Raw genomic sequence first — 63,027 nt, forward strand, 5'->3', positions numbered from 1 at the left:
AGAGACTCCTGAGGAGACCACAATCCTGATAATGTCATGCTGCAGGGTTCCAGGTGAGCGCCCCAACCTTCCATGCTCGCATCCGTTATGAGATGTAAAGACGGTTGCGGGGGAAGAAGCGGTACTCCTGCCAACAGGGTCTCCTCGTCTAGCCATTATTGAAGGTGGGGGACTAAGGACGGAAGGATGGGAATCTGTGTAAGCAGATTGTCTGGAGACCATTTCCATCGAGCTGAGAGATAGCGCTGAAGAGGACGTAGGAAGAGACGTCCCAACTGCACGAAGTCTGCTACAGAGCTCAGGATACCGTTGAGTGAGAGGAAATCTTGAGCTGTGATATGAGATTGGGACAGCACCCATCTGACCTTCAAAAGGAGGTCTGATATACGTTGCGGTGAGACCCTGACCCGATCGATGTGGGTCAGAAAATTCATTCCCACGCATATGAAATCCTGAGAGGGAATGAGGTCTGACTTGGCTACATTGAGAAGGAGTCCTAAAGAGAGGAGCTCCTTCCAAGAGAACTCTAGGTGTAGCAGAAGCAGTTGACGATCGAGCTGGTGTAAGAGCCAATCGTCAAAATACTGAAGCAGTTGAACCCCGTGTAATCGGAGGTGTGCGCTCACTGCGGCCATGAGTTTGGTGAAAACTCATGGCGCCGTGGCCAATCCAAAGGGCATCGCCCGAAACTGGTAGACCTGGCCTCGAAAGGAGAAGCGCAGGTACTTCCGGTAGTTGGGATGGATAGGAACATGGAAGTATGCATCTTCCAGGTCCAAGGAATCCCCCCATTGCATGGGTTTGATGGAGCGCCGAATGAAGGCAGGAGTCTCCATCTTGAAAGTAGGTTTGACTAGAAACGTGTTGAACACTTTTAAGTCTATGACTGGTCTCCAGGAGCCGCTTTTCTTTTGAACAAGGAAAAGGCGACTGTAAAATCATGGGAAACAAGGGTCGTGAACCCTTTCTACCGCCTGTTTTTCCAGTAGTCCGAGAATGGAGTCTGGAAGTTGTGGATGTGGAGATACCAGATCTATTGGGACGCGAGAGAGTGGGGGGCCTTTCTTCGAATTGAAAAGTGAGGCCTTGTGTGACAAGAGAATGAACCCACGCGTCCGAAGTTATTTGGAGCCATCGATTTGCGAAGTGCATAAGTCTGGCCCCGACTGGTACCTTCGGCATCAGAGGTTGTGGCGGTAGAAAGGGGTATGACCTAGGGCTGACCTTTAGGAGGTCCACCCTTGCCGGAAGAAGGATTAAATGACTTCTTGTCCGCATTGGGTTTGCCCTTACTCCAATTTTGTTTTACAGAAGGCTTCCGATAGGAAGTTGTTCTGTTTTGAAAAGGAGGCCTATTAGTGGGCTGACGTGGAGCAGACGGACGCTTAGTAGGGAAACTGTCCCTTTTAGCGTTCTTGGCCGGTGGGGCTCCTGGGGGCTTAGAAGCAGGGCGTTAAAAAACCACAGGGCGCTGGCCAGAGTTGCTCCTAGCTAAGGAGGCATGTATCTGATCTTCACGATCAGCAGTAAGTGCCGACTGTATCCTCCCTCCGAAAAGAGACTCTGCTGTTAGTGGAGCAGTTCGAAGGGAGTTTACGCCTGTTTCCTCCGGGGGCAGAAGTCCTCATCTAAGGTATTGAACATAAGTTCGTATACCTGATTGATGGAGGCCAAATAATAAAGTTCGGCCTCATTAGACTCCGAACCCGCCTCAATCGAACCATCTGCGGGAGCATTGGATTGATCGAAACCGGTGGATATAGGAGAAGGAATAATAGATTCATTCGCTTCTATCATGAGAGAATCGTTTTCCGGCACCATCAAAGATATAGCTGGTGAGTTAGGTCTCTCAGAGATCAAGTCAGCAGACTCACTTTGAATACCAGAGGTCGCTGGTAAAGGATCAGTCGAAAAAGGGACAAAGATTCCCGGCGACTGTTGGATCCACAAAGTATTGGGATTTGATGGTGTAGCGGCAGCCCGGGGTATACTTCTATGCAATGTGGAAGAGACCCGTGGGGCTGAAAACGCAGCCGAAGTGGTTAGATTAACCCCTGTACCTTGAGCCTGATATGTATGCAAACTAGTGTTTGAATACAAGTTATGCTCAGTGGTTGTAGGAACGGCTGAAGTGTGTGTTGAGGCCAACATAGAGGCCGACACATGTGGAAGGGTGTCAATAGATTCCTCAGAGAAGGATCGACTTGGGGACCTAGGAGTCCGAGAGCGCCTAATAGAGGAAGGTCTATGTCCCTTATCCCTGCGACGCCGAGACACTGTTCGGCGGCGCTGGGAATGATGTTTCCTGATCGAACGTCTCCCCGAGCGCTGGCGTGATCGCTCTTTACGAGGCAATCTACGCCGAGAAACACTCGGTGAGCGTGAACGACGTCCCCTCCGGTAATGATGAGGGCTATTTGAAGTAGACGATGAGTCATACGACGACGAGCCCGAGGTGGAGGAGTAGTCGGAAACATCAGACACTACACGTTTACGTCTGTGACTCACAGTAGAAACGCGGCTGCGTCTACCATTGTGGAGTACTGACAAGGTAGTGTCAACATCTACGGTGACCGGAACGGTCTGTGGCACAGACCGAAACCCGGTGACCGGATCGGTCATTACATGACCGGTGACCGGACCGGTCAATGACCGGTGACTGGACCGGTCACAGCATGACCGGTGACCGGACCGGTCAATGACCGGTGACCGGTTGACCGGACCGGTCATAGCATGACCGGTGACCGGACCGGTCAGTGACCGGTTGACCGGTCATAGCATGACCGGTGACCGGACCGGTCAATGTTGACCGGTGACCGGTGCCCGGTGAAGTCTCCGGACCGGTCAACTGGTCATTCCCGATGAACGGACCGGGCAAATTTTGTCCGGTGTCGTCACGGGGTAGGGACCGATGCCTGGCAGCTACTGGTGGCATATGGTCAAGATCGTGTGGTGAAAAGTCCCGACTTACGGAACTTTTCCTACGTTGATCTGATGCCGAGTCATTCAACTGGTCATTCCCGATGAACGGACCGGGCAAATTTTGTCCGGTGTCGTCACGGGGTAGGGACCGATGCCTGGCAGCTACTGGTGTAGTATGGTCAAGATCGTGTGGTGAAAAGTCCCGACACACGGAACTTTCCCTACTCTGATCTGAACTATTTTTGTTGCGTCCACGATTCTTGAAGGGTCGACGCTTAATGGCCCAGGTATCTGCAGACCAATGCTCACAGAAAGGGCAGCAGTTATCCTGGGTACATCCTGCACACGACAGGCAGCTACCATGGTTGTCCCATGCTGCCTTTGTGTGTCCACATGAGCCACGTGTTTGAGGCATACTTTGCCTTGAACAAACAAACAAATACACAAAACGATACAGAAATACACGGATATATATACGGAGAATGTTTTAACGCAATACAAAAACTTCTCTATTCTGTTAAACAGAAGAATCCAGCGAAACAGAAGCAACAATTACGTTTATAACAAAATGTCGGCCTTTGTATATCGCCATCCGGAATAAAAGTGATTCTGGGTAATGTCCCGTTTTGGTTGTGCGGCTACACGGCACTAATGTGACCGCTCTGACCTACCTGACGGGTTTCTCAAAAAGTGTGGGATTCCTAGGACGAAAAATTCCGGATAAATTACGATCCTATCGGAGTAAATAGCATAGGATATCAGGTAACGTATTTAAGCTATTAAAACAGCCGAGCTAAAAAAAAAATATTGTATGTTTCATAAAAGTACTGTTCTTTCTCTGGCCTCCACTCCACCTTCGCAGAATAGTTTAGTCCCTTTGGGTCTCAACTGCGCAAGATTTATTCGACAAAAAGTTCTGACCAAGATTCAACTTGCTAGTAACCAACTCTGTGGTGGTATCATTGGCACATTTACAAATGACCCTGTTGACTGATGTTAAGAAATCCTGTGCACTTAAAAACACAACATTCAAGACATTTTCATATTTTAATAGAGCATTGGCTTGTTCATGCTAGTCTGAATAATAAAAATTTAGTAGCACAAAAGTATCATATACATTTTAATGTACAGCAAGCAGTTCAGCACTAAATCATGCATGTATGTACACAATTTAATGAAGAAAACATGATCATGTTACAATGTTTTTGCAATCATTTAAGGCAATCTGTACTTGTAACCCAGTATGTCCTATTCAACTTAGTTAAATATATTAACCATATGGCAGTGTGAATTTTCTTACCATTCTTTAACACCTATTGATTGAAACTTCAGGTAAAACAAGACTGTTATCAAGCAATATGGTCCCCTACTGGTGAAACTCCACCATTGTCAGATTTTTTTTATATATATTTGTTGCCATGCATAATCTCCATATTTCCATCTATCCATGTTTCAAGTTTCATGAAAAAATGTGAAGAACTTTTAAAGTAATCGCAGGATACCGAAAAATGTGACAGACTGACTGACTGACTGACAGACTCACGGACACACAGAGTGCAAACCTTAAATCACCTCCGGTTTCACCGGTAGGGAACAAAAATAATGCAAATGGCGTTTTATTTTAACCATACATTGCAAATTGGTATTAAAACCAATAATTAAGTCTGTACACTGAATTCTGTCAATCGAGAAATGACTTAAATTTTATTTTACAAAATTTTGTAGAATATTTTTTTGTATTGATTTTTATCTTGGATCAGAGAAAGATATTGGTTGTTAAATAGCTGAACTATCTCAACAGAAATCTGGTGAAGTTTAATGTCAAATTGTATGCTTTTATATTATCAGGATTCATACAGCATTACAGAAAAATATTCTAACCAGTCTACACAGGAAAATACAAAACAATAGATCATGGTTTTGAACCATTTCTAAACTACCCTACCTTTAAATAACTTGTTTCCTAAGTTGTAAAAACCATATTATCAACTATGTTTTAATTGACCATTGGTTTAATCACTAGAATAGGTCTTTGCCAACGCTGGTCAATGTCCTATGGTCTTGTTTGCAGTTCAAGTTTTAACAAGTCATGCACTTTATAATTATGTTCAGAACGACTAAATGCATCATTGTGAATTGAATTACAAAGCATATTTGGATGAACCATTGGTGCTATGACAAAGCTGCCAAGGTTAATCACTAACAAGCAGTTAACAGAAGTTTTTACATTTAAACAATAACAAAAGCTCACTATTAGCATGAGCTCACGTGAGCTAAAAATGGGCCTCAAATAATGTCTTAAAAGACAAAGAATAAGGAACTATTCACTCTTACCATTATAATAATTATTTACAAGATGTTCAGATACATCATTTCAAGGTGGGTTTACAAGATGAGCACAAAATATGTATCACAAGGTATGAGACATCTTATATCACAGGTGGCTAGTATACCAGAACACAGTAGGCCTACCGGTATACCAGAATGCTTGTATGCCAGAATCTAGTTTACCGAAGGCAGTATACCAGAATGTATTATACATGTACCAGAATGCAGTTTACTGGAATGCATTTAACACCAGAGGTAGAAAGAGAATCAGTGATCTGCCTGTCAACCAATTTTAAGTATAAAATAATAATATATTAATTAATAAATGTATTATGCATGTTTAATTTCTGCAAAGTAAAATGTATATTTTGTTCAATGCCAAATATGAGAGACATTTGTATAGAAACGTAAAGGCAATAACCAAAACAGTGACAGTGCAAAACATTATTTTTTAAGATTGACCTGAATGTATAACAATAATTGTTAACATTTTTTTACATGCGGCTTGATAAATCTTATCTTAAACAGATTATTGTTCTGCACTTGTTTATAATTTATTTTTGCACAAATAAAATGTACAAGTAAAAATGTTATTTATTTCATCATGGAAGATCAATAGAACTTTTCTATGAAGCCTAAAGGCAATATAGTGACATAAAATCTAAATGCAACAAAACTTATTTTAAAATAGTTTAAACTAAAAAGGTTCAAATTAAAATAAATTTTGCACAATTTTCAGGATATAATATGTTTACAAGCATACAAAACAACAACAGCATATAACACAAACATATTTTTATTTTAAAATGTAACAATTAAAATTTAAAATAAAATATTTGATCAGAATCTAACATCCAACTAGAAATACCAGAGTTCATACTGAAACTTAATTGTATGAGATTTGATAATAATTTATTTTCTTGAACACAAAATCATGGCCATTAGAATCTTGAACTAAAATGATACAAACTTCCAGCAGTACAAATATTCCTGCTAATAGACAAATACTCTAAAACAAGAGGGTCATGATGGCCCTGAATCGCTCACCCGACTAACCAAATACAATCCCAACCCAGTTTTCATCAAGATAAACATTCTGACCAAATTTCATAAAGATTGGATGAAAACTGTGACCTCTATTGTCTACACAAGGTTTTTCTAATATTTGACCTACTGACCTAGTTTTTGACCCCAGGAGACCCAAATACAATCCCAGCCCAGATTTCATCACGACAAACATTCTGACCAAATTTTATGAAGATTGGATGAAAACTGTGACCTCTATTGTCTACACAAGGTTTTTCTATTATTTGACCTAGTGACCTAGTTTTTGACCGAAGATGACCCAAATACACTCCCAACCCAGATTTCATCAAGATAAACATTCTGACAAATTTTAAAAAGATTGGATGAAAACTGCTACCTCTATTGTCTATGCAAGGTTTTTCTATTATTTCACCTAGTGACCTAGTTTTTGACCTAGTGACCTAGTTTTTGACCCAAGATGACCCAAATACAATCCCAACCCAGATTTCATCAAGATAAACATTCTGACCAAATTTCATAAAGATTGGATAAAAACTGTGACCTCTTCTGTCTACACAAACAAATTGTTGACGTTTTTTCTATTATTTGACCTAGTGACCTAGTTTTTGACCTCAGATGACCCAAATACAATCCCAACCCAGATTTCATCAAGATAAACATACTGACCAAATTTCATAAAGATTGGATGAAAACTGCGACCTTAATTGTCTACACAAGGTTTTTCTATTATTTGACCTAGTTTTTGACCTAGTGACCTAGTTTTTGACCCCAGATGACCCAAATACATTCCCAAGCCAGATTTCATCAAGATAAACATTCTGACCAAATTTCATAAAGATTGGATGAAAACTGCGACCTCTATTAACTACGCAAGGTTTTTCTATTATTTGAGCTATTATGTGACCTAGTTTTTGACCTAGTGACCTAGTTTTTGACCCCAGATAACCCAAATACAATCCCAACCCAGATTTCATCAAGATAAACATTCTGACCAAATTTCATAAAGATTGGATGAAAACTGTGACCTCTACTGTCTACACAAACAAATTGTTGACGGACACACGCACGCACACACAACAGACGCCGGACATCACACGGTCACATAAGCTCACCATGTAACTTCGTGACAGGTGAGCTAAAAATACATTGTAAAAAGAATAGTATGAGTTTAATCTTTTCTATTTGAAAATACTTTCATGACCAATTTTGATAAATGCCAGGTACATGTACTTGTTAATTTATTTAAATAACATACAAGTTGTCTTTATTGGGTAATAATAATCCTTGAACCGAGTCTAAACATTAAAACAACGATATTTGAAATAAAAAACACTGATTTTTAACCTTTTGTAAAAAAGCCGACTTACACAAGTTGGGTAATATAGAGGATATTTGTTGGATAGGTGGAATATTGTCTCAGTGACGAAACTTTCCACCTAAACTGGATTTTTGCTAAGAAGACTGCACAGGCTAATCTGGGACAACACTTTATGCACATGCATTGAACCCCCTTTTCACAGAGCACGGCCCAAATAGTCTAGTCAGAATAATTCTGGCTTTAGTACTGACACTGCTCCTTTCAGTGATACATTCAGATTCACACAATCCTCAACAAACATGACCTGATATGAAAGGGTTATAGATTACTAGTATGTCCAAGGGTACAGATGAGTGAATAACATGCGACCCCTCGACCATTGAAGCACAGTACAACCATATTCTACAACTGCCTATTCACGTTTTTTCCTAAAGTTTAAATTATTTTTTCTCAAATTGATTAAAAGGAGTATGTCTTCCCTTATCGAAGTAACAAAGGACATACTTCATTATTGTATCTCATTTAATTATTACAAACACTATTAAATATACAAACTTCATTATCAAAAATATAAAAGTTGTTACAAAATTCACTAAACCAATAGCGCAAAGAAAATCGTTAAACAGAAAGAAAATAATTTAAAAATTGCTAAAACAAAATCCTGCCTGGTTGCACTGTGCTTCATTGTCATACGGACGTGATGTTCTGAAAGAGTTCTTTAGAAGTATCACTGTAATAGTCAGGGGATTTATCAGCATAATAATACGACACGTTGCTAAGCAAGGGTATATACTTGTTATAACGGGGACCTGAAATCTCATCCGAATGTCTTTTAGACTTGTCCTTTCTAGTCCGTGAAGGCGAATACGAATACATGGCTTTAGAGTTTTGGTTACCATGGATAGCATAGCCACAATCATCCAAACTGTTACTCCTGGGTCGTCCAGCCATTGCTGGTACAAACGTTTTTACAGGGGCTTTAATATTACACGTGTTTGGTTTCACCATGTTGGAGCCACTCCACCGTTTCACGTTCACACCATTCAGTTTCTCCTGAGAACTGCTGCCGTAGAACGATCTACGATTAATGAGAGCACTAAACTTGGCAGCGTTGATTTGTGTTGCAGTGTTCTGACAAGAAGCTGCAGGAATTTCAATAGATTCGGAATCCTCGATCACTACGCTTGTGGTTGGGGCATTGAGACACGGTTGAAGGAGTTCCAAGTTTTTCGTGAGATCGTCAATAATGTCTTCAATGTCCAGACGCATACTCATGTCCACTTCCAGACACCCGTAAATGAAATTGCACCTGCAAAAAAGGAAGCAAAATGAATTAATATATATATATATATATATATATATATATATATATATATATATATATTTATTTATATACAAATTTCAGCCCATAATCATCTATAAAATCTTCAAATGTTTTGCATAGCATTTAAGTTCTTGAATTGAATTGAGTAAGAAAGATCTCAAATTTAATTTGATTCTCAAAGGGACTACAAACATATCAAAGTTTGTATCTGAGTAGCAACAGGTTATCTGAAAACAAAGAAAGGTAGCAGCAAATGTGCATGTCTTACAGATTCTCTGGACAGTTCCTAGGCAGCACTAGTCGGCCCCCGTTCTTCACGAACTCCAGCACCTGGTTGTTGGACATTCCCTGGTAGGGAAAGCTTCCAAACGTAATGATCTCATACGTGAGAATGCCGTAACTCCAGATGTCGGACTTGGCCGTGAAAAACCCGTCAGACAGACTCTCTGGAGACATCCAGCGCACCGGCAACATCCCTGCAACATGGGAACAGGCTCTAGTGTCATGGAAACCAAAATGTTGTTTTGAGGATAATGATACTTTTGATGGCAAGTTTGAAATACAGTTTATCATGTAATTGTCACCTGGAAATAAACGTGAATATATTTAAAACACCTGTTCACACTTAAATTCAAAAATAAGATAAAAAGCATAAACTTATTTCAATATGAAAACAAGAGCACCGCCTTGCGGGTGCAGACTGCTCATCTATTTTCTTTTTAAAGGTGAAGGGACTCTCAATTTCAATCACAAAGGAGGGAGGGTGGAGTGAAGAGGGGTGTATAGTGTGGGGGTGTGGACATTTATTACATTATCTTCCAAAAATGCGGAAAAAAAATGCAAAAAAATAATTAAAAAAAATTCCGGGGTGGGGGGGGGGGGTGTGGGTGGGGGAAGGGGATTCTTGGGTGCGATGGTTGGACGGTATTTCAAAAATAAAATAATAAAAATAAATATTTGTTTTTTAACCGTTAAAAAAAAAAAATTGGGGGGGTAGGGTGGGGGGGGGGGGGGGGTATAGTGTGAGGGTGTGGTGGTCATTTGTGAGATGATCTTTAAAAAAAAAAAATTAGGGGGGGGGGCACGGGGGATGGTTTGGGTGGAGTCTATTGTGGTTTGTCAGGTAAGAGTAGTTTTGTCAAAGTATCAATCAAATCTAATCATAAATAAAGAAGTTATGGCAATTTTAGCAAAATTTAATAATTTGACCTTGAGAGTCAAGGTCATTCAAAGGCCAAGGTAAAATTCAACTTGCCAGGTACAGTAACCTCATGATAGCATGAAAGTATTTCAAGTTTGAAAGCAATAGCCTTGATACTTAAGAAGTAAAGTGGATCATAACACAAAATTTAACCATATATTCAAAGTTACTAAGTAAAAAAAGGGCCATAATTCCGTAAAAATGACAACCAGAGTTATGCAACTTGTCCTTTTACTGTACCCTTATGATAGTTTGCGAGTGTTCCAAGTATGAAAGCAATATCTATGATACTTTAGGGGTAAAGTGGACTAAAACACAAAACTTAACCAAATTTTCAATTTTCTAAGTATAACGGGCCCATAATTCCGTCCAATGCCAGTCAGAGTTACATAACTTTGCCTGCACAGTCCCCTTATGATAGTTTGTAAGTGTTGCAAGTATGAAAGCAATAGCTTTGATACTTAAGAAATAAAATGGACCTAAACACAAAACTTAACCCAAATTTTCAATTTTCTAAGTATAAAAAGGGCACATAATTCTGTCAAAATGCACGTCAGAGTTATCTTACTTTGCCTGCCCAGTCCCTCATGATAGTAAGTAAGTGTACCAAGTTTGAATGCAATAGCATTGATACTTTCTGAGAAAAGTGGACCTAAACGCAAAACTTAACCGGACGCCGACGCCAATGCAGACGCCAATGCCGACGCCAAGGTGATGACAATAGCTCATAATTAAAAAAAAAAAAATAGATGAGCTAAAAATGGCACAAGCTCAGATAAGTTAACATTTGGAACATTTTATATAAAGTTACCCAAGTTTCACAGGTTAAATGGTCTTCACTCAGATTGTTTTTATCACATAATCCCAATCATCTATGAAATCCTGGTAAATACGTGAACTTTCTGCTGGTTAAACATTGCTGATTTCTGACTAGCCCAAATTCAATGTTGTTAGCCCTAGGATTTGGGGCTAATGTTTGGTGAGGAATATAATGTTATGGCAAACCAAGTTTTTTTTTAATTCTGGTAGTGCTCTTCTGTTGGAAAGAGTCAGGCATTTCCCCGCTTGAAGTGAATATTTTTCAATGTTTTATTTTTAATACACAATCAATGCTATACAGTCATACTGGTATTAAAGGGATCTTTTCACGCTTTGGTAAATTGACAAAATTGAAAAAAGTTGTTTCAGATTCGTAATTTTTCGTTTTAGTTATGATATTTGTGAGGAAACAGTAATACTGAACATTAACCATGCTCTAATATAGCCATTATATGCATCTTTTGACGATTTTAAAACCTAAAAATTATAAAGCGTTGCAAGGCGAAACGATTGAATAATTTGGAGAGTTCTGTTTTTGTCGTTAAATTTTGTGAAACTACGAAGATTGCTTATGTAAGGTATAAAATACGTCAAGAATGTGTACTTGGCGGTATAGCTCAGTAGGCTAAAGCGTTTTTACTTCAGGACTCTGGCAGGACTCCGGGGGTCACTGGTTCGAAACCTGCTCCGGGCAATGTTCTTTTCCTTTTTTTATTTTTTTTCTTGATTTTTTACTGGAGCTTTTATGATCCAATGTTTACATTTATCAATATAAAGCATTTAATGAATAAGTTAAAAAAAAGCCAAAATCTGTGAAAAGGCCCCTTTAAAAGCTTTAATAAAATTAAGTTTCTAACAGTGACAAAACAATAAGAGAAACTAAAGTATATTTGGGAAAAAACTTCAACAATATATTATAACTCTTTGGCAGTGAATACATACAATTAACAATATAAACAGACATAATTAAAACAGGGCAATCGTCAGTCAATAGAGTAAGAGTGTTCACTCAGGACTGGTAAACCAGCCTACCCAGGGAAAGTGTGAGTATGTAAACTACAGCCATTGCATGACTGACATAGTTTTGACAAAGCAAAAAGTAAACTAAAAAAAACAACAAGTTAAACATACATGTACAGACCATCATAACTTTACCTTTTTTGTTAAATCTGTAATAGTCTGTATCACATGTGGGCCTGGTCATACCGAAGTCTCCAATCTTCACTGTGCCATTAGAGTGAACCAGACAGTTACGACAGGCAAGATCCCTACAATAGAATGGGCTGCTGCTTTTCTTGTTACAATAAGGAGTGTAAGTGCATGTAACCCATTATCACATATTTACATATTTAAGGTTGTGCATGTACCCTATTCTCACCTGTGTACATATCAAAGGGTGTGCATGTACCCCAGTCTCACATATGTACATATTAAAGGGTGTGCATGTTCCTCATTCTCACCTGTGTACATACTTAAGGGTGTGCATGTACCCCATTCTCACGTGTGTACATATTAATGGGTGTGCATGTACCCCATTCTCACCTGTGTACATATTAAAGGGTGTCCATGTACCTCAATCTCACATATGTACTTATTAAAGGGTGTGCATGTAACTCATTATCACCTGTGTACATATTAAAGGGTGTGCATGTACACCATTATCACATATGTACATATTAAAGGGTGTGCATGTACCTCATTCTCACCTGTGTACATATTAAAGGGTGTGCATGCAACTCATTCTCACATGTGTACATATTAAATGGTGTGCATGTACCACATTCTCACATATTTACATATTAAAGGGTTTGCATGTATCCCATTCTCACATATGTACATACATTTGTATTAAAGGTGTGCATGTATCCCATTCTCCCCTGTGCACATATTTAATGGTGTGCAAGTACCCCATTCTCACCAGTGTACATATTGAAGGGTGTGCAAGTACCCAATTCTCACCAGTGTACATATTTAAAGTTCTTCATGTAAACCATTCTTACATATGCATATATTAAAGGGTGTGCATGTACCCCATTCTCACATTTTTATGTTCATATTAAAGGGTGTGCATGTACCCCATTCTCACATATGGACATATTAAAGGGTGTGCATGTACCCTAATCTCACATATGTACATATTAAAGGGTGTGCATCTACCCCATTCTCACCTGTGTACATATTAAAGGGGGTCATGTACCCCATTCTCACCTGTGTGCATATTAAAGGGTGTGCATCTACCCCATTCTCACCTATGTACTTATTAAAGGGGGTCATGTACTCCGTTCTCACCTGTGTGCATATTAAAGGGTGTGCATCTACCCCATTCTCACCTGTGTACATATTAAAGGGGGTCATGTACCCCATTCTCACCTGTGTGCATATTAAAGGGTGTGCATCTACCCCATTCTCACCTGTGTACTTATTAAAGGGGGTCATGTACCCCCATTCTCACCTGTGTACATATTAAAGGGTGTGCATCTACCCCATTCTCACCTGTGTACATATTAAAGGGGGTCATGTACCCCATTCTCACCTGTGTGCATATTAAAGGGTGTGCATCTACCCCATTCTCACCTGTGTACTTATTAAAGGGTGTGCATGTACCCCATTCTCCCCTGTATACATATGTGAAGTTGTGAGTGTCGTATTCACACCTGTGAACATATTCAATGGTATCCATACAACCCATTCTTACCTATGTACATGTTCAATGTTTTGCATGTACCCCATTCTCACCTGTGTACATATTTGAGGTTGTGCATGTATCTGAGGCCATGGGCCACATCGAGAGCCATCTGGGTGAGTTTGTCTGCATTGACATCCTCTGCTTCCCGCACCTGGGAACCAACCAGGTTCCTCCGAGACAACAGGTACGTCTTGAGATCACCTACAATGCAAGGTTATCCATCAGTCCACGATAAACCCATGTTTTGATAATAATTTCAAATATTGTAAACAAAAACAAACACTTGAATCTGTTCGAAAATGGTCATCCCACACAAATCCAGATCAAGTTTATAAACATGTTTAAAGAAAAAAAGTCATTTATCTTACCTGTACAAGTTATTTTGTTAAAACTAATGGCCCTTTGGTTCAACAAATAAAACCCCAGAGTTTTAGGAATTTAAAGATATTTAGTGGTACTTCTTTTTACTTACAATCTATTTAATTCTTAATAAAGGTTAAAACACAATCTTAAAGTAATTTGTTGAGGAATAATCAAAGCTGTGTAAAAAAACAAACAATAATAATTATTATTACATAATTTTTATGCACAACACAAGTTCAAGACTGGTTACCATGCAGCAGGAACTCCATTATGTTGTAGACTGGCTCCTCCCTGGTGCAGACACCCAGCAATGAGACGATGTTGTGATGGCTGAACCGTTTCATCAGCTCGGCCTCACTCAAAAAATCCACCTACAACAACAACTAGGCTGATTATCATCAGACTTTTTCTGTCGACAAACGTCAATTTTCACAGGTTTCAATGGCTGATCTTGTCCACTTTTTAAATAAAAGGTATATTTGCTTACTTTTGAGAACATTAGTTGTGACTTTTACCAAAGACTAAAGCAACTAAGAAAACTGGGCTTAATGCATGTGTGTAAAGTGCCGTCCCAGAGTAGCCTGTGCAGTCCACATGAGTAGTCTTGACTTTAAGTCTTAACCCTTTGCCCCTCAAAACCAAAGTAAACATGGCCATATGCAACCGGCATAAAACCAGAACAGCCTGGGAGGTTTTATGCTGTTTACTGCTCATCAGTATCTTAGGGTCAGAAATGAAGCCTTAAACACATTAATTTAGAAAGAAAATACTTTAATTTAATTCGACATTCTAAGGGACTACACGCACGTCAAAATGAGTATATAAGCAGTAAAGGGTTAAAGAAACTCTGATTCATGTGCTTACCTTCTCCTGCACAGTAGAGCCCACCTTGAGCGTCTTCACGGCGACGGCCGTCCAGCAGCCATCATCATCCATCTGGGCCTCCCCCCCAAACACCGTCCCAAATGCTCCCTCACCGAGCTTGCGGTTAAGAACCACCTTGTCCTTCGGGATCTCCCATTCGTCCAGTGAGAAGCACTGAGAGAAGTCTCCTCCAATCAGACCCAGCTCCTTCATCCGCTGGTGTGTTGCTGCCACTTTCTTGTCGTACCTGGACATGACGAGTTCTTATGTCATACTGTGGGATTTGTAATACTTAATACAAACTTTGGTACAAACAATTTGGATAGAAGGTCATGAAAACAATATAATAAATAAGCCTCAATATGAAAAATGCTCAATGCATGGGCATAAAGTGATTTATTATATACCAGTTTAATGCATTTAACAAAATACAGGTTGTATCAATCGTTGAAATAAAAAATCCCGTATTACGCTTCTCGCTGTTTCCAATTCCGTATTACCATACTATCCAGACTACTTCGACCCATTTAATGACGTCACATTCCGCGCACCGAAAATATAAATATTTTATATTACGAAATATATTACGTATTACATCGTGTGACGTCATTTCTGTGACAAAACACAATAGTTTTATCTAAACTCTCTGCAATTTAAGGACCTGTCGGATGTGGTGTTTTTTAACATTAAACTATTTGTTAAAAATATCGAACAAATTCAAAACGTATTTTGGAGTGTGTGTTTATTATGCTTAAATGTTGATTTCGATAGGAATACAATAAAATAGTGTGCTTAAAACTAAGTTTCTATAAAAACATGGAAGAATAGAAGTGGAAGTGCATATCGTTTCAACGTTTTTGTTTTAAACATCAGATTAAAGTTGTCAACTTAATTGTTTTACACATTGGATTAACGATGGCATTAAGGTAAGCGTGTCGGAAACCTGTGTTTTCCCAGTGGTAATGTTTGCACATTAATTTACATAAAATGTATTCATACGCGTCTTAAAAACTATGGCGTACCGTTTTAGTCATTGTTTTGTCAGTTTTGTTAAAGTAAACAATACAATTGTTAACTGTTTTCGTTAGTTGTTGTATATAATATAATAAAAGGAATATTACGCTAGTCAATTGTTCCAAGAATTTGTATCAATTTTGAGTAGGGGCGTGGGGTATTGTTTGGGTGGAATCCATTGTGGTATTCAGGTAAGTGTTGTTTTGTCAAAGTAATAATAAAATGTGATCATAAATAAAGAAGTTATGGCAATTTAAGAAAAATGTTCAATTATCTTAGTGTAAAAGGGGCCATAATTATGTCAAAATGCTTGATACAGTGGTCTGCTCTTGTTTATAGGTTGGGGTCATGTTGGTAAACAAGTATGCAAAATATAAAAGCAATACATTTGTATGTCAAAGGATATAGGAAATATTTGGGGTAGTACGCAAAGTTTAACATAGATTTATCAATAATATGCATATTCTAGGTATAAACGGGGCAATAATTCTGTCAAAATGCTTGATACAGTTGTATGCTCTTGATCATAGGTTGGGGTCATGATGGTAAACAAGTATGCAAAATATGAAAGCAATATGTCAAGGGACATTGAAAATATTTGGGGTAGTACGCAAACTTTAACATTTGCTGCATATTCTAAGTGGAAAAGGGGTAATAATTATGACAAAATGCTTGATAGAGTTGTCTGCTCTTGTTCATAGGTTGGGGTCATGTTGGTAAACAAGTATGCAAAATATGAAAGCAATATGTCAAGGGACAATGAAAATAATAGGGGTAGTACAAAAACTTTAACATTTGCACGCTAACGGAATGGAACGGAAACGCCGACGCCGGGGTGAGTAGGATAGCCCCACTATATATATTTCATATATAATAGTCAGGCTTAAAATTGATCGGAATGAAAATTTGGGGACAAATATGAATACGCTCAAGGAAATGATCATGTACTGACCTGAGTTTGAAGAAGATGAGGATGATGACCAGGATGATGGCGAAGATGGAGAACGCCATCACGTTTGCGATCACAATGGCCATCTCACATGATGTGCTCAACAGGTGACGGAAACCCTCGACAACGCACTGATTCCCTTCTAGAAAAACACAGTTTTGTGTTTGAAGCAACCACTTTATTTTCTATGCATACAGAACAAAAAATTTGAATTGAAAAAAGAAACATGTATTCAGGGTGCCAAGGTAAAATCTGTGTGCTTAAAACTTTTGTGGAAAAGCCCATGAATTTGTTCATTCTGACATTAATACCCATGGTATGATATATCAGGCTAAAAGTACCAGCAAGTGGAGATGCCATTTAAAGCCTCCTATTATGCATGGCCAAAAACCTCTATAATTCACATAATGTCATAATTACTTAAATAGGTCTTTTAACATACACTCATTTTAAAACAATATTTATTTAATGATGAGTAGATATATATTTAGCAGAAACAGTAAATTATTCTTTGAAAAATCAAAGATAAAAATAGAATAATAGTATTTTATTAAAATACAACATATGTCAAGATTCTCTTTACGAGTAGAATTGTCAAAACCAGCCCATGCTATCAAAAGGTCATGGTGGCATAGAGGATGTGGCGTCCTCCTAGTGATCAGTTGGACTCAGCTTTGATACCAACTCTATAAGCTTTTGGCTTTCAATACAAATCTTGCTAAAATATGAACGTTTAACCCTTTCAGTGCGGGAACCGAATTTTGAAGGCCTTTGCAAACAGTTTGGATCCTGATGAGACGCCACATAATGTGGCGTCTCATCTGGATCCAAACTGTTTGCTATTCTGATAGTATTCTTTGAAAAAAAAATTAAGAAAATGCTTATTTTACAAATTCAGCAGACGACATTTTAGCAGACGACAAATTTCCCAGCATGCAAAGGGTAAAAATAATGAGCCTTACTTTGGGAAAACAGGGTTAAATGCATGTGTGTAATTAATCGACCCAAATAAGCCTTTGCAGTCAGAGAAAACAATTTCCACATACACTGGATTTTAGTTTAGAAGAGACTTCATTAAACAAAACTTCCATAAAAGCATAGCATACTGCACAGGCTAATTTGGAACACTATTGGCACATGCTTTATGCCCAGTTTTCCATGAACAAGGCTCTAAAACTGGCCCATGCCCCGTACCTGGGTTGCCGTCACTGGGCTGTACACCACCTGGTGTAAGCCATGCAAGCTTCTCATTGTGGATCTGCAGGGTCCCCTTCTGGTTGCTAGGGCCTGGCTCATACCGACCAACCAGCCGTGTCTCATTCAGGAACTTCTGAACGATGGAGATGTTACCAGGGCGATCACCTCCACTGAACATTATGTGACCTGACACACCTTGGAAATTGGTTCTGTTTATTTCCTCCACTAATAACCTTCAATTAAATTTTTTTTTTTAGCTTTGAAACAATGACTTATATATATACAGAATTAAAAACTCCTAAAAGTCCTTGGTAATTTTCTATCATATTTTGTATTATTTCCTAAAATAGTACATTTAACAAATAATGGTTATAAAAAAATAGACACTTCATAAAATAGAAATCATATTAAAATTATTTTAGTATACTATCCAATTTATGAATTTATATTATGACATATTAAGCTGCTAAATGATTTCATATGAATGGGCTGGTACATACTTTTCTTTGTGATATTTAATACAGTGCAATAACGTTTTTGCTTTGAATATAATGAAAATAAATCCTTTAACATCAGCTGGGAAGAAGTATGAACAATTTTTAAAGTTATCAAATTCAAGTTAAGTCAGAAGTAGAAATCCATATAACTACAACCTTAAAAAAACATAATTATATGGAGGTAAAGAAGACATAGACTCCTTTCATCTACCAATAGAAGCTTCCATCTGATAAAAGCGACTTTCAGACAAACGGCAACAGAACTCCTCGTAAATTTGTCAACAATGGCATTTGGCACCCAGTTAAATTGTACAGACGGACAATTGGCACCCGACTAAAGGCTATGAAAAGTCTCATCCGCAAATTGGTTTGAAAAGAGATCTTTAATTTTCCATGTAAATAATATGTTACAAACATTGCTTTAAAAATGAGTAATATCTTCATATATTGCGGTGTTTTCAAATAATATTTTGTATATATATTTTGGGGCAAAAAAAAGCAAGCCAGCTGTCATTCCAGTAATTTAATTAATTTTGTTTGAACATATTTACTAAACTGATTATTAAACAAGAGGGCCTGAACGGCCCTAAGTCGCTCACCTGAGATAACAAGATATTATTGGGACAAATCTTCTGACCAAGTTTCATGAAGATCGGAAAATTAATGTGGCCTCTACAGTGTTAACAAGGTTTTACTATAGCCATATAAGGAAAAATGCCCCGCCCCCTGGCAGCCATGTTTTTCAACCAACCGGCATCATTTTTGAAATTATCCAAGATATTATCTGGATGAATCTTCTGACCAAGTTTCATGAAGATAGGACAGTAAATGTGGCCTCTAGAGTGTTAACACGATTTTACTATAGCCATTTAAGGAACAATGCCCCGCCCCTTGGAAGCCATGTTTTTCAAGCAAACATAATTATTTTCAAATTTATCCAAGATATCATTAAGACCAATCTTCTGACCAAATTTCATGAAGATTGGACAATACATGTGGCCTCTAGAGTGTTAACAAGATTTTACTATAGCCATATAAGGAAAACTGCCCCACCCCATGTGGCCATGTTTTTACAGCAACCAAAACCATTTTCGAACTCATCCAAGATATCCTTGAGACAAACCTTCTGACGAAGTTTCATGATGATCAGAAAATAAATGTGACCTCTAGAGTGTTAACAAGAATTTACATAAGCCATATAAGGAAAAATGCCCCGCCCCCGTGGTGACCATGTTTTTCAACCAACCGGCATCATTTTTGAACTCGTCCAAGATATTATTGGGATGAATCTTCTGACTAAGTTTCATGAAGATCGGAATATAAATTGTGGCCTCTAGAGCATTAACAAGATTTTACTATAGCCTGATATAGCCAAATAAGGAAAAATGCCCCGCCCCTTGACAGCCATGTTTTTCAAGCAAACGCTACTATTTTCTAACTCATCCAAGATATTATTGGGACAAATCTTCTGATCAAGTTTCATGAAGATCGGAAAATAAATGTGGCCTCTAGAGTGTTAACAAGGTCTTACTATAGCCATACAAGGAAAAATGCCTTGCCCCCTGGCGGCCATGTTTTTCAACCAACCGGCATCATTTTTTAACTTGTCGAAGATATTATTGGGATGAATCTTCTGACTAAGTTTCATGAAGATCGGACTGTAAATGTGGCCTCTAGAGTGTTAACAAGATTTTACTATAGCCATATAAGGAAAAATGCCCTGCCCCTTGGCAGCAATGTTTTTCAAGCAAATGTTACTCATCCAAGATATCATTGAGACCAATCTTTTGACCAAATTTCATGAAGATTGGACAATAAATGTGGCCTCTAGAGAGTTTACAAGGCAAATGTGGACCCTGCACAACTCACGACGTACAAAAGGCGATCACAAAAGCTCACCATGAGCACAAGGTGAGCTAAAAACAACAACAACATATACCTATCATTTAAAAACATAGTTATCCTAGAAATCTCTTTTCCTTTGCTTGACAAAATAAAGCTTTTTTAGCTCCTGTTATAATTGTTTAAAAGAGCAAGAGGCAAGCTGGAAGTATGCTCACTTTGTATTTGAGCAACAGGCAAGCTGGAAGTATGCTCACTTTGTATTTGAGCAAGAGGCAAGCTGGAAGTATGCTCACTTTGTATTTGAGCAACAGGCAATCTGGAAGTATGCTCACTTTGTATTTGAGCAACAGGCAAGCTGGAAGTATGCTCACTTTGTATTTTCATTGGAGTGGATGTTCTCAAGAGCGCCAGGGGATCGTCTCAGAACTCGGTCAAGAGCCTTTGCGTACGTCCACACAGCGTCATACACGTAGGATGCAAATGGAGTTCTGTATCGATCCTGAAAGAACAGTAAGGACAGTGCATGGTCAACTGTGAGCGCTTTAATTGAGACTCGTTCTGGGAAAACAGGGCTTCATGCATGAATGTAGAGTGTTGTACAAGATTAGCCTGTGCAATCCGCACATGCCAGTAAGGGACAACACAAATTCTAAAACTAAATTTGTCCATAAACACAATTAAAATATCTTAAAAGAATAAAACAAAAGGGCCTGAAAGGCCCAAAGTTGCTCACCTGAGATGAAAAGAAATGACCTGTTCTTTGCAGCCCAAGATATCAATGGAACAAATGTTCTAACCAAGTATCATGAAGAATGAACAACAAATGGCCCCTTGGCGACCATTTTTTTTAAACAGACCTGAACCAAATTTTAACTCTTCCAACATATGTTCAAATTTCATGAAGAGTGGGAAAAAAATGTGTCTTCTAGACTGTTCACATGTTGTCACTATATACATATAAAGAAAACTGCCCCACTCCTTGTCGGCCATGTTTTTTCACTGATCACGACCAATATCAAACTCGTCCGAGACATCCACATAACTAATGTTTTGACAAAATTTCATGATGATTAGGCAAAACATGTAACTTCTAGAGTGTTCCAGGCTTTTTTACTATATAAATATAAAGAAAAAGACAACCCCCCCCCCTGGCGGCCATGTTTTTTTACCGATCCAAACTATTATCAAACTCAACTGTCCTACCCAGGTGTGGTAGTGCGGTCTCCTTCGCTTACGCAAATGAACCGGTCACAGGACGGTTACAAGTTATGTAACTTTGTAAGCACTTATGTAATGCGGAAATATTTATTTGACAAACTCTTATTTCCGGTCAGGATGAATATACTGACTGGTTGTAATTCAATTAACTAAATGCGTTCAGTCAGGGACGCCTAAATACACTCAAAGAATTTATTTATGAGTGAAAACCAAGGCAGCTTTAACAAACTCGTTTAACTAATTTTTATTCCAAGAACTCGGAAAATTAAGAACAATGACAGAAAATTAAGAACAGGTACAAGCCAAGTCTAAAGAATCTAAGTATCGTTACAAAAATGAACAACATACAGCAAATACTATAATGAATGTAAAAAGAAGATCAAAATGTGTAAAAAAACTGATATAAATATAAGTAACTGTAAGTCTAGAAAGAGCTTCAAAAATATAGTTCACAAAATAGGTATAATTTAATCTAAAGAACAATATTTATGGAGATTAGGAAACTTCAGTGAATCAAATGTAAAAAAAAAAAAAATTACTACAGTTATTGAAATAGAATAGAAACTTTCCAATTAATAAAATGCCAAATAAAAATAATCTAAACAAGACTATTGCCATGCAATAAAAGTCCCCTACCGGCTGAACCATTGTCAGAATTTTTTTTATTGCCATAGCAACCAGAATTTTTGACGAAGGAACAAATTGAAATGCCATGCATAATGTCCATATTGCCATCTATCCATGTTCCAAGTTTCATGAAAAAATATTAAGAACTTTTAAAGTTATCGCAGGATTCAGAAAACCACCATTTTCAGCAGTATTTCTAGTCTATTTGTTGCCAAAGCAACCCAAAGCAACCAGAATTTTTGACGTAGGAACAAAATGAAATGACATGCATAATTTCCATATTGCCATCTATCCATGTTTTAAGTTTCATGAAAAAATATTTAGAACTTTTAAAGTTATCGTAGGATCCAGAAAAAAACACCATTTTCAGCAGTATTTCTAGTCTATTTGTTGCCATAGCAACCAGAATTCTTGACGTAGGAACAAAATGAAATGATGTGCATAATGTCCATATTGCTATCTATCCATGTTTCAAGTTTCATAAAAAAATATGAAGAACTTATAAAGTTATCGCAGGATCCAGAAAAGTGTGACAGACTGACAGACGGAGCGCAAACCATAAGACCCCTGCGGTGAAACCGGTAGGGGACAAATAATAAGAATAATTTAGAAAATAACGCCAAAATGTCTTAATGCTGGTGTTAAAAATAATTTAGAGTTTAATTATTTCAAAATTCCAACCTTTTTCAAGAGATGTTAACTTTTCAAGAAAGCATCAAGAGGTGTTTAAATCAGCCAAAACAGCTTAATTTATACAGTTCAGAAGAGATCAATGGCGGAGTCATCAATTTTTCCCCAGAACAGTGCATTTATCAATGATCAATATCTTCCAAAATTCCAGAGCAGCACTAAAAATAGATTACTGAACCAGGTTAAACAAGGGAGATAAATACTGCATAAATACTGCAAAATCATGTACATGTTGTCTTTCTTTCAGTTACCTCTTAGTTGAAAGGCTTATCATAAGTGTTAATGACTAAAACAATTATGTTTACTATGAAAATTCTGCGTTATGAAAAATTACATAACACAGTTAATGTCACATAATATTGACATAATAAAACCAAACTTTACTACACAGGAAACCAATGTTCCGACCAAATTTCATGAAGATTGAGCAAACTAGAAAGTTAACAAGATTTTACTATAGCCATATATACTCATATAAGGAAAAATGCCCCGCCCTTTGGCAGCCATGTTTTTCAAGCCAAGGTTACCATTTTTTAACTCATCCAAGATATCATTGAGACAAATCATCTGAGCAAGTTTCATGAAGATCGGAAAATAAATGTGGCCTCTAGAGTGTTAACAAGGTTTTACTATAGCCATATAAAGAAAAATGCCCCGCCCCCTGGCGACCATGTTTTTCAACCAACCGTCATCATTTTCGAACTCGTCCAAGATATCATTGGGATGAATCTTCTGACCAAGTTTTATGAGGATCGGACAATAAATGTGGCCTCTAGAGTGTTAACAAGATTTTGCTATAGCCATATATAGCCATATAAGGAAAAATGCCCCGCCCCTTGGCAGCCATGTTTTTCAAGCAAACTTAACCATTTTTGAACTCATCCAAGATATCATTGAAACCATCATCCAAGATATTATTGTAACCAATCTTCTGACCAAATTTCATGAAGATTGGACAATAAATGTGGCCTCTAGAGAGTGAACAAGGCAAATGTTGACGTCGCACAACGAACAACGCACGACGGACAAAAGGCGATCACAAAAGCTCACCATGAGCATGTTGTGCTCAGGTGAGCTAAAAAAAACACAAAAAAACAACACATGTGGACCGAAAAAACATGCTTTTCATATTGAAGAAGAAAACAAAAATAATGTATACAAACTATGATTGCTCTAGACCAGGGGACCGTTTCAATAAACATCGTAGAACACATTACGATACATTACATTTTTTGAAGATGCATAATTGCTAAAGTCCATATCATATGATTATAAATTTTCAGTACTTAATTAATTGTATTGGCATCTCTAGCGCTGTACATATTTGATGAGCATGGCGAGCTAGTTCCTGTACTTATAAAGATTACAAAATGTTCTCGTAAGTTAAAACTGTCGTACGATCATTTATGAAACAGCCCCCAGACCTCCCCAAGATAAAAGTTCAGAGGGGATTTTTGTTAACCCATTCCCACCAAAAGCAAAGTGAAAATGGCTATGTGAAACAGCATAAAGCCGGAACAGCCTGCGAGAAACTCGCAGTCTGTTCAGGTTTAATGGTGTTTGCTGCTCATCAGTATCTAAGGGTTGGCAATAAAGCCTCTAAAACTTTAATACAGTAAGAAAGGTCTTAAATAAAAAACATAACTTTCTAAGCGACTACAAATGTGGAAAAATACGTATCTAAGTGGTGGAGGGTTAAGGAAGAAGTATTTCTACTTACAGCTTTGCCCACCCTTTGAGCGTACATCATCTTGTAGTGACTGATATTGATGCCACCAACCACAGTGGTGTTGTCAGGGTCAGTGTACGTCTTCTGGAGGACAAAGTGGCCGTCTATGGCGTACTCCATGTTGTTGGTGGTGCAGGGGATGTGTTCCTGGGGGCGGGAGTCCCCAGGGTGGGGCCGGGAGTTGTAGTAGTCCACGTCCCACCAGTCCTCACTGTACCAGGACGGCAGGAACCAGACATAACCCTCGTGGGCTGTCATACGCTGATATCAGAAATTGGTAATCATGTACCATAGATCAGGAAATGCTGAGTTTTTTTGTTTTTCATATTTAATAGTCAATATTTTTCTGGTAAATTCAAATTAATGAGATATTTCATGTTTACTGGTATTTTGAGATCAGCAATTTCAGACGGCTCCACTATCATAAAATTATATAATTTTAAAACCCATCAATCTGTGGTACTTGAATCTTTTAATTGCTTATTAGAAATACTAATATATGAACGATCAACTACAATTATTATCCCTATATTAAAAGATTACACTATACATTTTATCCTATTACCAGATGAAAATTGATAGTATAACAATGATCGAATAAACTTTAACTTTATACTTTCGCTATTTTTAGATCAGAGTTGGGTTTTTCCAAAAATTGGAGAATATTTTTTTCATCAACAACGGAAAGATAAAATCGTAAAAAAATGCAATATTTTATCATTGTTAATGGAAAAAGGGAGGAAATAATAGGATAAATAGAATATTATGTGAGTTTTTGGATATAGATAAAGTTTATCATGCTCGTCTCGAACTATGTTAGCGCTGGCAAGACTCGCGCTACATCAGTTCTAAGCCTCGCATGATAAACTTGATTTTTATCTATAACTCACCTAATATTCTCTATAATGTATTACATTGCGATTAATGTTAAAAATAAATATTGAAAATACAAAAGAACAAGTTAATTTGGAAAACTTGAAAGAATTCTCAAAATTTGATTATAGTAGATTAATAAAATAAAATAAAGTAAAAATACAGTAAAATTAATTGGTTACAAATGATCAATGCTTTGTGTCCAGCGCTGAACTCCCACAACCAAACATACCTGCCTCCATGCCTCACACATTACGGCTCTGGCTGCAAACACAAAGAAGTCAGCGATGATGACACGCACGTTCTGCGCGCGCAAGTCAGCAAAGATCTGTGACACATCGACCTGGTTGAGCTGGTAGTTACGCACTAGCTGCTTCTTGACGACCACGGATATCCCAGAATGCTGCAGGTGGTCCTGTAGGAGCAGGTGGTACTCCGGGAACTCCTGACCGCCCTCTGATATTGCCCCCACCTGGTGCCAGTTCATCGCCTTGAAGAAGCTCTCGTACACAAACCTGCAAGTTGGTACACAATAATTGCCGGTATAATTATGCAAACTGTAAATAATTGAGAGGCATTCTGGGAAAACTGGGCTTAAAGGACTAGAAGTATATGCACAAATTAACCTGTGCAGTTTGCACATGCTAATCAGGGACAACATTTTCTGCCTTAACTGGATTTTTGTTTTTGAAGACTCTTTCTTTGAACCAAAAATTCCATAAAATTGGAAAGTTTCATCCCTGAATGGCCTGTGAGGACTTGACAGTCTCATCTAGGATGACAATTTACGAATGTGCATTAAGTCCAGTTTTCTAAGAACGAGGCTCAATTAAACAGTTGCTATGTACTTGTACAAATCTACTTTATTTATATGTCTATACAAGTCCTTTGCTTACCTAACTGGTGAAAAATTACTTCCAGTTTTAACATTTAACATACAATATGCTCCAAATACCGTCCATTTATTAGATTCCTTCTCTTTAAAGTATAGCAAATAATTAAAAATGTTACACTTTGTTATCTTTTGCAACCAGATTACAAATCAAATAAACACCTACCAACTTGTTTTATAGCTTATTGTACATAATAAATATACTAACACTGACAACAAGTAAGGGCTTTTTTCCTTCTCAGATAATGATAGTTTTTGAGAAGTGCATTACTCAAATTTTCACAATGTTGAGAAATTTGCGACTTAAATTGTCACAATTAAAAAGCTTTACCAAATCAACTTTTCCCAATTTTGAAAAGTTTGCAACTAACTTTGTGACTAATTTGTTTCACAAATTGAGGAGCTTAAGGCTGCTTCACCAGCAAACCAGCGCTATTAGTGCTGACTTCAAAGTATTGCATATACTTGTGGTGGTCCAGCTGTGGAATGGTGCGGTAGAAGTACGGGTATTTCTGTCTGTCTGACAGCGAGGAGGCCTCTGCCCCATAGCTGATGGTGAGCATGTTGAAATGTCGGGACAGGGCAGCTATGGGCTCAGCTTCATCGGAACAACCTGGCCCTGTGAATAGATATAACTGAATGGTACAGGTATATGTGGGTACCTGTGAGGATAATCAAGTGCCTTGCCTAAGCTGCATACTGCACATTGTGTTTACAGTATATGCCCAGTGTTAACATACAACTTATGACCTATCCCTTTGCATGCTGGGAAATTTGTCGTCTGCTAAAATGTCGTCTGCAGAATTTCTAAAATAAGCATTTTTTTCGATTTTTTTTCAAAGAATACTATCAGAATAGCAAACAGTTTGGATCCAGATGAGACGCCACGTTCTGTGGCGTCTCATCTGGATCCAAACTGTTTGCAAAGGCCTTTAAAATTCGGTTCTCGCACTGAAAGGGCTATTGACATGGGGATAGATTGTTTAAGCCTACACATTTTTTATTTTAAATTTTAAACTCTTGACTAAGAATATTTTTACAGAAATTATTTCTTGCCTATCCAGCTAAAAACGGTAAACAGAGTGAAAATTAATTCTAAACTTTTGCATGTGGCAAAGAATGATTTTTCTCTCTATAGAACTTGTAGCAATAATGCTTCTAGTGGACATTTTATGAATCAAATTTAATTACTAACTCTTAACAGTACATGTAATTAGTAAAAAAAAAAATCTTAAAAATACAAGTGCATTTTAAAAGTGCTATCAACTTATCTTATTTATCAACATATTTGTTATGAATCTATGTTCTTAACTTACTTGATAACAATTTTAAATATCAGCCAGTGCATACTCTGTCAGCTCTTACCTCCAAGTTGGTGCCAACATAGGCACAATAACTAACACAACAGAACTTCCTGACAGTTGGTGCCAACATAGGCACAATAACTAACACAACAGAACTTCCTGACAGTTGGTGCCAACATAGGCACAATAACTAACACAACAGAACTTCCTGACAGTTGGTGCCAACATAGGCACAATAACTAACACAACAGAACTTCCTGACAGTTGGTGCCAACATAAGCACGATAACTAACACAACAGAACTTCCCGACATTTACACTCCACTCTGCAGCCTTTCAATGTTTACAATGCACTCTAAACTACACACATCAGACACTGCCATTATAACTCCAAGACAAGGGCTGACTTTTAAACCCATGTTCCATTACCAGGTAAAAACTATCACTTAATTTTTAATAGAAAATCAGTGTTGGTGTCTGTCTTGAGACCTAGGTGTCACAAGCTTACAACAAGGAGTTTTTAAAACACACACATTTCTGGCAAATTTCAAAGTTGCTGAATAAGTTTTAAGACTTGTTTACCGGTATCCAATTTTAATATGTTATACTGTGAAGCAAAGAAGCAATTAAACACAAATATGAAATAGACCATACAAAAAAATAATAATCGTATAATTCATAATCATAAAGGTTTAACTTAAGCTTATTGTGTATTATGAACAATCATCTATTACAAGTTTTATGTAAAGAAAGTCATTTTTTCCACAGATTTGGTATACAAATAAAACAAATAAAAAACACATTTAAGCGCAAAACAATTCAACCAGAGGATTACTTAAAACACAACCAACACCTATTCAGGATACATCTATCACTTAAATCACAATTAGTTAAAATCTGCAAAAACATATGAAAAATTATTAGTTTAAAATGCTACCTAGAATTCCAGCAATAGGGACAGTGGTGTTGGTGATGTATTTGATAAAGGCCTTCATGGCGACGTCTGGCAGACACTCAGTGTTTGACACCACCATCTCCAGCCGATGTTCAGGCAGGATGCTGGAGTCATTGTTGATGAGGTCCAAGGCCAACTCACCACCTGAAAATAAATTACAAGTAAATGATATTTTTATAAAGCATATAAACGCTTTCCCTTTACCATTTGCCCTTTAGATACCCATTTTTAGTCCATTTGAAAGTCAAATTAACCATTATCCCCATAAGAAGCAAAGTGAAAATGACTTTTGCAACCAGCATAAAACCAGAACAGCCTGCCAGTTACTTGCAGTCTGTTCAGGTTTTAAGCTGTTTGCTGCTCATCAGTATCTAAGGGTTAGATATAAAGCCTTTAAAACTTGAATTTAGTAATAAAGGTATTAAATTCAATGTAACTTTTAATGGGACTATGTCAAAATACGTATCTAAGTGGTAAAGGGTTAAATTAAAGACCTTCCTTAGTAGATTCAAGTTTTAAAGGCTTCACCTCTAGTTGCAATAATCCAACTCCCAGCTATTGACCCTCCTATGAGCTGTACGTATGGACTCATAAAAGCTCAGAGCATTCAAGAAGAACTAGCTTCACCTCCAACCCTAAGATGCTGATGAGAAGCAAACAGAACAAGACTATTGCCAAGCAATATAGTCCCCTACCGGCTCCACCATTGTCAGAAATTCCACCATTTTCAGATTTGTTGATTTTTTATTTGTTGCCATAGCAACCAGAATTTTTGATGTAGGAACAAAATTAAATGATGTGCATAATGTCCATATTGCCATCTATCCATGTTTCAAGTTTCATGAAAAAATATTAAGAACTTCTAAAGTTATCGCAGGATCCAGAAAAATGCAACTGACTGACAGACAGACAGAGCGCAAACCATAAGTCCCCTCCGGTGAAACCTGTAGGGGACAATAAAACCTGAATAGACATCAGTTTAATTGCATGCTGTTCTGGTTTTATGCTGGTTGCATACAGCCATTTTCACTTTCCTTCTGAGTGCAAAAGGGTTTCGCACACAATTCATCACCATACTGTTAAAATGTGGTATCTACTTCTTGTTTACATGTTAGATAGGCTGATGCAATCCTTGGTGGTGAATACTGCTTTCAAAGGAAACACTTGCTGACAGGCAAAAACCTTGCAAGTAAACGAATGTAAAAATAAGTAGTCAATATCTAAAAAAGCATGGTTGACATTTTGTTCTGCATTTACCAACCTTTCAGAAGTTTTCAGAATATTTGCTACAAATAATCTACTGCATTCAATATATGTATGAAAACTTTGTATGTGTGTAGAAATTGCCTTTACCACCTTTCTTTATACATTCTTATTTGTTCAACACGCACATGTTTTTAACCCTTTCAGTGCGGGAACCGAATATTAAAGGCCTTTGCAAACAGTTTGGATCCAGATGAGACGCCACAGAACGTGGTGTCTCATCAGGATCCAAACTGTTTGCTATTCTGATAGTATTCTTTTAAAAAAATCTAAAAAAATGCTAATTTTAGAAATTCAGCAGACAACATTTTAGCAGACTACTAATTTCACAGCATGCAAAGGATTAAACGACTCATGATAAATGTACCTATGAAGTTTCATGATCCTAGGCATAAGCGTTCTTGAGTTTTCATCCGGAAACCATTTTACTATTTCGGGTCACCGTGACCTTGACCTTTGACCTAGTGACCTAAAAATCAATAGGGGTCATCTGCCAGCCATTATCAATCTACATACTAAGTTTCATGATCCTAGGCATAAGCGTTCTTGAGTTATCATCCGGAAACCATTTTACTATTTCGGGTCACTGTGACCTTGACCTTTGACCTTGTGACCTGAAAATCAATAGGGGTCATCTGCGAGTCATGATCAATCTACCTATAAAGTTTCATGATCCTAGGCCTAAGAGTTCTTGAGTTATCATCAGGAAATCATTTTACTATTTTGGGTCACTGTGACCTTGACCTTTGACCTAGTGACCTCAAAATCAATAGGGGTCATCTGCGAGTCATGATCAATGTACCTATGAAGTTTCATGATCCTAGGCCCAAGCGTTCTTGAGTTATCATCCGGAAACCACCTGGTGGACGGACCGACAGACCGACATGAGCAAAGCAATATACCCCCTCTTCTTCGAAGGGGGGCATAAATATATATGAGCCTTGCTCAGGGAAAATGGGGCTCAATGCATGTGCTTTAAGTGTCCCAGATTAGCCTGTGCAGTCTTTAAAAAGAAGTTTCTCCTTCTGGAAAATCCAATTTTGGGATAAAATGTTTTCCCTGATTATCTTGTGAAGACTGCAATACTCTAGGACAACACTTTTTGCACATGCATTAAAACACGTTTTCCGAGAACGCAGCTCATCTTCACACATCTCTATCCTACCTTGAACCAGGCCCGGTTCTGACCAGTACAGCCCTGACATCGGAAACAAGCCACCGAGGTAGATTCTGGTTTTATTGGACAGATTTTCAGGGAGCCATGTTTTCCAGATTGCCTCGTTTTCCTTCGTCCAGTTGCAGGCTACGTCATACGCATTTGAATTGCGTAGCTGGAGCAGACGCACATATTCATCCTGGTGGAATGTCATCTTTGAGATCACATGATATGCTTCTGGAATGCTGGTTTTAACTTTGGACCAAACCACTTTGGTGAACTGGTTCAGTCCGAAGTCGCAGTCAGAGGGGAGTTGGGTCGGGTCATTCTGGCAGAGGGGAAATTTAACGCGAGTGAACAGTTTCCCTGCCGTGAGGGGGTTTGGTTCCCAGCTGAAGAAGAGAACAGGCCGATTCTGACTGCTGACCCGGTCCTGGACAAAGGACTGCAAGTGAGGACCAATCCAGGCTATGTTCACTGGCAGGTTTAGGTTCATTACCTGCGCCTTCAAGGCACCCATGTCCATTTCTGAAGCAAAACACATTTTACTTGATTTTGTGAAACCAAACACACAACTTGATTTTCTGAAGCCAAGGACATGGAATTTGATTTTGAAGTGAAACACAAGGAACATAATTTTCTGAAGCAAAACACAATAAACTTGATATTTTGAAGCAAAACACATGAAACTTGATATGCTGAAGCAAAACACAATAAACTTGATATTTTGAAGCAAAACATATGGAACTTGATATGCTGAAGCAAAATGATTACACATTAACATTGAGAAGGACTTAAAGCTACCTCACAGTAACTTTTGCGTAAATCACATACCCCCCTAGACCCTTTAATTTGTGGGGTGATCATCAAATCTTTGATATTTCCCTTTAAAGGGATCTTTTCACGCTTTGGTAAATTGACAAAATTGAAAAAAGTTGTTTCAGATTCGCAAATTTTCGTTTTAGTTATGATATTTGTGAGGAAACAGTAATAATGAACATTTACCATGGTCTAATATAGCCATTATATGCATCTTTTGACGATTTTAAAACCTAAAAATTATAAAGCGTTGCAACGCGAAACGATTTAATAATTTGGAGAGTTCTGTTTTTGTCGTATAAAATACGTCAAGTATGTGTACTCGGCAGAATAGCTCAGTAGGCTACAGCGTTTTTACTTCAGGACTCTGGCAGGACTCCAGGGGTCACTGGTTCGAAACCTGCTCCGGGCAATGTTCTTTTCCTTTTTTAAATTTTATTCTTGATTTTTTACTGGAGCTTTTACGATCCAATGTTTACAATTATCAATATAAAGCATTTAATGAATAAGTTAAAAAATGCCAAAATCTGTGAAAAGGCCCCTTTAATATTCTGCACTAGCTTTGGGATGCATGGATGTACAAGTGTAACGCTTTATCCCTTCCAGTCTGTGGGAGAATAAAAATGTATGATGACATAAAAGTTAAACAGTGTGAGACTCACCTGGGTAACTAGCCAGCAGGGTGGAGCATGTGTACATGTTGTTTGGGTTGCACTTTGGGCCGTAGAATATCCCCTCCACACAGTCTGGTTTGTGACAATAGTACGGGCGCGCAGGATCACCAGTGCGGGCTAGTCGCTTCACTTGGTCGATGCTCTCTGCGAGGGTGAAGTTGCGTATGACCGCGGGGAGGTTGAGGGCGCGCCAATGGTCTGCTATTATGTTGTCCTGCCAGAGTGCGTCCACAGTTGTAGAGCGCATGAACCAGCCCAGTCTGCAGGATTGGGAATAGACAGGTGAGTGAAACTATGTTGGATTGGGAATAGACAGATGAGTAAAACTATGTTGGATTTAGAAAAGACAGGTGAGTGAAACTATGTTGGATTGGAAATAGACAGGTGAGTGGAACTATGTTGGATTGGGAATAGACAGGTCAGTTAAACTATGTTGGATTGGGAATAGACAGGTGAGTGGAACTATGTTGGATTGGGAATAGACAGGTCAGTTAAACTATGTTGGATTTGGAAAACACAGGTGAGTGATACTATGGGTGGATTGGGAATAGACAGTTGAGTCAAACTATGTTGGATGGAATAGACAGGTGAGTGAAACTATGTTGGATTTGCAATAGACGGGTGAGTGAAGCTATGTTGGATTGGGAATAAACAGGTGAGTGAAACTATGTTAGATTGGGAATAGACAGGTGAGAGAAACTATGGTGGATTGGGAATAGACAGGAGATTGAAACTAAGTTGGATGAGCAATAAACGAGAGTGAAACTGTGTTTTTTGTTTAATTTGTGCATACATGTCAAGCAATTTACAATTCAATGCAATTAAGGCAATAAATAACGTATAGATTGCATTATTATCATATTCAGAAACATGCATTACATGAATGGTGCCATTTATCACAGATCCAAATAAGATTACGACATGATGTATACACAGGATAACCCGTAAAGCTTAGACATGTAAACATGAAAAAGCTTATTTCCAACGGGGTCCCTGGATTTAGTCGAACAGATTTTATAAGTGACTATAAATATATTGTTTTTTCAGTTCTTAATATAGAATCGACATGATCCTACACATGATTTCTTCTACAAATTAAGTGAATCTTTCAAAAGTTGACATGATAATACACTGACACGAATAAATAACATAAAAAATAATGAATAACATAAAATAAAACTAATCTAAAAGTAAAAATACATGGAATTCTGGTCTACCTTCATATCATTTAATAGATGTGTCTTAACAAGTTTCTTAAAAGTAAATTTCGATTCGATGGACTTTATATTATTGGGTAATGCATTCCAATCCGTAATACCATTGTAGTAAAATGAAGAACTAGTAAAGCCATCAACTTGAGGTACATAAACATTAAATCGGGATCTATTCCCATACTGATGGACATCTGTACATTTGACAAAATTGTCTTTCATATAGCTTGGACATTTATTGTAGAAAATCTTATGGATGTGGTTAAGCCGAAGTTGCTTGCATCTTTGCTCAACGTTCAATAAACCAAGTTCTTCAAAATGCGATACAACAAGTGATGTCCTACAATGGGAATTTGATTGGGAATAGAAAGGAGAGCGAAACTATGTTGGATTGGGAATAGACAGGAGAGTGAAACTATGTTGGATTGGGAATAGACAGGTGAGTGAAACTATGTTGGAATGGGAATATACAGGTGAGTCAAACTATGTTGGATTGGGAATAGACAGGTGAGTGAAACTATGTTGGATTGGGAAAAAGACAGTTGAGTGAAACTATGTTGGATGGGGAATAGATAGGTGAGTAAAACTATGTGACAGGTGAGTCAAACTATGTTTTATGGGAAATAGACAGGTGAGTCAAACTATGTATGATTCGAAATAGACAGGTGAGTCAAACTATGTTGAATTGGGAATAGACATGTGAGTCAAACTATGTTGGATGGGAAATAGACAGGTGAGTCAAACTATGTTTGTGGATAGACATGTGAGTGAAACGTTGTTTGTGGATTCAAAATGCTATTTTTTTTATTGTTTTGTTAAGTAACATAAAGAAAATAAAGTTAATTTGTAAAAAAAACTTTGAAAAAGTATATTAAGGCTTAAGATATCATGAAAGAGTGAACCATTTTCTTTGCTACTTGTTAAACAAATGCAGTCATACCGTCATGTTTGTGGTTATCATTTTAGACTGCAGTTCAGTTACATAACAGACTGCTTCAATATTCAATTAACAGGCAAAATAATTAACAGTACAACAATTGTTTAACCTGCCAAATGGTCCAAGGGGGCCAAGGTCTATAACGTTGCCATGTTTGGTCCAAGGTAGACGGCTAAACCCTGCCATCATCCAGACCTCAGTGTTCACCATGGTTTCTGGTTGCGACCTATCGACACCCTCTACACACCTAAAATAGCCAAACACATCAATACACACCTGAAATAGCCAAACACAAACACATGTGAGTACCATATTTGTGTGAAAGTCCAACAAATAATTGGCATAAACAGTAATTGTCAGTGGAGAACTTGTTGCAGATTAATAAACAAACAAAGTTATGCAGACAAATAATATTGTAATAACAGTGTGAGCAACATTTTTCCAATGCAATTGTGATTATTAAAAACAAGCATGGATCTGCAAAATGCTAGCAAAATACTTGGGCCGTTCTCTGTGTAAAGGGGGGGGGGGCCACACTTTCCTCTTTTATGATATTTTTCTTTTAAATTAAGTCCCTTCTTAGCAAAAAAACAGTTTTGGCAAAAGTTATGTCCCTCATAAGCCTGTGCAGACTTGCATTTTATGTAAGCAAAATGTAAGTTTTATCCTAAGTAATAATAAACTGTTTGGCATCAGCTACATATGGAATCCATATCAATCAAACAACACCATAAATATATGTGGCATTTATAGAGCAAAATATCAAGAGGGCTTGACATTTCATTCCTACTGACCCTTATCAAATATCTGTCAAATATATGTTAGGGTATAAATATCACAGGCATGTTGTCTATATTGATGTAAAGGTTGCACCTGATAAATGCTAATAAAGTCTGCAAAACGGTTTGTTGAAGTCTACAATATTATAGTATAATGAGAATCTGTTGAATTATTTTTGAACATGATACATTTTTCAATATTATTTTCTATTACAGGCTAAAAACCAAGGTCAAGGTAAAAGTGATTTTTTTTTCTAAGGAACTGTCATATTAGCAACAATTGGGTCAGTATCCATATGTTTGAAGGAGCAGTGTTGCCGCAAGACTAACACTTCAACTGTCTGGTCTAGTTGACCAAGAAATGGCCCCTTTTAATGATTAAGCCCAATTTAGGTCAAGGTGAAAGTTAGATTGGGTGATACAGGTTGATAGAGAACAAACAAACAACAACTGTGTTAATATCCAAAAGGTTGTATCAAGTAATGTTGCTGCTGTACAAACAGTCTTATCTAGCTGATCCAAGAAATTGCCTACATGAGTGAGCCCAAATTAGGTCAATGAGGTTGGGTGAGACAGGTAGATTGGGGTTGGGGGTCAAGTTAAAGGTGGGGATGGGTGATGAGTGCTTTTTTCAGTCAAATTCTGGTCTTGTAGGGGGGACTCATTTCCAATAGTAAAAAGTATACATTATTCCAAAATGGGACAACACAATTCACTATTGAACATTCTAAAATAAACAAGAGCACCGCCTTGCGGGTGCAGACCGCTCATCTATTTTCTTTTTAAAGTTGAAGGGACTCTCATTTTCAATCACAAAGGAAGGAGGGAGGAGTAGAGTGAAGAAGGGTGTATAGTGTGGGGTTGTGGACATTTATCGGGGGGGGGGGGGTTTTGGGTGCGATGGTTGGACGGTATTTCAAACATAACCGTTTTAAAAAAAAAATGGGGGGGTATAGTGTGAGGGTGTGGTGATAATTTGTGAGATGATCTTAAAAAAAAAAAAAAAAAAAAAAAAAAAAAAAAAAAAAAATTGGGGGGGGGGGGGGGGGTGGGGGGGGTGGGGGGGGTATAGTGTGAGGGTGTGGTGGTCATTTGTGAGATGATCTTAAAAAAAAAAAAATAAAAAAAATAGGGGGGGGGGAGGGGGAGGGGGAGGGGGGGAGGGCACGGGGGATGGTTTGGGTGAAGTCTATTCAGCCCGTCTCTAGATTTGCCACAGATTTCCACCAAATGCCATCGTTTGCCATGTAAAAGTGTGGCAAACGGTGAAAATTCGATGGAAAACGATGGAAAATGGTGAAATGCCATCGTTTTCCACTAATCGATGGAAATCAACAGTGGCATTCGATGTAAAACGGTGGAAATTTGATGGCAAACGGTGAAAAATTGGACTTAGTCTATTTTTGAAGTGGAAAATGTACATTTTGAATAGGAGAAAATGGCTCTTAGAAAATTTTGCAAGAAAACCTGAGTGGCAAACGGTGGAAAAAAAACTTAGAACATTTTCAAACAAAATGCTCTCTCAGAACAGAAAGTGAAAAACAGTTCTTTATTCAAATTGAATGTTCATCTAATAAAATGACATTGAATATGTGAAATTGACAAATAGAAATGGACATTTTTGTATTTCTAGATGTAAAACATACATAATACATAAATTATATACCGGTACATAATTGATTAAATGAAAAGATAGTAAAATAGGTAATGGTATAACATAATCAGCTCCCACAACATGTCTTTCTATAGAGGTATACATTCACCACACAAAGCTCAGTTAAATAAGAATTATAATTATTACAACTCTCAACAGAGACCAGATACAACTAATCCCCTTCCACAGAGTTTGGAAATTCTGCAATTATTTTACTGCCTTCTACTTCAAAGCTCATCAGTACTTGTTGAATGTAAATTGCCTTTTCCACTGTTTGTTCAGCACTGAAACAAAATTACAAAATACATTTTCCAGTTATGATTTATATATCATTTTGAAGACATTTATAGACAGAATATTATTTTATACTTCTTTTTTTCATAAAATTTCCGCTTTTGGGGATTCTAACTGCTATAGTACCTTGAAATGAAACATTTTGGCAATTTGTAATTGGGAAATTGTTTAACTCAAGTAGTAACTAATCAAGCACTATCATATTTTGTTTCAATAAGTGTTCCTTACCTAGAGTATTCAACAATCTGCAGATGTGGCACGTTGTCTTGAAGAAGCTTTTCTTTCACTTTGAGTTGTCTCCCTACTGCTAGAACAGTAGACGTTTCAGTGTTTTGAAGAAAGAAATCAACCTCCAGAAACCGTTTGTTGACACTGGTTTCACTGACTATGACAGTATGCGAATTTCTCTTCTTTACTTTGGTACAACTTTTGCTTGACACTTTAACACCATTTACAACTATTTTCTTCACAAGTTTGTAGTGTGTCAATTCAATGCCCATTGCCATTTTATTGATTTGTATTTTCAAGTTTTCAAATAAATGCCCTTCAAGCTTGTATTGTCTTTTCACTATACATGGTTGATATGTGTCTTTTGTGTTCTCTTTAAATTGAAATTTAATGAATTCTTGCACTTGGTGATTATGAATTGCTGGTGCAACATTTTCAATATGTTTTTCAGCCATTAGTATCCAAAATATCTGAAAGCAAACATTTCCAGTTCCATGTATTGTTTTTTTTATTTGTCCATTGAACGATTCAAAACTAAAACATGACCAAGCCCACATTGGTCCCCAATTAGCAACACATTTACTAATGTGCAACAGATTGTGCATGTTTAGACCCATAATATTGTTTAAATATAAAGAGTCTGCAGTTTTTTACAAATGTCCCCAACAACATTTCTGCCCTTTCAATGTCTGCTGATGTCATTCCTTCAGTGAGAAGGATATATATGCCTTCCACTAACAAACTTAAATGTTTAAGGTAAATGTCTGGTAAAATTCCTTTAAGGCATGGTATGCTGTAAAAAAGAAGCCAAACTCTTAGTTCAGAAGCTTTCCAGTGCTTTAAAGTTGAACTTATTCTTCTTGGAAGTCTGTGAACTGTTTGTGGTGGTGTTAGCTGCATAAGCCGTTTGTCAACTTTTTGAACTGAATGCCCAATATAAAAGAGATGACCTGAATATTTGTTATCAAACCAAAATGTCAGCAGCTTTTTAGTTATGCCAAGGAGAACGCCATGCATGTAGTCCACAACGATATTCATATTTAGTTCAAAGCCATCCAAAAACAGCAACACACTTTGTCCCTGAAAACCATTGACAGTCGTGCAACTTTCTTGAGCCTGTTTACTATCTTCACGTATACCAGTACTTGTTCGTAGATTCCTTGATTCTGTGTATGGGAAAATCTTGCAATGTCCTTTACCACTCTTAACTTGAACACCTTTGTCATAACAAAACACACACGGAAACTCCCCGTTAAATTGGGTCATTTTGAGAACTGATGATCGGGCCTGAAGATCCATTGTTGCAATTATAAGCTTTGCTCTGCTTTTAATTTCTTTCTTATCTATTGTAAATGTAAATCCTTCTGTCTGTAAATGTTCCAAATCTTTCACGAATTCTTTCAGATAAATTGTCATTGAAGGCTTGCCAATGCCTTGCCACACACCCCAAAGAATCATATTTTTTTTTCTAAAACGTTTGTGTCTAGGTATTTCATTTATTAATAGGTACACTGGCCACATTGACACCCCAGAACTTTTAAAGAGTGGTACACCATCAGTAAAAAGTGTAAAGGTTATATTATTATTATTACTAAGAAAATTGCCAGATTGTTTTAGCAGTTTGTAGTTATCTCCGTCAGTCACATCAGTAATATTTGGCGTACCCTCACGATAGTATGTTTCTTGTATTGAGTCCCACACTCCCGGTTTGGTAAGGATGTCCTGTAACTGAAGTTCTAAGTCTCCAGTCATGAAAAAGCTGTTGTTCTTCACCGTAGGTGTTTTTCCAGGGCAAGCAGGTGTTGTGCATGTTTCGCTGCCTTTGACTAGTGTATTCTTACATACATTACAGAATGTAAATGATTTCAAGAAATCTTTGTTAAAGCCACATCTCTGTTTAAGCAAAGAAATGTTGCAATCGATAAGGCTACTATCTGGTACATAGAGCTTCAAAAGAGATAGCAAATCTTGTAAAGCTGTGTCTGATAAATTGTGGCGACTAGCAAATGCTAGTACTACCAACTCATGTTCTAGTTTAGTTATTTTAGAACTGTACTGACTCTGTGTGCAGTCGGGGCATTGAACAACATAAAGCGGTGCATCACACATTGTAGTGGTAAATGCATTTTTTGGCAAAACATCTTCATCGTCTGTGCCTGATTCAATATCCATATCCGATTCGAAACTTGAGCAAGTAGATGTTGAATCATAATCTTGTGAATTTCCAGCTTCAGACATGTTGTCTTTTATTGATTCCCTATCAATGTTTGGGTTGGATTCTACATTTGTCTCATAGTCACTGGATTCGTCTTGCACCAGACTAGCGGTTTCGTCGTCATGTCTTCTTCTGAAACGTTACAACAAATTTAAATAGTCGCATCACATTACGCAAGTCTAATGCTACGCTGGTCTAAAAAGTAGTCAGTCAGAAAATAAGCAATCACCATATCGTATAATCGGTCAAATATAAATGCCTTTGCTACAGCGTTTGTTGCTCTGTCAACGCCCGTATACAGTATTCCAACTGCCGCGCAGAGATTTGACTGATTCCGAGCATAGCTGGATATCAAATCCCTACCATCATCACCAATGTGTGCCGATGATTGATTCAAACATTATATTTAAAATTTTAATTGTTATTTTTAAGTATTATTGTACAAATCATATAAAAAACGTCCATTCATGTATATTTGTTCATTAAATTACAATAGATAAGAAACAGTTAAAAATAAAAAATCCTTCCAGACTTCCAAAATCGGATAACAGCTGCGTAGAGTTTGACAGTATTTGTATTTTTCATAATTGAGCATCGCTTTACCATGCACGAATCGAAACAAGCCACATATTTTAATGTATACAACCAACACAATTAAAATTTTATAAAGGAGTTAAGTGTTTGGTAATTATTATCATTAATGTATTTCAATATAAAATGGCATAATGATAAATTTAATACAAGCAAACCCTGCTTACATTGGCAACAACATTGGTGCTTACTTTTTTAAACGCCAGGCAGTTGTTCTGGGCATGCTTAGTTCATCATCTTTTTCATACTGCTTGTATTGTCGTTTCTGTAAATTTACTGAAATGTAATTAAATGCAACACTCAATGCTAATTTTTAAATAAAATTGTATTATCTTGTTGATCAGCAAAGAAACAAAATCAACAACAACAAAAATGAAAAGAACACCGTGTTAAAGTAATGATACTTCAAGAAACTAAACCGACAACCATTTGATCTGCATGTTAATCAGCGAGTATTAAGAGAATTTATAATGCCAGAATGCAAGAAAATCAGCAGTTTAGATAAAAATGAAATTTTTCGCCTTGGAGAAATTTAGAAGACGCCTCATTTTGGCAAAATCGTTCTTAATCAAAAAATAAGAACATTATGTCAGAATTTCGCAGGTAGTTTACATTAACACCATACAGTTCAAAGTTGGATTGAACAGTACTTATTTTTATTGTTTGTGCGTGAAAAGCTCACGATATGATTATGAACAGTGTGCGGAATTTGTTTATTGTTTTCATTTGACACGTTCACGTATCAGAGGTGTGCGCCGTCTAATGATATGCGAGTTAAAAATCACAAATTCACAATCACATCGCACTAGTATGAGTATGTTGCATATAATTATAAATAAACAAGTAAACAAAGTTGAAACGAGTGGGTATTTAGCCACAGATAATATTTTAAAAAAAAACTCCCAGGAACAAAAGGCCGTCTTCATAGCGAGTGTTATTAATTGTATAAGGTCTTTTCGGTACCGTAGAAATAGAGAATATTATGTGAGTGTCGGATAAAGACCAAGTTTATCATTCGATGCTTAATAGAACCATGGTTCGCGCCGAGCATGATCAACTTTATCTGTATTCAAAACTGACATAATATTCCATTTATCATTTTATTTCTTAAATTTGTACACAAATAATGTTCAAATATCGCATTTTTTAGACGATTTTGTTCGTCCGCAGTTGACAAACGCAGATTCTCCAATTTTTGGAAAAAGCCAATAATAATCTAAAAATAGCACGCGACAGGTTTATTCAACAAGGTGGGATAGAGGCTAGTCGATCTATTTCATGGGGTGTTATACAGTTAATGCATGTCTGATAATGGGATAAACCAGTATCTAACATTCACTCACCTAGGGAAACGTTGTGTATTGAAGCCAGGTGTGTAACAAGAGTTTGCTTTCGGCTTAGAATCTTCGCGCACTCTTCGATTGGACACGCCCATTGTTTTTCTGATAGCTGACAGTTGTGTATTGTATCTTCGTCGAAACTAAAACGATCATGTTTATTTATGACGTGTATTGGCCATAATAAATAACTAATTAAAAATATTAACAAATATGATAATGACGCAGGATATCTGTTCTATTTACAGTCGATCGTTCATCGTTTCAAATTGGTGATGGTTTTATAACTGTGCATCAAATGACGATTCCATTTCGCCTTTTTCCCCATAACATAAGAGACGAATGTACGAGTCATATTTAACTGCATTTTGTTTAACCTAACAGAGAAATAAATTTAATATAAGTTAAAAATCACAACCTCTTAGCACATTGTATTTTACTTTATTATAAGTACGTTTGCTGCTTACTTGTGAGTTTGCTCTGCATTGTTTCCAGAACCACTTGCCATTTTACATCCCGATCTAGGTGCAGTTAAGTAGATACACACATGCTTCTTAAAGTCAGCGATGGTATTATTAATGTCAGTACTTTATATTAATAATTAAATTACATTACTAAGTTCTGTCGACGGAAGACCGATATCCCGCTAATTAACTGTGCAAACAAACTCAATCTTCAGTTAGTAAATTAACTGCCCATCCCAATCCTGTCCCTATCTTGTTAAACACAAGTGGTCAGCTGCATTGGAAAGCTGCCAAATCACGTGACATGGTTTGAATAGGAGCAGCCTTTCGCCAACTGATAAGCCCGCCCGTTTTCCATAACTTCGCCGCAATTTTAGCATAGTGTACACAGGTGTTTTTATAAGGGTGTTTGGAATCTAATCTGCAATGGCTGATCAAGTTGGACTTTTTATTTGGATCAACGATGTTCCTATTAGTGGAAGTGTTTTGAAGTTGAGTAATATTGTATTTCCCAGAAGCGATTATTCGTCATATGCTATTGGACAAAACGTGACAGTGAAATGTCCAGGCTTTGGGAAACATGATGCCGTGATTGCTAAAATTGGAGGTAAGAATTTAAATATGTTTAGTTTGTTAACGCCTTTTTTCCGTTTTACTTAAGATAAAATTCAATTGTTTTACTTGTGCACACCCTTAGCAGGATGGCATCAGAGCATTATGGCAATGCGCTTTTAAATAAGGCTTGAATATAATTTGTATTTTAAACGCAAAATACATGTAGAGTTCTAGTTCACACCTATTTCGTTTAGACGCAAGTGAGAAGAAAGAATTTGAGATGCTTCTAAAGGAGACAAACATATTCACAAGACTTCTTGATGAATTAAGCATTCCTCAGGCTAAACAACAACACAAAATTGATGGTGGCGACAGGAGCAATGAGTCAGTTGAGCATGCTGATCCAGATTCAAATGTAAGTTGCTCAGTGAAACGTGTGCTGCGAGTGATTTTCATACATAACATGTTCGCAAAAAGCATTTAATGTATAAGTGGACCTATACTGTTCATAGAGTTAATAATTTCAGTCGATCATGATAAATGTATTTTTTAAAGCAGGCAAACAACAACTGTCACGTCACGTGATCAGTCTTTTTTTAGATCCGAATGTTGACAGTACGCGTTGTTTAATTGGTTGATATTTTACGATTGACCAATCGGCGAATGTTTAACAGGTTGATGTTGATAACTAAGGCAATATGGCGACTCTCTTTCGTTGAGAAAAAATTCACAAGGTTTTAAATTGTTATTCGGTAATTATCGGATATAATTTGTTGTCAAATATCGAAGTTTTGGTTTATATTATTGTCAAAGTAATATATACACCATGTGAAATTTGTATGCGTGTAGTAATTGTTGCATTTTTATTGTATTTTGGTTGAGAATCGATGTTTTGCAACTTTGGGACAGACAGTTTCGTTTCAACCTTTCAGATTTACTTTGTATTTATTTACAAATTAAAACTCCTGACAAAATGGGTGAACAAGTGTGTATTAGAACGATTACGACTTTAATCCTTGATCTGGTTATCTCTGTTATCATTTATGTAATTTATTAACTTAAGTAAAGGCTCATAAAAGCTGACGATCCGTAATTATTACCGATTTTGAAATATTTTTTTATAAAGGTTATCAAAAAACAATATGTATTCTATTGGACATTACCATAAACAAATAGACAGTACAACTTGTTTTGAGCTCAATATACAGTGTCTTCCAAGTAAATTGTGTTTACAAACAATCAGTTTCTTTACAATACATTGGTAGTGATATAATAAGCTACTTCTGATGGTAAAAAGTTGTTTTAAAATAGAATTAAAATTGAATTTTCTTTCGGCTATTTTTAGCACTCATCACCGCTTTTAGACTACAAACCACGTCAGTTGCAAAGTTGTAAACATTTCTTCCCAATTATGAAACAGGTACATGTGTATATCTTCCATAATTCTTGACAACCTTGCACATAAGCTGTGTTATTATCATTGTTTATGCCTTTTTATGTGTGTGTTGTTATTGGTAGGGTGGCACAAACGAAGACGAAAGTTATAAAGCCAAAGGCTGTGAAAAGGAAGATAATTGTCAATGATGATGATCAACTGAACAGCACAAAGGTAAGCAGCTTTTTTATTTCTGAAATTCTCCCTTTCGTGAACGGACATGGCATATATATGCATTAAACTGATTGCACAAAGAATCATTTTTGTTTGTAATATTTTTTTTTTATAAAATCCTTCCAGTAAACATTGATTCTTATCCCATTTTTTTTTGCGACTTTTCAGCAGAAGAAATTAGAGCAAGTGGCGGAAGACTTAGCGCTATGTGATTTATCACCACCTAGGTATTGTAATATATTGCACTTAAAAGCAAAATATATATGATTTATCACAAAATATTATTTTATTTACAATTTAAAGCTTACAATTAAAAGAAAAATATGTTTTAACCAGTATCAGGTTATTTTGCTTCCAAGTAGTTTCCTGGCCCTGTTATTTCACTCCAGGTAGTGACTGGTAGTCTCCACTTTGGTAGTTTTGCTCCCATTACTATCATTATGATTCAGTTATTGATCAATAAACCAAATATTTTGTTTTGCTTTAATTTATTCTATAAATAAAATATGAACAATTATGAACAGATCATTTATGTCAACAGGATCAGTTTAACATATAACTTTAACTTTTTACCATTATGGGAAAGGATACCTAGACATAAAAATTGGTTCTGAGTCCAAAACAGAACCATAATCGTCAAACCTAGACTCAGAATGTCTGAATGGATTTTTTTATTTATCAATTTCCATGTATCAATTATCACAAATAAAGTTCTAATTCACCAAATGATGTGTATGCTCTTCGAATATTGTTTGGTTAACAGTAAATGTCATAATATCCATTACTGTGTAACAATTAAGTAAATGAACTTTTTAATTGACATTAGTCTATTGTTCTGCAAAATACTTCAGGCTTGAGGACACTGGATGTTTGTTCAGTACAAGCATGGCAGTACTCGCTGACACTCCAGTAAAAAAAAATACTAGTATGCCCACTTCCTCTCCACGACCATCACCTCCAGTCACGCCAAGGACGATTTTCCCCACGACACCAATACCAGTGCTGTAATCATCAGCAAGAGTTGTTTAGTTTGAGAGCGTCGGTTACCAGCCTAGATATTGGTGCAAAACAGATGTGGGATGATTTAGCTGTAAGTTTATCCATTTGTTTTTGTGTGTTTTTTGTTTGCTATAGTTACATGTATTTAAATTTCATTAAAGTATATGTAGTTAAAAATGGAAAATTACATGGGATAAACATCAAATTGATTATGTAAATGTTATTATTATGTGGTATTATTTCAGTCTGTTAAAACTGAATTGGCGAACCTGAAGCAGGCAAACATTTGCAGTACACCCAGGCATACTGGTACACAGGATAGCAGCAAGGTAACAATAAACAATGTTGCTTTTATGTATATTGGTAATTTTATTTAAAGAACTAAATGAAACATACCAGGGTTTTTAAGGCTCGGGAGAAGGGACCCGAGCCTTCATATATGGGGGGTGGGGGCTGGGAAATAGCGTGTGAAAAAATGGGGACAATAAGCACGCAATGTTACTTAAAGGGGAATGAAATGTCCAAATGTACGTTTCATTTTAGGAGAAAGGGGCATGAATAAAAAAAATCTGAGGGGATGTAGCCTGTTTCTGCTACAGCTATAGAATAAAAAAAGCACTGCCTGCCCTTGTGAAATTTGTTCCCCTTTGATATTTGACATGCATACCAAATTTAACCCTGAAATCTTTGCTCAATTCTGAGAAATAGACCTTAACAAAAAGATCTACCCATGCTGAGGGTGACATGTGGGTCACAACAATAGCTCCCTTTTGAAGTGTTTTGATACAGGCCATGTTATTTCTCGAGACAGTCTTAAGGGTCTTGATTAATACCACTGCCTTTATCAAATCACTTATTTAATGACATGTACATCAGTTTGTTCCGTTTTAACAATGCTCTTGTATACAGTATATTTGTTATGTGGTTTGTTAATCTCTCTTGCAGTCTTTTCTTGTTATATATCTTATTTTATCTTAACTAATTTGATTTTGTTGCATTATAGCCTGTTGGATCTCCAAACAGCAACAATCAATGTACTACAGACTACCCCCATGTCTAGTGCATCAGCATCAGCTAGTGCTGCTTCCTCTATTGGAACATATCGAGGTTACACCAAGGTATTTGTGTTTTTATAGTCTTGGAAGTCACTTCTATATGTAAATTTTAAGTAAAATTTGGCAAATATCTAGTTTAAATATTTTCTAGTGTTTGGTGTTCTACAAAATACACATGCTAGGCAGTTAAATAATAAAGGGAAAAAAAGATCTCATAATTACATTGTTTTCTTTTGTATTCAGTTCAGATTTAAAAAAATGGGTGCTTAGTTTTTACTGGTCTCATTTCACATTTTTTATTGTTGTAGAGTCAAGTAGTGGCTGAAAGTGCGCTGTGCAAAATTACAAGAAGGCCACAGCAAAGGTGTTCCGAATGCTGTTCAACAAGGAGGAGGTGCAGGGAAGATCTCTAAGTGGTCAGAGGGGGAAACAGTGGCGATGCAAGACCACAATTGAAGACAGGCAAAAACTGTCCTTTTTACAAGGGTGACATACACATTTGCAAATGAAATTGTTACCTTATAGGTTACGATTATTTTATGTATTTTAATGATGTTTTTCCCCAAACAAATGCCATTTAAATATCTATATTTAATATAAGCAACCAATAAGGGCAGTATTCGCTCAAAAATCCCATTGTAAAGCAACATGTTCTTAAATAATTAACATTTTATGGACTAAAAAACTGGACTTAAACACTTGCCTTTAGCTAGGTTTAAAAAATATTGGGACAATAAGAAAACACCAATTAAACCCAACAATGTCTTTTTAAGTGTGTGTTTTTTTTTGCTTGTTTTTCAGAATGCATCATGGAGGGTTCCCAGCATGCTCAAAAGACTCTATCAACATCGTGTTAAGACACTTGTTGAAGCCATCAAGAAACAATTTAAATGATAATTAATATGTATATTCTGTGTTTTTTTATGTCCCTCAGTCTGTACAGGGGACATATTGTTTTTGCCCTGTCTGTTTGTTTGTTTGCGGTCAAACTTTAACTTTTGCCATATTGAAGATAGGAACTTGATATTTGGCATGCATGTGTATCTCGTGGAGCTGCATATTTTGAGTGGTGAAAGGTGAAGGTCATCCCTCACGGTCAAATACATGGGGGACACAGTGTTTCACAAACACATCCTGTTTATATTTTCATTCATGTATACACGAAAAAATATGTATAAATATATACAATATTTCTTTACCTACTTTGTATTTTATTTATCCTTTTTAGCTCACCTGAGCACAACGTGCTCATGGTGAGCTTTTGTGATCGCCTTTTGTCCGTGGTCCGTTGTGCGGCGTCAACATTTGCCTTGTTTACTCTCTAATTGTACATCTTTTTCATCAATTTGCCATTTTCGGTGGCAAACGGTGTAAATATTACACCGTTTTCCACTGGATGGCAAACGGTGGCATTTTGTCTATGTACTCACACCGTTTGCCATCGTCTGTGGCAAACGATGTAAAATTTTTCATCGTTTTCCACTGGATGGCAAACGATGGCATTTTGTTTCAATACTCCACCGTTTGCCATCGTCTGTGGCAAACGATGTAAAATTTTAAATCGTTTTCCACTGGATGGCAAAACGATGGCATTTTGTTTCAATACTCCACCGTTTGCCATCGTCTGTGGCAACGATGTAAAATTTTCATCGTTTTCCACTGGATGGCAAACGATGGCATTTCGTTCCAAATACTCCAACCGTTTGCCATCAAATGCCACCAAATGCCATCAATGATGTAAATTCTTCCACTGTCCTCTTTTTTTTTTCAACCGTTTGCCACTGATTTTCATCGAATTTGATGTTCCAATACTCCCTCGTTTGCCACTCTTTTTTCCAGTGTAAACGATGAAAATCGGTGGCAAATCTAGAGACGGGCGTGGTATTCAGGTAAGAGTAGTTTCATCAAAGTATCAATTCAAATCTAATCATAATAAAGAAGTTATGGCAATTTTAGCAAACTTTAATAATTTGACCTTGAGAGTCAAGGTCATTCAAAGGTCAAAGTAAAATTCAGTTGCCAGGTACAGTAACCTCATGATAGCATGTAAGTATTTGAAGTTTGAAAGCAATAGCCTTGGATACTTCGAGTGGATCGAAACACAAAATTTAACCATATATTAAAAGTTACTAAGTCAAAAAAGGGCCATCATTCCATAACAATGACAACCAGAGTTATGCAACTTGTCCTTTTACTGTACCCTTATGATAGTTTGTGAGTGTTCCAAGTATGAAAGCAATAATCTATGATACTTTAGGGGTAAAGTGGACCAAAACATAAATCTTAACCAAATTTTAAATTTAAATTAAGTATAAAGGGCCCATAATTCCGTCCAAATGCAAGTCAGAGCTACATAACTTTGCCTGCACCGGTTCCCCTTATGATAGTTCATAATCTTGCAAGTATGAAAGCAATAGCTTTGATACTGTAGGAATAAAGTGGACCTAAACACAAAACTTATCAAATTTTCAATTTCTAAGTATAAAAAGGGCACATAATTCTGTCAAAAATGCCAGTCAGAGTTACATTACTTTGCCTGCACAGTCCCCTTATGATATTTAGTAAGTGTTGCAAGTATGAAAGCAATAGCTTTGATGCTTAAGGAATAAAATGGACCTAAACACAAAACTTAACCAAAATTGTCAATTTTCTAAGTATAAAAAGGGCACATAATTCTGTCAAAATGCATGCCAGAGTTATCTAACTTTGCCTGCCCAGTCCCCTCATGATAGTAAGTAAGTGTACCAAGTTTGAATGCACTAGCATTGATACTCACTGAGAAAAGTGGAACTAAACGCAAACTTAACCAAAATTTTCAATTTTTTAAGTATAAAAGGGCACATAATTGTGTCAAAATGCACGCCAGAGTTATCTAACTTTGCCTGCCCAGTCCCCTCATGATAGTAAGTAAGTGTACCAAGTTTGAATGCAATAGCATTGATACTTTCTGAGAAAGTGGACCTAAACGCAAAACTTAACCGGACGCCGACGCCAACGCCAACGCCGACGCCGACGCCAAGGTGATGACAATAGCTCATAATTTTTTTTCAAAAAATAGATGAGCTAAAATAAAAATTATAAGTCTCAAAATTTATATAATCTCAAATCCAGATCTATAAGGTAAACCTTAGTAAATACTAGAGCTTTGTCACAGACGTGACGTATACCCCCATGTGCCGCATTGACACAGACTATTTTGCATGCTGTCTTCACAAAACAAGAGAATCAAATTTATGGCGATTTTTAAGAATATAATGCCATTATCATTTATGGCCATTTCGACCTTTCAACTCTTGAATTCTTTCGCATGACATGCCAACCAAATTTATGGCCATTTTTTTACTTTTGAACTCCAAGTGTGACCTAGACCTTGGAGTTATCGACATAATTCTTTCGCATGACACATCCTCCAATGATTGTGAACAAATGTACCAGGTATTTTTAAATAAATTCTCACAATAAATGACATAGTTATGGACCGTACAAGATCATTTATGGCCATTTTTGACCTTTGAACTAACAGTGTGACCTTGACGTTGCAGATATTGAAGTAATTCTTTCGCGCAACACACCATCCAATAAGGGTGAACAAATGTGCCAAATTATGTTAAAATCTCACAATGAACAACATAGTTATGGCCTGGACAAGCTCATTTATGGCCATTTTTTACCTTTGAACTCAAAGTGTGACCTTGACCTTGTAGATAACGACGTAGTTCTTTCGCGCGACACACCATCCAATGATTGTTAACAAATGTGCCAAATGATTTTAAAATCTCACAATGAACGACATAGTTATTGCCCAGACAAGCTCATTTATGGCCATTTTTAATCTTTGAACTCAAATCGGACCTTGACCTTCGAGATATTGACGTAATTCTTTTGCGCGACACACCGTCCCATGAAGGTGAATAAATTTGCCAAATGATTTTAAAATCTGACAATAAATGATAAGGTTATGGCCCGGACAAGCATTTGACCCTTGAACTCCAAGTGTGACCTTGACCTTGGAGATATCGACGTACTTTTTTATTGCGACACACCCTCCCATGATGGTGAACAAATGTACCAAGTTATTTTAAAATCTAACGATAAATGACATAGTTATGATCCGGACAAACTTTCGGTTTAAAACACACAGTGACGCCGTGACCTAGTTTTTGACCCAGCATGACCCATATTCAAACTTGACCTATACATCATCGAGATACAACTTGTGACCAAGTTTGGTGAAGATCGGATGAAATTTTGGGACAGACCAACAGACCGACAGACTAAGTGACTCCTTTATAGTCCCCATTACCAATGGTAATGGGGGTATAATAATATTTAAATTAGAGCCTAAATGGCGCGATTTTTCACAATGCCAAGGGACCCGGCCCCATTCCCAATATGGTGAAAACAACACTGGTGATACAGGTGGATAGGACAAAGCAACAAATGTGAAAGTATAACAAACCATGTAGCTTAAGACAAAACAGTAAAACCTAACCAAAGATATTGAAGCTATTGAAATCCTCAGCTGTAAAAAAGTCGAAATAAACTAAACAAATCTTGGCCATGAGTCACCAATTAAGATCTGTGCTAAAGGATTCCACTCAGTTAATTCGAAATACTGAACAGTCCAACAGACTATTTAATCAATTTATCACCTATTCAAATTTAAGATTTAAATCAATACCTGTGCAAATACTGGGTGGTTTTTTATGTAAAGACAAAAAATGTCAGATATTTATTTAATCTGTAATGTAGAATTACTTGGCTGAATAGACTTTGACAGCAACAAAAACAGTATGTTATAAAACAGCTTGAAATAATTTAAAAATCAATTATCGACCTCTCCTGAACGGGAGCTTCTCAAATTTCAGTGCAAACCTAATTTAGTGTATTGAGTCGAGAGAAACTTTACAATGTTTGAAATGAAAAATGTTTTATAAGTCTTCAAAATGCATACACTTACATTCAATATGACTTAAAAAGCAAAACTCTGAACAAAAAACAACAACAACAACAAGACATTAGAACCAAAACATCAATATTCATAAATAATTTTTTGTGTATGTGCTGAATTCAAGTCATTATGAATGATGACCCTTTTTTGAGTGACAGACACACAATATATGCATTGAAAGACCCAGTATGTGCATTGAAAACCCAGATGATTGTAATTGCATGCTGCTATTGACACAGACCATGTCATGTTGCCAATGTCCACAAAAGAATGCCATAATGTTTTTGTACAGGCAAAGAGTTATTAGAAACAATTGTGTTCATTGTTATTTATAACATACTTGATATATGGTTTCTTTCATGCTTTACTTTTATGCACTCTCAAGAAGGGAGGAAACGTTTGTAGTGTCAGTTTAAAGAAGTTTAAGTCAACAAGGTCAACCATGTTCAAGCACAAAGTTTACACCAAAAGAATATACATAACAATGTTCTTATTTGGTATCAGTGCTGAATCAAATAAATTACTGTACAACAAATGCAAATTAAAATGCATTAAATAAATAAAAAATAAAAAATAAACATTTTTTACTTGTTAAGAATTTGACATTTGATCATGCCATTTTGCCATAATTATTTGTAACAATTGTACCGCAATCTGAGACATATGCCCCTCCAAACAGGGCTTTGAACTAGTGACCCCAATTTCAATAAGGGGTCATTTACTGTCAAAGGCCAATGCAAATGTGAAGCATCAAACCAATTGGTCAATTTGTTGATGAGTTATTGTTCAGAAACGATTTTCACATTTATTGTGACAGTGACCTTCACCTTTGAATAAGTGACATCAATTTCAATAGGAATCATCTACAGGAATCATCTACTGTCCCAGGAAAATTCAAATGGGAAGTATCAAGCTGATTGGTCAATTGGTTGACGAGTAATGATAAAAACAATTTTAACACTTATTGTGACAGTGACCTTGGCCTTTGACCTAGTGATCCCAATTTCAATAGGGGTCATCTACTGTCCAAGGCCGATGCACATGTGAATTATCAAGCCAATTATTCAAACCATTGACAAGTTATTGAAAGGAAACAATTTTCACACTTATTGTGACAGTGACCTTGACCTTTCACTTAGTGACTCCAATGTCAATAGGGTCATTTACTGTCCAAGGCAAATGCACATGTGAGATATCAAGCCAATCGGTCAATTTGTTGATTAGTTATTGAACAGAAACGATTTTAAATACTTATGACAGTGACCTTGACCTGTGACCAAGTGACCCCAAATTTAAATGGAGTCATATACTGTCCAAGGCCAATGCACATGTGAAGTATCAAGCCCATCGATCAATTTGTTGACAAGTTATTGATCGAAAACGAACTGGTCTACTGACAGACCGACCGACTGAAGGTTTTTTACTCTTTGCTTGACTCACAAATCCATGTTCAACATTAGCTCAGTATTCTCTCTATTCTTCATGAACCGATATAATTTTTTTAAATAACATGATTGAAGAAGCTTAATACTGGAAATCATTAAATATAACTGGAATAAAATGCATGTGTATATGTGTATTCCGTAGAAGCAACCTTTTGGTAAAACCCGCTAATCTGCTGGTACAAATAAAACTGACACATTTGTAATCCTTTCAAAATCACAAAACATATCGACCGTTATTATTTAAATCAAGCCATCATTGGTTGATATAATTGACCAGCATTGTTTGTACCGAGGGATAAGTGGGTTTTTCTAAACTTGTGTGAATTCCCGGATCAGTCTTTTATCAGGGGATAAGCTTGTTAAATGAACTCACAGAGGTGAAGTAGAGCCTGGGGTTTTATGCAGAAAATGCACGCCAACAGACTGATACATTCTCCTGAAACTATCCACTAGTTAATACACCTTTTAATTGTAAACAATCAAAATTTGGCTGTCCGAAAATGTTACAACATTTATTGTTTTGCAGAAGAGGATTATTAAAATAGAACAAATAATTTATGATTGCTAGATTCTGAATAATTCTGATGTCATTTTAGGTCAAAATTAGTCCAGCTTGTATGTGAATACAGGATCAGAACAAGAGATGTGTTTGTCAGGAACACAATGCTCCCTACTGGGCCACTTTGATTTTGTTTTTTTTACCTTTTGCCTAAAAGGATGACCTTGACCTTTTAGCACTCAAAATGTGCAGCTCCATGAGATGCACATGCATGCCAAATATCAAGTTGCTATCTGAAGGGACATAGAAGTTATGAGCATTTTTCGAAACCTAAACGCAAAACATAAACGCAAAGTGTGACGGAAGGACGGACAGACGGTCCGATCACTATATGCCCTCCTTCCGGGGCATAAAAACATAGAGAAGCAAAAGACCAAATTATATATCACATACTTTTTCAGAATGTAAAAATGCATATAATATATATTTTGATTGCTGTATAATATATTGTTTTATAAAAAATCAAGTATGACCGATGCAATTTCTTCCCTAGATAATATTAACCTGTATGCTTATATCAATCTTAAGTACAAAGCATAGATTACATGCATAATGTTTATTGTAAGGTGCACATTATCTAAGCAGTGCATTCATCACCTCAATCAATTATTTACGAATCAACGCCCGACATCTAAATGTCGTACAGTACTAATACCAAGAGTTCCAACATTTACCACACAAAATGTTATGGATATTAAAATACAAAATATTCTTACTTCCATAAATATGACATAACTGGTACATACACCAGGAAACAAATATAAACTTTCTGGTTTGCATTAACTCATATATAGTTTATATTGCCAAAATAAAGAAATAACATGCCTTCTTTAATGATGTACTTTAAAGGCAAGTTTATGTATTAGCTCACCATACTCCTTAAAAAACATCCCATGATTAGCACTTGACAAATTGTAATAATGTAAGCTGTAAATTTATAAATCATGTATTTTATTGCTTCATGCTTGCAAGCAAAATATTAAAGTATGTTACCGGTATGCATTTTCTTATTATGCCAATATATGTAAAGATGCGCAGCAGCATATGGAGCTTGCCTGTCTGTGATTTTGTTCTTCGGTCTGTACAGGGTTTACCCAAAATAATACTTTTTGTCCAACTAAATCATGCTTCTTACAAAGCTTTGATACTTGAATGGATAATGTCTTTGAACACTATCAACACACCCACATCACCCGACCTCATTTTTTACCTTGATATTGACCTACATTTGAATTTAGACTAATTTGGATGGTGCACTTTTTGGTTAATCCAAAACAAACCATTTCGTGTAACATCAATACTGCCTCATATAAAGCTTTGATACTTGCATTGATGTTAAAAATTCTCAACATGTATCACCTGACCTCTCTATGACCTTGACATTGACCTTATGTGCTTAAACTAGTCATAAGGTCAGAATGATTGGTTGACTTGAATTGACCTTCACTTTATATCAATACTACCTACTTAATTAACCTTTTACCACTTAGGTACGTTTTTTTATGCATTTGAAGTCCCTTAGAAAGTTATATTTAATTTAAGACCTTTCTTAACTAGATTAAAATTTTTATGGCTTTATCTCCAACCCTTAGATACTGATGAGCAGCAAACAGCATAAAATCTGAACAGACTGCGAGTTACTAACGACTGCGAGTTACTCGCAGGCTGTTCTGCTTTTATGCTAGTTGCAAAAGCCATTTTCACATTGCTTCTTATGATGAAAGGGTTAAAAGATTTGATACTTCCATTGAACTCTCTCATCACCTGACCTGACACTTTGATGTAGACATTTACCTACTTTTGCGCTTGGACTTATTCAAATGGGCAAATGAATCAATACTGATAAGGGGGGATATATTAAACTGACTTTAAAGTACAAGCTAATATAATGACATGAAAACTGACATTTACAACTCCTTTGCAAGTAATTATTCTGCTGGGAGTTTGATTAAGCTTTGATTAAGGTATATTGGCAATCAACTTCAAGAAATATCATGATGTACAGTATTTAACTATTTATATATATACTGGTAACACAGTCAGTATTCCTATTTAAATGCATGGGTTTCATTAAGTTTAAAAATAGGCCTATTATTTTCAAAAGCAGGAGAGGAATTTAAGCATTTTTTAACTAAAACTCCTTATCATCAGCTAAATATTAGTTAAAGGTGATTTAGCCATCTCCAAAGTTAATGAAACATCTGTTCTGAACCATGAACAACAACAAAAACAACACCATAAGCATCCACTTACCCAGTTTCTGGACATCCCGATATTCGGTTCATGATCAAGGTGGCGTTCATGGTATCCTTGTCACGTATCTCTACGCGTTCATATCCGACCACTTCCTCCAGCAGGATCTTCAGGATATGATTGGTTATGTTGTGTGAGGCCCGCATGGAGTTCTCCAGAACGATCGGGATGCTGATACCATGGTAGAACAAGTGTCGCGGGTACTGAACCGCTGGAAATAAAGTTGACCCTTTTCCGCTAACATATGAATTTCCACACGTTTGTAGTCCCTTAAAAAGTTCAATTTAATCAAAGACCTTCTAACTAGATTCAAGTTTTTAAGGCTTTATTTCCAACTCTTAGATACTGATGAGCAGCAAATAGCATTAAACCTGAACAGACTGCGAGTGACATGCAGGCTGTTCTGGTTTTATGCTGTTTGCACAAAGCCATTTTCACATTGATTCTAAGTGGGAAAGGGTTAAACCTCTACCAATAAGATACACACTTTTACTCATTAATAGTTGCATAGAAAACAAAGTTAAATCAAATACCTTTCTTACAAGATTAAATCTTTTAGGCTTCAATTCAAACCTAAGATACTGTTGAGCTGCAAACATAATAAAACCTGCCCAGACTGTGAGTTTATTACTTGCAGGCTTCCTGGTTTAAAAATGTAGCCATTACATTTTATTTCTGAGCGGGAAATAGTTTTGAAACTGTAATCCAGGGCCTTGAGCGACACTATTGTACCTCATTTAGAAATGTTAGGAGGAGATAAAACTGGTTTGCACCCAAGTCTACTGTCCAGTTTCAAAAATGATAAGGCGTTGGGTCTGGTATTTATTATTTATTTCCGGTCATATGTGCCTCAAAAAAATATACAATTCCAGTATGTTTTTTTCATTCAAAATCAGGTCCGGTAATCGGCCCAATTCCCAATGGAAAAAATATTTTACCCAATCAGGGCAAAAAAATTCCCAATGTAAGATTTTAAACAATAACAATTTTTATTAATTTATTATATCTCAATATTTTGTTCATCTCCCATCCATGTAAGTTCAACTTAGTAAATATAATACTGGAAACTCCTGTATTCTCAATTTTGAAGCATTTTGTAGCGATACAACAACAATATGAATTTCCAAATTTTAGTCAAAACGCCGCAATTGTTCCCAATCTGAAGCAACCTGGCCCCATTCCTAAAATGGTGAGAAAAACACTGCATTCATTACAATATTCCATAGAGACTCTTTGAAGAATTTTTAAAGAAAAGAAGGCAAGTAAGTGGGGCATGCATGTTCAAACTTAACATGCCTAAACATTGTTTGAGCAACAGTTGGGCATGTAAACATCTTAACTGTGTATTTTAATCTTTTAAGTAAGACAAAAATGAAAAGGTAATAAATCCTGGTATTCAGTTATGTGGGTGTATTTACTTGTAAAGATAGTCATAAAATGCAGCTATGTACAATTTACAATTCATGCTTTCTTAAGACAATTTCTCTGCTTTGCTAATAAATACTTTAAAATTGAGAATAAAAGTGGTTTCAATGTAATTTTACTAAGTTCAAGTCAAAGAGCTTGATGGAAGCTGAACTTAATGTTAAGGTCTTACAGAAATAATTAATTAATATTTTTTGTGTGTGAAAAAACTTTGATTAGAACTTTTTAAGTTCCCATTTGGAAAAAGATATACATGTACTTTTTTTAATTGGGAATGGATCCCAATACCTACCAAGAATTTGAACGAAAAACCCCACTGGTATTCAAACAGACTTTATAAGCCACACATCTTCTCATTTGTAGTGCATTGCCGATATTTTTAAATTGCATGATAAATGACAGTGACTGGACACAGACCACTGAATAATCTCAGACTAAAACATACGGTGTACTAAAGTCCACAGTCCACGTACCATCTCCAGTAGCACTTACCAGGTCTGGTGTCCAGGCATCTTGCATCCACGCTCCAGACTGTAGCCACGACAACTAATCCTAGCACCAGAAATGTGTTGCCATGGTGACATTTTAGGTATCCATCATGGTGACTGCAAAAGGTCCACCACTTTGCATCAGGTCAGTTCTAGATAGGCTTTCATTTTGTTGGTTTGCAGATTTATAAAAATTCCTGATGAGGCTTTTCTTTTTCAGAATTGGGTGGAATTATTTACTTCAGTAATTCCTGATGAACTGTAACACATTCGTCTCTCTCTTTCTATGTGCAGTTTCTGCACTAGTCCTGTAATGATAAACATATCTGCATATTATTATGAAAGAAAGAATAGAGAGGAAAACACTATTTGACAACTGTTTTCTTTCTTTATTCTGACCACGTGACCTAGTTCCTGATCCTATATGATTCATTGGGTGAGCTACCTTTAAAAACAACTAGATACAACTTCTGACCAAGTTTGGTAATTTAGCTCGGATGAAAACTACTTGAATTAGAGAACAGAACCGATTGCTCAATGTTTAAAACGCACAAAGTGACCCCGTGACCTAGTTTTTGACCCGACATGAGCCATATTCAAACTTGACCTAGACATCATCTAGAAACAACATCTGACCAAGTTTATTATAGATCGGATGAAAACAACTTGAATTAGAGAGCGGACACTTAATACAGCTCTTAGTGACCCCACGACCTAGTTTTTGACCTGCCATGACCCATGTTCAAACTTGGCCTAGACATCATCTAGATACAACTTCTGACCAAGTTTGGTGAAGCTCGGATGAAAACTACTTGAATTAGAGAGCGGACACCAATTGCTCAATGTTTAAAATGCACTAAGTGACTCCGTGACCTAGTTTTTGACCTGGCATGAGCCATATTCGAACTTGACTTAGACATCATCTTGATACAACATCTGACCAAGTTTGTTAAAGATCGGATGAAAACAACTTGAATTAGAGAATTAATACTGTACTTAGTGACCCCGTGACCTAGTTTTTGACCTGACCTGCCATGACCCATGTTCGAGTTTGATGAAGCTCGAATGAAAACTACTTGAACTAGAGCTTTGTCACAGACGTGACGTATACCCCCATGTGCCGCATAGACACAGACTATTTTGCATGCTGTCGTCACAAAACAAAGAGAATCAAATTTATGGCGATTTTTTTAAGAATTATAATGCCATTATCATTTATGGCCATTTCGACCTTTGAACTCTTGAATTCTTTCGCATGACATGCCGTCCAAATTTATGGCCATTATTATACTTTTGAACTCCAAGTGTGACCTATACCTTGGAGTTATCAACATAATTCTTTCGCATGACACGTCCAATGATTGTGAACAAATGTACCAGGTATTTTTAAAATCTTACAATAAATGACATAGTTATGGACCTGACAAGATCATTTATGGCCATTTTTGACCTTTGAACTCACAGTGTGACCTTGACGTTGCAGATATTGACGTAATTCTTTCGCGCGACACACCGTCCAATATTGGTGAACAAATGTGCCAAACAATTTTAAAATCTCACAATGAACAACATAGTTATGGCCCGGACAAGCTCATTTACACTGTATGGCCATTTTTGACATTTGAAATCAAAGTGTGACCTTGACTTGGAGTTATCGACGTAATTCTTTCGCGCAACACACCATCCAAAATGGTGAACAAATATGCCAAATGATTTTAAATCTCACAATGAATGGAATAGTTAGGCCCGGACAAGCTCATTTATGGCCATTTTTGACCTTTGAACTCAAAGTGTGACATATTTGACATTGGAGATATCGATGTATGTAATTTTTCGCGCGACACACCGTCCCATGATGGTGAACAAATTTGCCAAAATGTTTAACATCTCCCAATAAATGATAAAATTATGGCCCGGACAAGCATTTGACCCTTGAACTCCAAGTGTGACCATGACCTTGAAGATATCGACAGACTTTTTTCACGCGACACACCGTCCCATGATGGTGAACAAAGTACCAAGTTACTTTTAAATCTAACGATAAATGACATAGTTATGGTCCGGAAAAACTTCGGTTTTTAAAACACACTAAGTGTCCCATGGCCAAAAAATTAGGGTAGGTAGGTATGCAAATAATTTTATTTAAATTTTTTTTTTTTAGAAAAAGTTGTTTATGGTGCATCTCTCATTTATTGTGTACAGCTGTATGTACAATAAATTTGATTATGTTGTAATGCTATATGGCTGTATTTAAATAATGTTATGAAATAAAATTGCTGTTCATTAATATTGCATTGTTGCTTTCCTTGTTTCCAAGTTAATGTTGACTTCTTGCAACAGTTTTAATAGTCATTTTATGACCAATTAAGGCATAACTATTACAAGTAAGCCTGATTGTCCCAAAAAAAAAAATTTTTTTGAAATTCTTTAACAAGGGCTGTTTGTTAAAACATGCAGCCCCATATGGGCTGTCTGTTGTAGTTGCCAGCCACTTGTGGTGAATACGATTTTTAGTCACTGTGACCTTGAACTTTGACCGTGACCTGGAAATCCATAGGGGTCATCTGAGGGTCACATCAATGACCTATGAAGTGTCATGATCCTAGGCAAAGCGTTCTTGAGTTATCATCTGAAAATCATTACTATTTCTGGTCACCGTGACCTTGACCTTTGACCTTGTGACCTCAAAATCAATAGGGGTCATCTATAAGTCATGATCAATCTACCTATGAAGTTTCATGATCCTAGGGTATGCGTTCTTGAGTTATCATCCAAAAACCATTTTACTATTTCGGGTCACCGTGACCTTGACCTTTGACCTAGTGACCTCAAAATCAATAGGGTCATCTGCGAGTCATGATCAATCTACCCATGAAGTTTCATTATCCTAGGCGTATGCGTTCTTGAGTTATCATCCGGAAACCATTTTACTATTTCGGGTCACCGTGACCTTGACCTTTGACCTAGTGACCTCAAAATCAATAGGGGTCATCTGCGAGTCATGATCAATGTACCTATGAAGTTCATGATCCTAGGCCCAAGGGTTCTTGAGTTATTGTCTGACAACCACCTGGTGGACGGACCGACAGACCGACCGACAGACCGACATGAGCAAAGCAATATACCCCCTCTTCTTCGAAGGGGGCATAATAAGGCCGGGACCTTCTTGGAACCGCAGCCACAGGAACCCAACAGGAATAAAGGGCAGAGCCCCCCCACCCCACCCAGAGCCCTTACTAATTGTTATTTATTATAGTCTTTCCAATTGCAATTTCATGTGAATACAATTCAAAATGTTATAAACCACACCGTCCGTATCACTGCATGTGTATTGTTTTATTTCTTCTATAAAGAACTTTGAAAATAAATTCATGAAATTATAATTGACAAAAAATAATGTATCTGAAAACGACAGTCCGAAAAATTGTAAGCGTTTTGCACATTAAATAAAATGTGCATATTGTCTGACTGCAGAAAATGAAACAATTAGTTACCTAGCAAATACGTACTTAATATACAATTTGTTTGACATATTGCTTTACAATAGCATAGTTTGGGGGTTAAAAACAACATAATTATCACCTTTTAATTTCAAATGATAATCGGCAATCGATAGTCGCTAGAAAGGTGTTAAGTGATCAACTTAGAAATATTTATTTATTGTAACACTTCTTTTCATTTGTTTATCCTAAATACGACGTTAGCCATCAGAGTTAAAATGTTGGCAGACGACAATATCAACTATGTATTCCAAGAATACAGTGTATACGCATGAATGACCAATTATTATGAGTGAGCGAACTCAATGTTGATTGGCCAGTTACCGCGTGCGCTTCAATAACAATAAGGTCAATCGATGTCTCATGTTCTGGTACAGACCGGGTTTCGATCACTGTTCGAATTGCAAACACTTGAAACTCATTGAAACAAAGAGAAAAATATAGAAAACCAGTCTGGATTTAAATGGGGGATGTTTTTAATGAAATTTTACGAGATTTAAGCATTTTCGCAAATCAGATTTTGCTTGAGCCAAATTCTCAATATTTTCGCAATGCAGCGAACAACGAGCTGGTGCAGGGCGCTTGTTTATGTTGAAAGTTTAATGTACGGCGCCAAAAAAATATGCGGATAACGTTGAAAGTTTATTGAGCGGCGCCTAAAAATACACGTTCCGATTTTTTTTCTAATTTTGGGCTCAAAAAAGATTAGGAAGGGTTGGGCCACCGGAAACAAAAAATTTTTCTTTTACACGCCTAGCCCCCATTACCCATGGTATTTGGGGTATAATTAGAGAGCAGACACCAATTGCTCAATGTTTAAAATGCACTAAGTGACCCCGTGACCTAGTTTTTGACCCGTCATGAGCCATATTCGAATTTGACCTAGACATCATCTTAATACCAAGTTTGGTGAAGATTGGATAAAACAACTTGAATTAGAGAGCGGACACTTAATATGGACCGACAGACCGACCGACAGACCAACAGACAAGCTCACTCCTATATACCCCCCTAAACTTCGTTTGGGGGGTATAATAATAATAGCAAAAGCTTATGCTAAAATGTTTGTTATCTTAAAATGACAACTGCCAGTACATGAACTAATGAATTAACAACTTTAGGTCATAGGTGGCCTGACAGTGTTTGGGCATGCTTCAGTGAGTCACTTTGCCTCCACCATGAAGGCTCAGCATGTGAACACTGGGCACCTCCTAAGATGGGATTAGCCCAATACGCATTTAAATCTCTGTCACCGTAGATTTTACATGCACTCTTTTCAAAACGTTCTATTTCAATTGATCACTCCCCAGTGTGGTGTACACTTGAAATAACCTGAACCCCCCCCCCCTGTCAATGGTAGCTAAATCAATCAAACATGCAAGAACAGGACTCCATTGTTATTGAATAATATGGTACATCTAAACATTTTGTGCTGTCAATTTCTATGTAAAGAAATGAGCTACAAATCAGCTTTCCGATCAGTTATCAAAATGTCATATCCTGGTTATTTCAATAGGTATAATACTTAAATACAATTCAATATTTATAAAGGCTTTACTGCTAATAGTTTTTCACCTTCAAGATTTTATTGATATTATCATGAAGAATATTTGGACCGTGCTCTGCGAAAAGGGGGTTTAAAGAATGTGCGTAAAGTGTCATCCAAGATTACACTGTGCAGTCCACACAGGCTTATCAGGTCGATACTTTCCACTTTTATAATGACTCTTTAGTACATGCATTTAACCCTTTTCACAGTGGCAAGGCTAATTTGGATTTTAAGATTATTGATTCAATATGAAATAAACATACAGTCAGTTTTAATTTTCATAACCACGTTTACATATGAAATCCAAATAATCTTACATTTAAATTGAAATAATCCACACATTTATAGTTGGCATT

The 63,027-nt window shown here is 36.8% G+C and overlaps 1 protein-coding gene across 2 annotated transcripts; it reads right to left on the minus strand.

Moving 5' to 3' along the window:
• Positions 1 to 3,955: 3,955 nt before the first annotated feature.
• On the minus strand, positions 3,956 to 57,926 carry LOC127844350 (uncharacterized). 2 transcript variants are annotated; one of them, XR_008032685.1, is made up of 19 exons: positions 57,627 to 57,926; positions 55,710 to 55,920; positions 34,831 to 34,968; positions 32,562 to 32,833; positions 31,090 to 31,608; positions 28,644 to 28,805; positions 26,869 to 27,022; positions 25,744 to 26,026; positions 24,630 to 24,899; positions 20,746 to 20,873; positions 18,030 to 18,265; positions 16,839 to 16,977; positions 14,873 to 15,119; positions 14,259 to 14,379; positions 13,696 to 13,846; positions 12,115 to 12,227; positions 9,208 to 9,415; positions 7,202 to 8,924; positions 3,956 to 6,717 (listed from the first exon to the last, which is right to left on the minus strand). XR_008032685.1 is itself a non-coding variant. In XM_052374468.1 (18 exons), the coding sequence occupies exons 2-18, from the start codon at positions 55,853 to 55,855 to the stop codon at positions 8,303 to 8,305; spliced, it is 3,909 nt and encodes a 1,302-aa protein (XP_052230428.1). In that variant the 5' UTR covers positions 55,856 to 55,920; positions 57,627 to 57,926; the 3' UTR covers positions 3,956 to 8,302. The 2 variants fall into 2 exon arrangements, 1 of the variants encoding a protein (XP_052230428.1); XM_052374468.1 differs by having other exon boundaries at positions 3,956 to 8,924.
• Positions 57,927 to 63,027: the final 5,101 nt, after the last annotated feature.

This window comes from Dreissena polymorpha, chromosome 9 (genome assembly GCF_020536995.1).
Source record: "Dreissena polymorpha isolate Duluth1 chromosome 9, UMN_Dpol_1.0, whole genome shotgun sequence".
NCBI lineage: Eukaryota > Metazoa > Mollusca > Bivalvia > Myida > Dreissenidae > Dreissena > Dreissena polymorpha.

Coding starts and splice junctions, on each gene's coding strand:
- LOC127844350 (XM_052374468.1), bottom strand. CDS start 55,855: ATGCGGGCCTCACACAACATAACCAATCATATCCTGAAGATCCTGCTG. Junction 26,027..26,868: donor CCACAGCTGGACCACCACAA/GTATATGCAATA, acceptor ACCAACTTGCAG/GTTTGTGTACGAGAGCTTCT. Junction 13,847..14,258: donor AATGGAGTTCCTGCTGCATG/GTAACCAGTCTT, acceptor CTTGCATTGTAG/GTGATCTCAAGACGTACCTG.